The 72,089-nt window shown below is 45.7% G+C and overlaps 1 protein-coding gene across 1 annotated transcript; it reads left to right on the forward strand.

Moving 5' to 3' along the window:
* Nucleotides 1-11,860: 11,860 nt before the first annotated feature.
* LOC311186042 (cell adhesion molecule CEACAM21-like) lies at nucleotides 11,861-29,058 on the forward strand (the record flags this gene model as incomplete). The annotated part of the gene is made up of 6 exons (XM_084256929.1): nucleotides 11,861-11,924; nucleotides 12,622-12,765; nucleotides 16,840-17,088; nucleotides 25,667-25,756; nucleotides 26,573-26,932; nucleotides 28,781-29,058. The coding sequence occupies 6 exons, from the start codon at nucleotides 11,861-11,863 to the stop codon at nucleotides 29,056-29,058; spliced, it is 1,185 nt and encodes a 394-aa protein (XP_084113055.1).
* Between the last annotated feature and the right edge of the window lie 43,031 nt (nucleotides 29,059-72,089).

Consider the following 72,089-nt stretch of genomic DNA (forward strand, 5'->3'; position numbering starts at 1 on the left):
CACCTTTCCTAAATGGGTTGTGAATAAATAGAGCTCACTGCATCTCTAGTATAAAAAGTTTATGTTTCAAAATTTGTCAACATGAGATACACCTGACAGTAATGACAGACTCAGGCTCAGGAAACTTTTGTAGGTAACAAGAGAGACAACAGGCCTCAAGTAGAGAAGATGGTGCTGGTCCCTTGTCACCACTTCTTCAAGATTTAATACTTAATGCAGTTTTCACCCTCCCAGCAAGCAGAGTTTAATTTTTTTTTGCATAGAAGAACTGGGGTGTAGGCCAGAGGTGTGGAGGGTGAAGGGATTCACATGAGACAGAGTGGGGAGCAGAACAGGCAGATCTACTGAAACACACTGCTGAGGAGTACAGTAGGTGACACAGGAGAGGTCTGCTGACCATGTGGGTTAGCTCAGTCACCAGGGATCAAACTCAGTTCTTAGGAGGTGAGAGCCCTCAGAATTAACCCCTAGGCTACCAGGAAGGCACCGCAGCAAAGGATTTTAATTCCTCTGTCTGCAAACCCTCGATCAGGTAAACCAGCCTGGTAACACCCTGAAAAGCACATTTACGATGGCACATGGTTAATACATAGAATGGGGTCAGAATATCTAGGTGATCTTTCTGCTGTAGTTTTGTTAGACTCTCAAATAATTTACATAATTTATACTTTAGATTTCGCTAGTTAAATCAAATATGAAAATTCCATGAATATCTATAAAGTAGGTGAAAGGAAATTGGCTAATAGCAGACATGTCTTGGGCCCTTGACAACTGCCTCTGTGTCAGGCACACATATATCTAGACTAAGGAGCTGCATTCATGCCTTCCCAGCCCTGAGAGTCTCGTGAAAGGTAGTCACAGATGCTGATGTTACTGTGAATTAAGGCAGTTAAAAATTAAGAAATTCCAATGGTCTCACTCATAACAGGAATCTAGAAAACTTAAATAAGGGACCAGGAAAAAGAATAACTATAAGAAAGAAAATATCAAAATCAACAAACAACTATGAACCAGAGACACTCTATGGGGGTTGGGGGGCGGGGAAAGGAGGGCTTGGGGTCAAAATAAGGGGGCTGCAATTGTATGGGGAATATAAAAATAAAATTAAAAAAAATTAAGAAATTCCATTAATAAATATAATTAAACTACTAAAAATAGTAAAGAAGTCAACACTCTGTATAAAAAAAGTTAAAAATAGTACTGGATGAAAAATATTATGTGTTCTTAAGTAGGGTTTTTGTTAGAAAGATATTTTACTTTGTATAATTGAGGAGGTAGAAAAATTGAGATTCAAACGGTGTTGAAGAAAATCTTAGTGTCAAATCCCTGCATGCACAGGTTATTATGTATATGATATGTAAAACAGAAACTCTTCAGGGTTTATGTATGTTCAACAGCATGGAAAGAATCCTGAAATAGGAAGAACTTCATTTATATTTCAGTGAATACATAGTTAATGCTAATGATGTACATTTTAACAATTTTTGAACCCTAAATTATGCTGCTATAATATTATTACTCTAATTCCAATTCCTGCATTAAACATCATTATCACAGAAATAGTCTACACTCCTGGTCAAACTGCATTGCAAATAAATTTCATCAGTCTTTGCTTACGGTCCTTAACAATTTTAGGTATTTAACAGAATTTGAAAATACTTGACAATGGAGTTTTATCATAAACTGAACTAAGGAAGTAGTTCCAGAACTCATGGAAAAATGGATCTCAAGAAATGAGAACAGATATCAAGAATTCACTACAAGACACTAGATGGACTAATTATGATACTAAATTTTTTATGAATTTCTTTTGAAATGTTGGTTGTTTAATGTTTATTTTTAACCAGATTTAAGCCCAGCTTGCTAAAGCTACCCTTGATACCAGCAGTTTCATAACTCTGTGTGTGTGTGTGTATGCGTGCATGCGCGCGTGCGCACGCATAGATTAGAGCTCACAGCTGTGGAGGGCAGGCACCTCAGCAGTTCTAGTCTCCATGCAGACTGAAGAGAGGCAAAAGTGAACAAGGGGGGCAGGATGAGGTGAAGAGAGAGGGAGGGTCCTGGAGACCCCACCCATGAACTACAGGACCCTCAAAATCCCTTGCCCCGGAGGAGGCTCAGCACAGAGGAGGAAGCACCTCAGCGTTGAAACTCAGGAACAGCCGTGCCTGTGAGCCTTTCTGGAGCCACAGCTCTTCTCTCACAGGGACCACAGAGCAGGCGGCAGACACCATGGAGGCTCCCTCAGCCCATGGACACAGAGGGCGAGTGCCTTGGCAGGGGCTCCTGCTGGCAGGTGAGAGGGACAAGTACCCAAGGCGGGTGGGGGATGGACACACAGACACTAGCTGGACAGGTTGTCCCCTGGGAGGAAAAAGGACAGGAGCACAGGAATCCTTGAGCTGGGACAGAGGACTAATATTTAGTCTGACTAGAGGGAATATGAGTTAGGATCATGACCAGGGGCTCAGCTACATGATGTGTGGAGGGGAGAGGGAGAAAATCTAGAACAGGGCACAAAGTCCATGATACTCATCACTGAGTCTGAAGTCAGCAACAATTTATTCAGGACCACACTCCAGAAAAGAAGTACCAGGGCAATAAACACTGGCTACGCTCACCAGCCTCAAAACTCAATAGCTAATTACCAGACAAGGAGGGGCCCTGGTGACACCACTGGGGAGACAACAAGTCAGATAAGTCCCTGCACTCAAAGCAATAACATTCTTGGGGGAGAAAGACAGGCAACCAAGATCTAGAATGTGCTGTCAGGTGCTGACAAGTGTCCTGAAGGACACAGAGCAGGGAAAGGTCACACAGTGAGGACTGAGCGTCTTCAGGGCAAGGGGTCAGGGATGCATCTCCCATGGATGCCCTGAGGGTGAGCAGGGGCCTGAGGGCAGGGAAGAGGTGAGCCTGGCAATAACTGGGTCCAAGAATTTAATAGAGCAACAAATAGTTGGGACACAATGAAAAACACTGTTCATCATGCTGATCATTAAAATACAGCACACACACACACACACACACACACCCACCTAAGAAGATAAATTCGAGCCTTTCTATGCTAATATGTCAGTACAAATACTGACTAATTTCTCTCTCTCCCTCCTAGTCTCACTCTGCATCTTCTGGGTTCCACCCACCAATGGCGGATTCAGGTTGAAACTGAGAAACAACGAAGGTGTCATCACTCCTTATGCGATTTACAAGCTTAAGCTTAAAAGCATTCCGACGGATGTGCACCGCTTCATCTGGTCCAAAGGTGACAACAGAAAAGCAAATAATATAATTGCAACACACATAGAAAAGTCAGGAAAAACCATCCCTGGATTAGCATACAAACCGCGCTACATAACAAAACCAAAGGGAGTTCTGAAGATCAAGAACCTCACCAGGGAAGACGCAGGATTATATACGGTGAAGCTCATAAGCCTAAACTATGTAAAGTTTACTGAATCTACACATCTCTTCATTCTGGGTGAGTGGTCCCTCCTGCCCTCGGGGTGCGGGTGGTGAATCTAGTGCACACACAGGGATGGGCAGGCCTGGACCTGCCTCCATCCCCCCCTGCTTATGTCCCGCATGGGGCTTCTGCATTTAGTGCAGGGCACACAAAGGGAATGAAATGGAGAAATCAGACTCCTCTCCTGGGATCCAGACCCTGCAGACTCTCCATGCAGAGGAAAAGACACATCCAGGGAAGTCACTCAGCATAGGGGGATCAGGGTCAGGGTGACTTCTAGGCCCCGCCCCATGGCCATGAACTTAGAAAGACCCTGAGGGTCAGTCAAGGACTGAATGAGGGATCCCTGGGACCCCCACAGAAAATCTCCACTCCTAAAATCCTTGAACAACCCCTGTCCCAGGAACCCAGACCCAGTTCCCGGGGAGCCTGTGCCCCCTGTGGTGTTGGCCTCCTAGGCAAGTGATGGCAGGACCAAGTCACCAGTCAGGGCTCAGTCACAAAGGCCACAGGGGAACAGGCCAGAGCCTGGGCTTTGTATGATACTCAGTACAGAGACATGACAACATCTGAGGCCATTAACCCACAGCCAAGGGGGCTGTGGAGTTACAAGAGGATGTTCAGTGTCCCCAGGCAGGGACAAGAGGAAAAGCTGACCCTGGCAGGTGCTTGTCCACCAGGGACCACCTGGGAGCCTCTGAAGGAGGCAAGTGATGACAGATGCCATTCACTGGACAGTCCTGTGTACAAACTTAATCAGTTATCAATGATTTAGGTTAAGTCACACACAGCAGGAGGGTCTGAGATGATTAACACTCACCTAGTTATTGAGGGTCATGAGTTCCAGGAGATAGAGAGACCCTTCACTCCTGACTCCCTTCCTACAAGTGTTTGAAGCTCCATTCTCCCCAGTGCCCCCAAGACCTCCCAAGGGTGGGATTACACACCCCTGTCCTCTCTGTCTGTACCTCATGCTTGCTGCACCTCTGAGGACACCTTTGTGTGGGTGATCTAGATGCTGACCTCTTCCAGCCACTGTTCTTTCCCTCAATGGTAGGACTTGATCCAATCTAGCCGTGATTCCAAAGACAGCAGACTAGAAGCAAGCCCATCACAGGTGGGGTCTCCTCCCCATTCCTGACTGTCCACAGAGCCAGCCGGTGACAGGGACTCCGCCCTACATGTATGACACAACATTTCTCGCTTACGGAGCAGAGATGCATCTCTATCTCTTGACACTTTGTCCTTTTAACAGAAGCACCTGTCTCTCTACCCAGGGAGTCACTGGTTTGAAACCACTTTTGCTCTTCTTTTGATTTAAAGCAAACATGGTTTGAATGTGGATTTCACTAAGGAAATCGATTGTTATTAGAGACATATTTTTAAACTAAGCACTCTTTGATCTTGGCTTATTTTAACTACTTCCACATATTCCTCTCAATTACTTACTCCCTGAGGCCACACTTTCAGCAAGTTCCTGCCCTCGCTGTCCACAAGTCCTCCTCTGTATCTCCGCTCTGGTGAGGATTCAGGAGGGACTGGCAGGGGCCTCAACTGCCCACAGCAGTGGGAACTGAGACAATGAAAAGCCCAAGGACAGAGAACAGGAGGCAGCTCACAAGCCAGCCAAGGTCTGCCTGTTCCTCACTCTTTTCAGTCCCTTCCTGGGACTCTGACCACCACTGAACACTTGGGCACAATTGCCAGCTCATGACCCTGCAGCCTCATTTCCAAACTGACCTTCAGGAAGCTCCTGGTCTCCCTGAGAGTAACTTCTGCCCAAACCCCAGCTCAAGCCAGGCCTTTAGTCACATTCCACATCCTGGATTCTCCTCCTCTCCTTATTTCTCTGGTTTTCATGGTGGGCCTGGTGTCCAGCATGGAGTGTGGGGATGGCGGTTTTTGCAGCTCTAGAAAGTCCCAAATCTGGGAGGGGAATTGAAGCTGGAAAAGGAGAAAGGACCCTGAAGGCACTTCTGTGTGTTCTGGGTATTAGTCCTTATCAGTTAAATTATTTACAAATCATCACACCCGATCTGGGAAATGCCTGCTCTATCATTTCTTTTTGTGAATCTTACATGTAGAAAATTGATCTACGCTGCCTTACTTTACTCATTTCTTTGCATGTGATATCCGGGTTCCCAACACCAATTTAAGGAGAGATTGTTCCCTGGCAGTGGTTATGGCCCCTTGTGAGAAACATTTGACCAGATACTCCTGGATCCATCTGGGTCTCTGCTGGTTTGGTCTGTGTCTCTTGTCAGGGCACATGGTGCTGACTGGTGCTCTCTATCCTAGATTTTCAGCCAAAAGTTCTGCCACTTTGCTGTTATATAAGATCATTTGGGGCTACTTGGTGTCCCTTGAGATTGCATTAGGGTATCTCTAATTCTGCAAAGTAGGTCATTGAGTGTTGGTAAGGATTGTATTGAAACTGAACTCTACTGAAGTTCTCAACATTTTCAGCTTTCAAATTCATGAAATTTGAAATGGGTTGCTTTTCATCTTTTGTCTGTCAAACTCTCAGCAACATTTTGTACATTCTAATACACACAGATTCCCATCCTTGACTCAGTACACTCATAATTGTACTATGCCTGCCGGTGTTATGATAAAAGTAACTGTAGTCTCAGGTTTTTTTGGATAGCCATTACTGAGAATTAGAGGTGCTTCTATGTATGGATTTATTTTCCTGCAACCTGTTAAACTGAGAAGTTTTAAATTTATTGGTGGAAAATCTAACATATTCTACACACAAAATCATGCCACCAGAAACAAAGAACATTCTAGGTCCTCTTTTCTTTGGCCTGGGTTTTCCTTCTCCTACTTTCATTCTGTTTCTTGTACTTTAGGAAGAAACTGGCCACAACCTCCTGGCCTATGAGTCTCCTCCTTTTATTGCTGATATTAAAGGGAAAGCTCTGGCTCTTTCTCCATTGAGTGTGACATTTCTTGTAGGCTTTTCTAAATTAGTCACCTGTACACTAATTTATAATCTTTTTATTCAAACTCTCACTATAGTTAAGAGACTTTTCTTGCCTGATAACATTTAATCCACTGAATGAGAAAATAAACCCCTCTTTAAAATGGGCACTCATTCAAATAGATCCTCTTTATGTACTGAGATGATGAGGACTGTGCTGGGGCATCTGTTTGCTTGTCTAATCATTTCACATAAGCTACACGCCATCCTAACTGTGACACTGTCCTTTGTGCAATGAGAACAAGACAGTGTTGACACTGTCCTCTCAATGGCATCTACATGAGGGAGGGATGCCTGGCATTAGTCCCATGAAGCTCTAGAACAAGATCACGTGACCATCCATAGACGATTAATTGCCCCTGAGAGGGTGGTGGACATGTGAGGAGAGCAGCCTCTGCTGATACTAACAAGAGATCTGGCGACCTGATAGGTTGCTGGCCCCTAATTTGGGGAGTGTGGGTGGCACCTTCTGCTCTAATCACCAACGTCACTCCACCTGCTGCACAGGTCACTGTCACCATGTGGAGACAGACAGACGCATGTGACCTGTGGGTGATGAGCTCTCAGGAAGGAGCCCCTCTCAGTTTTCCACCTGCTCTGTTTCTCCACAGAACCATTGACAGCCGCCTCTGTCGAGGATCACATATCCAGAGTCCAAGAAAATATCAGTGTGGACATAATATGTCTGACAGGTGAACGAGGTTACAGCATCCATTGGGTGTACAATGGCCTCAATCTGGAGCCCAAAAGCAATATGACACTGTCCAAGGACCGCGCTGTACTCAGCATGACGCTCACCAAGAGGGAGGATGCTGGGAATTACCAGTGCCAGTACAAGAAGGGGTCGGTGTCTGGAACAAGTACTACCCTCAAACTTGAAGTGGTCTAGAGTGACCCTTCTTCCCCATATCATTCATTAAATTCTAAATCAAAATTTTCTGACCTGAAAAGCTGTTTCCTAAGCTGTTGTAAACACTCAATATTGGGGAAGGAAAGTCCTAGAAGACTCGTGTTGAGCCAATAAAGCACAAACATGAAAACTGACCTTGTCGTTGTGCAGTGACTGTCACAGTCCAGCAGAGGGGCCTATTCTGGTCTCAGTTATGAAATCTCCGTAGGGGAGGGAACACCAGGTCCCTCAAAGCACAGGCCCAGGTCATGTGACAGTGGTGGGGGCACATGAGAAGCTGTCAGCATCACAGCTCTATCCCTTCTCCAGGGACATGGAGGTATCTGGACACTGATGAGGACCCCAGGAATAGATAACCCCCCATGTGCATGAAAACATAAAGATATGCCATGCTGTCTGTGATGCTCCTGCTCAAGAAGGACAGAAGGAAGGAGGGTTTAGAGAATCCATGTTTCAGGATAAAACCCGGGGACAAGGTGCACACATGTGGGAAAGGAGAGGTTCTAGGTAAGTTCCAGCCACATCTCCAGAGACCAGCCCTCCTCACACACCTGCATGGCATCTGCTAAAGGCCACATTATAATCAGGGATATGAGCCTTCTGCAGGGTAGGGGCCTCCTGCACTGCTCCCCACATAGCAATGTACACGCAGGACCAGATGTCCCTCCACGTGGGAATCACCATCACCCCAGAACATGTACTCAGTCCTAGTGCTCACAGGGCTGCAGTCTGAATCTCCTGGGATAGCCTCACCTTCCACGGATGGATCAGCACATGGAGCTGTCTGGGCTGGGATGTGAATCAAAGATGAAATGAGAGAAGCACAACTATGAGTTTATGAGCCTCGCATGGAAATGGAGGTCATGGAGTAGCCACAGTGAAATGGCCACTCTAGGGATCAAAGAAGAGGAGAGTCACAGGGCCTTTAGCTTCTGCTGTTTCTCAGGTGCCTTTAGCTCAAAATAATCCTCCTGAGATTCCAACTGAGGGCAGGACACACACACCCCCTCAGGGGGTCTCCATGGTCAAGGAAGTACCAGGCAGGTATCAGGAGCAGACAAGGAGAGGGAAAGATCTGGAAGATGGCCCCAGGGCAGGCAGGTCAGAGTGGCTGTGGGGATGCAGGGGCCTGGGGCAGGGCAGGTGGGGACACTGTGGTGTGTCCAGGGGCCTCTGCAAATAGACACTGTGGTGGGGGGACTCCTCTGTCATAGGGACTCCCATTCAGGTTTCAAGTGTCCACTAGATTATTGTTAAATTGAACGTCTTATATACATCCCATATTAGCCCCTGGTCTGTTTCTATTAAACAAATATTTTCTCCCAAGCACTAGGAAGACTTTTGAATTTATGAATGCTTTCTGTTAAAATCTTTCAATTTAGGGTTATCTTAAATGCTCACTCTTCCTTCTGTTTTCCCCTGCTCCAGAGCCCAGTCTACAAAGGCACGTTCATCACTGATGCCATGACACACGTCCCCATCTTTCTGATGTGTGTTTTATTGTGGAAGGTCTTAGATCTACAGCCTTATTCCATTTTGAATTTGATTGCAGCTTGAGTGGAGCACGATCCACCTTCATTCTTTCCCTGTGGCCTCCAGGTTCCCCGCACCATTGTCAAAGGACTCTAGGCCCTCCTATTAAGCTCATGGCTCCTTCATTAGAAATTGTTGGAAAATATACAATAAACTCTGGCTGTGGATTAATTTCTATTCATCCAAAAATGATTGTCCATAATTATTGTTGTTTTGTACTATATATAGTCAGGGAGCACGGTGTCTCATCAATCACAATCTTCAGGACTTTCACAACAAGTGTTGTCATGCACTGAGGATGCCCATTCATGGAGTGTCAGTAATAAGCCAGGAGCAATACACACTCTACCACATGAGCACTTATGTTGTGTCTCTGTTCAACCCTTAAGTGACTTTAAATGTTCTTCATTCATAAGTAGAGTAAATGAGTCCTTTTCCTCTTTGAATTAGAAATCAAAGTTACAACACATAATTATCATAATAATTATCATATTAAACACTAGACTATCAGACTTATTCATCACATAACTGACCCTCTGGTCACCTCCAATCTGCTCTGAAGTGAACTTTGCTTTCCCAGTTACTTGATTTCTCTCTATTTCCTCAACCATGCACATTTTGTGGTATTTGCCTTAGTTGTTCTAACATATTTCCCTTAGCATAACTCCCTCTGGTCCATATCAGTGCCCCAAATGCAACATGCTTTGTAAATCTTGTGAACATTCATGGCCAACTGGGCAGGTGGATGCAGGCCGTATGGCCCATCATCAGGAGTATTTTTCTCCCTTTATTCTTTGACTCTTTGTAGGATTTGTTCTGGATCTTCAAAGGATAAAATTTGCATCCCCTAGTGAAACACTTTTGGTCCTTGGAATTGCTGATACTGATGTGAAGCATTCCTGCTTGACCTGACAAATCTTGAAAATTACTTCTAAAGGATTTTCAAAAATAACTGAACGGCAAGATGAAAAGGGACATACTGTTCCTGATAAAACTCTGGTTTTATTCCCTAATATATGTCCCCAGGGGGAAAAGAAATACTTTCCATTTTAGAAAACTCTGTAATGCATGTAGAGGACAGGAGCAGCCCTTTATATCTCCTACATCTCAAATATTCTCTCATTTCAACCATCTGACTTTGAAATGCCAGTCTCTGGAAGATATTCTTAGGAGAAAGGAAAAATGCAGAAACATTCTATAGTTTTCCTCTGAGCAGCTGCTGTGGGATAGTGGCCAGAAGGGTAGCCTTTCTCCTGGTGACCTAGACACAGTCTCGTGACAGGTCTGGGGCCTTGTGGGGTTGCCTGTCACAGGACCCGGGTGCTCTTAGGTGACCCCTGAGATCTTGCACTTCCCCAGCCCCTTGTCTATAAACTAATGAGAAGCACAGATCTCAGGGCACACAGGTCTGCTCACATGTGGATTCCCTGAGCACGTCACGCATGTTGGGTACTGCCAACACTGAGGACTGTCTTTGCATTTTAGAATCAATAATAATTAATTCCTAATTCTTCAGTGCTTCAGATGTTTGCCTATATTAACTCCAGCTTTTTGCAGTTAAGAAAACTGGGGTAATACTTGACAAATGAAAGCATATAAATTTGTTGAAATGGGCATGTGTTTGCATTATCAGGGCTGGCTATATACAGACCAGACACATCACCTTTATACATGGGCTGTGAATAAATAGAGCTCACATTATCTCTTGTATAAACCATTTATCTCTCGTTTCAAAATCTATCAACATGAAATACACCTGACAGTAATGACAGACCCAGGCTCAGGAAGCTTATGTGGGTAACAAGAGACACAACAGTCCCCAAGAGGACAGGATGGTGTTGAATCCTTGTCACCACGCAGTCTTACTGTGATTTAAGGTTATTAAAAATTAAGAATTTCCATTAATAAATGTAATGAAAACTACTAAAAATAGTTAACAAATTTACCACTCTGTTTAAGAAAAAATAAAAATATTTCTGGATAAAAATACTATGTATTCTTGGGTAGGGGTTTTGTTAAAAAGAGATACTTCGCTTTGTATAATTGAAGAGGTTGAAAAATTGTGATTCAAATGGTGTCCAAGATCATCTTAATGTTGAATCCCTCATATGTTATTATGTATACAATATGTAAAACAGAAATTCTTTAGGGTTTATGTATGTTCAACAACATGAAAATAGAAAGACCTTCTTCATTTATATTTCAGGGAATACATAGTTAATGCCAATGATGTACATTTTAACACTCTACAATCCTAAATTTCACTGCAGTAATACTATTACTCTAATTCTAATTCCTGTATTAAGCATTATTATCACAGAAACACTCCCGGTCAAATTGTATTGCAAATAAATTTCATCAGTCCTTCACATATGGTACCTAACAATTTTGGGCACTTAACAGAATTTGACAAATACTTGACAATAGAGTTTTATCATGAACTGAACTGAAGAAGTAGTTCCAGAACTCATGGAAAAATGGATCTCAAGAAATGAGAACAGATATCAAGAATTCACTACCAGACACTGGACTAATTATGATTTTAAATTTTTGATGAATTTCATTTGAAATATTGCTGGTTGTTTAATGTTTACTTTTAACCAGATTTAAGTCAAGCTTGCTAAAGCTACCCTTGATACCAGCAGTTTCATAACAGTGGGGGGGGTGTATGCATGTATGCAGGTCAGGACTCACAGCATGGGGGCAGGCACCTCAGCAGTTCTAGCTCCATGCAGACCGAAGTGGGGCAAAAGTGAACAAGGGAGGCAGGATGAGGGGAGGGCAGAGGGAGGGCCCAGGGCAGAGACACCACCCCTGGACAATAGGACCCTCAAAATTCCTTGCCCCGGAGGAGGCTCGGCACAGAGGAAGCACCTCAGCACTGACACCCAGGAGCAGCCGTGCCCGTGAGCCTTTCTGGAGCCCAGGCTCTTCTCTCACTGGGAACACAGAGGAGGTGGCCGACACCATGGAGGCTCTCTCAGCCCAGGGACACAGCCGGCGAGTCCCCTGGCAGGGGCTCCTGCTGGCAGGTGAGAGGGACAAGTACCCAAGGTGGGTGGGGGATGGACACATAGACACTAGTTGGACACGCTAGTGTCCTCTGGGAGGAAAAAGGACAGAAGCACAGTAGTCCTTTAGCAGGACAGAGGACTAACATTCAGTCTGACTGGAAGGGATACATCTCAAAGTCTGAAGTCAACAATTTATTCAGGACCACACTCCAGAAAAGAAGTACCAGGGCAATAAGCACTGGCTACGCTCACCAGCCTCACAACTTGATAGCTAATTACCAGACAAGAAGGGGCGCTGGGAAACCACTGAGGAGACAAGTCCCTGCACTCAGGGCAATCACATTCTTGGAGAGAAAGACAGGCAACCAAGATCTAGAATGTGCTGTCAGGTGATAACAAGTGTCCTGAAGGGCACAGAGCAGGGAAAAGTCACACAGTGGGCACAGAGACTCTTCAGAGCAGGGGGTCTGAGAGGCATCTCTCAAGTACTCCTTGGGGGTGGGCAGGCTTTGAGGGCAGGGAGGGGGTGAGCCTGGCAATAACTCAGTCAAAGCATTTTAAAGAGCAACAATAGTTTGAACACACTGAAAAACACTGTTCATCATGTTAATCATTAAAATACAGAACACACACACCCCCCCCCACATCTGAGAATTTCGATATGAGCCTTTCTATCCCAATATATCAGTGACTGAATTCTCTCTCTCCCTTCTAGTCTCACTTTTCATCTTCTGGGTCCTGCCAACCAATGGTGGATTCACGTTGGAATTAAAGAAGCAAAAAGGTGCCATCATTCCTTATGCGATTTACCAATTTAAAAACATTCCCAAGGATGTGCACCACTTCATCTGGTTCACAGGTGATAGAAAAGTGGATAATATAATTGCAATACACGTAGAAAATCCAGGAGTAACCATCTATGGTCCAGCATACAAACTGCGCTATATAATAAACCCGAAGGGAGTTCTGAAGATCAGGAAGCCCACCAGGAAAGACACAGGATTATACATTGTGAAGAGCATAAGCTTAAACAGGGCAAAGGTTATTCAATCTGCACATCTCTTCGTCCTAGGTGAGTGGTCCCTCCTGTCCTCAGGGTGCGGGTGGTGACTCTACGGCACACACAGGGACGGACAGGCCAGGATCTGCCTCCATGCACCTCCGCTTATGTCCCGAATGGGGTTTCAGCATTTAGTGCAGGACACCCAAAGGCAGATGAACTGGACATCAGACTCCTCTCCTAGGGTCCAGGCCCTATAGACTCTCCATGCAGAGGGAAGGACACATCCAGGGGAGTCACTCAGCAGAGGGGGATCAGGGTCAGGGTGACTTTTAGGCTCCTCCCCATGGCCCTGACTGTAGAAAGACCCTGAGGATTCAGTCAGGGCCTGCATGAGGGACACCTGGAATTCCCACAGAAAACCTCCACTCATATCAATCCTTGCCCAACCCCCATCCCAGGAACCCAGACCCAGGGACCGGGGAGCCTGTGTCCCTGTGGCGTTGGCCTCTTGGGCAAGTGATGGCAGGACCAAGTCATGAGCCATGGTCATCCCCAAAGGCAACAGGGGAAGAGGACAGAGCCTGGACTTTGTCTGACACTCAGTGTGGAGACAGGACAACATCTGAGGCCATTAGTAACCAGTCAGGAGGGTTGTGGGAAAAGAGGTCGTTCAGTTGCCAGGCAGGGACAGAGGGAAAAGCTGACCCTGACAGGTGCTTGTCTACCAGGGACCACCTGGGAACCTCTGAAGGAGACAAGTGATGACAGACGCCATTCACTGGACAATCCTGTGTATAAACTTAATCAGTTATCAATGATTTAAATTAATTCACACACAGCAGGAAAGACTAAGATAATTAACACTTACCTAATTACTGAGGGTCATGAGTTCCAGGAGATAGAGACACTGAGTCAGAGTCACAGAGACCACAAGGTCAGAGTCACCCCAAGATCATCTGCAGTCACTGACCTGCCTCCTTCACCCTAGGGCTTCTCTGGGCTCCCTGACACCAGCCATTGTTCAGAGTCATTGTCCTGAGGGCATCCAGCTTCCAGATCTGAGTCAGGTCTGGGGGTTCAGAAGAAACAGAACATCACCCATGTTGACTCTGGAATAAATGTACTGCAGCAACAATCAGAGTCAGTGCTGGGGATGCCCAGGCCTCCATCTCAGTGACCCAGTGACCCCTCCCTGTAACGGATTTAAATCACTCATAGGTGTCCTGATGTGTAGGGGTCACTCCCACTGAAAAATAAAACAAATGAAATTTCTTCTCAATCCCCACATTCCACCTGCAAATAGCCAGGCCCACAGGGAACAAAGCTCAGATGCTCTTATCCACAGGAGAGAGGACAGAGTGGAGAGTGAAGAATGAGGGATTCTCATCCCCTCAGAGACAGACCCTGCATGCAGAGTCCAGAGAGGCTCTAGCAACCGTATTCTGCCTCCCCAGGGCTGGGACCATGTCCATCCTCTGACCTCCTGTCACACAGCACCTTGGGAGACCTTGTCCTGGTAACTGCAGGGTTTCTGGGCAGTGGGAGTGTCAGGCTGTCCTGGCCCTGCTCTGGGGCTGCCCCATAGCTCTGGGCTTTGCGAGTTTGGGGTCACTTGTAACCTGCTCGCTCAACACCAGGGACCTCTCTTCTCTCTCTGCTCTTCCCTTTCCCGCCCTTCATCTCTCCTCCCTCAGGCAGCGCTGCCTCTGCTCTGCACAGCTTCCTGTCATAGTCTTCAGACACTCCCCTCACACTGGGGCCAGGTATAAACTGTTGGGCCAAAGGCAGGCACCAGCACCCGTGGAGCAGAGCCCTGTCTCTCTCCATCACAGACCACGTGGTTTCAACGGAACATCCTTTGCTCTCTTGCTCTCCTCTGACACATCTTCCCTTTGTGAGGCCAACACAGACACAGGGTCACAGGGCGGTGAGCAGACCCTAGATCTACTCTCTACATGACTTTCCCAGGAGTGAGGACCAAGGATGGGTCTGCAGGCCCCAAACCTCATTGCATCCCCACCCGCTTCACTCCTGACTCCTTCCTGCCAGGGCTTGAAGCTCCATTCTCCCCAGTGGCCCGGAAACCTCCCCAGGGCGGGGTTGCTTTCCCCCACCCATCCTCTCTGCCTGCCTTTATCTCTCGCTGGCTGCATCTTGTGAGGACACCTTCCTGTGGGTGCTCTAGACGCTGACCTCCCCCAGCCACTGTCCTTTCCCTCAAACACTGCCCACTGGCAGGACTTGATCAAATCTAGCCGTGATTCCAAAGACAACAGATGAGAAGAAAGCCCGTCACAGGCCAGGTGGGGTCTCCTCCCCATTCCTGACTGTCGTCCACAGAGCCAGTGACACGGACTCCACCCTAAATGTACTGACACAACAGATTAGAGCCATTTCTCGCTTATGGAGCAGAGATGAGTCTCTATCCCTCTGATCCTTTTTCCTTTTAACAGAAGCACCTGTCTCTCTACCCAGGGAGTCACTGGTTTAAAACTGCTTTTGCACTTCTTTGATTTGAAGCAATCATGGTTGGAATATGATCTTACTAAGGACTTAGATGGTTAGAGACATATTTTTACATAAAGCACTCTTTGATCTTGGCTTATTTTAACTACTTCCACATACTCCTCTTAATTTCTTATTCCCTGAGGCCACACTTTCAGCAAGTTCCTGTCCTCACTGTCCACAAGTCCTCCTCTGTATCTCTGCTCTGGTGAGGATTCAGGAGAGACCGGCAGGGGCCTCAGCTGCCCTCAGCAGTGGGAGCTGAGACAATGAAGCCAAAGACAGAGAACAGGAGGCAGCTCACAAGCCAGCCAGGGCCTGACTGTCCCTCACTCTTTCCAGACCCTTCCTGGGACTCTGACCACCACTGAACACTTGGGCACAACTGCCAGCTCATGACCTTGCAGCCTCATTTCCAAACTGACTTTCTGGAAGCTCCTGGTCTCCCTGAGAGTAACTTCTGCCCAAACCCCAGCTCAAGTCAGGCCTTCAGTCACATTCCATATCCTGGATTCTCCTCCTCACCTTATTTCTCTGGTTTTCATGGTGGGCCTGGTGTCCAGCATGGAGTGTGGAGAGGGGGTTCTTGCATCTCTAGAAATTCCCAAATATAGGAGGAAAATTACAGCTAGAAAAGGAGAAAGGGCCTTGAAAGTGTGGCACTTCTATCACATGAATTGCAGGACGTCTCTCTATATTCTGGGTATTAGTCACTTATCAGTTAAATGATTCACAAATCATGACACCCATTCTGGGAAATGCCTGGTCTATCACTACTTTTCATGAATCTTACATGTAGAAAATTGATCTATGCTGACTTATTTTACTTCATATCTTTGCATGTGATATCCAGGTTACCAACACCAAGTTAAGGTGTTTATGGCATCTTGTGAGAACATTTGACCAGATACTCCCAGTCCATCAGGGTCTCTGTTCTAGTCCATTGGTCTGTGTGTATTGTTGGTGCACGTGGAGCTGACTGGGCACTCTGTGTACCTTTTCAATTAGGGGACAATGTTGTACCATCCTCTCCATGGAGTCTATATGGGGGTGGGAGGAGTGCCTGTTGCATTAGTCCCATGTAGCTCTAGGACAAGGTCATGTGAACATCCATGGACCATTAATTGCCCCTGAGAGGGTGTTGGACATGTGAGGAGAGCAGCCTGTACTGATACTAACAAGAGATCTGGGGGACTTGCTGGGTTTCCAAATTTCCCCACTAATTTGGGAAGCACGGCAGGTATGGGGTATGTGTGGTACCTTCTGCTCTAGTTACCAGCAAGGTCACTCCACCTGCTGCAGAGGTCACTGTCACCATGTGGAAACAGACAGACGCATGTGACCTGTGAGTGCTGAGCCCTAAAGAAGGAGGGAGACCCCAGACCAGGTCCCTCTCAGTTTGTCACTTGCTCTGTTTCTCCACAGAACCATTGATAGGTGCCTCTGCTGAGGATCGCATATCCAGAGTCCGAGAAGACACCAGTGTGGACATAATATGTCTGACAGGTGAACAAGGTTACAGCATCCAGTGGGTGTACAATGGCCTCAAACTGGAGTCCCAAAACAATACGACACTGTCCATGGACCGTGCTGTACTCAGCATGACGCTCACCAAGAGGAAGGATGCTGGGAATTACCAGTGCTGGTACGAGAAGGGGTCGGTGTCTGGAACAAGTACTACCCTCAAACTTGAAGTGGTTGTAGAGTGACCCCTCTTCCTTCAAATCATTCATTAAATTCTAAATCAAAATTTTCTGACCTGAAAATCAGTTTCCTGAGCACCTGGGTAAACTCAATTATGAGGATGATAAGTCCTCAAGATTTATACTGATTCAATAAATTACAAAAAGGCAAAAGCTATTGTGGTAGTGAGTGAATGTCACAGCTCAGCAGAGGCACCTCCTCTGGTCTCAGTTGTACCATCTCCACAGGGGAGGGGACACCCTGTCCCTCAGAGGACAGGCCTAGGTCATGGGACAATGGTGGGGACACATGAGAAGCTGTCAGCATCACAGCTCTATCCCTCCTCCAGGGGATGTGGGAGTGTCTGGACCCTAAGTGGACCCTGGGAATAGATTGTACTCCATGTGCATGAAAACATGATAGACATGCACTTTACAAAATGCTGTCTGTCTGCTGATGCTCCTGCTCAGATAGGGGAGAAGGAAGGTTTGGAGAATCCAGGTTTCAGGATGAAACCCAGGAACAAGTTGCACCCCCAGAGGGAAAGAAGAGGCTCTAGGTAAGGTCCAGCCCTCCTCACACACCTGCATGGCATCTGCCAAAGACCACATTATAATCAGGGACATGAGTCTTCTGCAGGGTGGGACCTCCTGGGCTGTTCCCCATCATAGCAATGTACACACAGGACCAGATGTCCCTCCATGTGGGACTCACCATCCCCCAGAACATGCACTTGGTCCTAATGCTCACGGGGCTGCAGTCTGAATCTCCCGGGACAGCCTCACCTTCCATGGCTGGACCAGCACCTGAGGCTTCTCCTTCCTGTACCAGCAACCCTCATGGTGATGCTGCATGAACTGTCTTCACCTTCTTGACACAAGGACTCCTGGGTTCTCCGAAATCACTGAGAGTGTCCTACAGTTGAAGATGGGGTCATTGGTTTAATTCCTATGCTTAATTTTTCCAAGAACATGGACATATCTCTAAAATATTCCTGTTCAGACCTATTGATCTGTGTACCCCTAAACCCCAGTGTTATGTATTTAGTGGTTGGAAGGCATTATGGGTGAGAAATAAGGCATAAATGACAAATATGGGAACTATTCACTCACGTGTGGAATACAGAGACACATAGCAAAAAAACAGACATACCAAAGCGACAGACAAAGCCAAACCAAACCCAAAAAATTACATAAATTTGTAGAATTCAGGCAATCATCGGATGGGAGCAGACGTTGGAGGGGCTCAGTTGACTGTGGTGGAGGATTGTGACATCTTGGTTCTGGGTATGTGGGGGTAACATACGTCTGAAGAGGGTAAGTCTGAATTTCTGAATCATATACATGCTGTCCACCAATACAATGTCAATAAAAATAATAGAGATATACCTCATTTTCCTAATCCAGTCATCTGTTTTTGGGCAATTGGGTTGTTTCCTTATTAACTATTGTAAATAGTACTGCAATAAACATAATTCAAAACACATTTTTTAATTAATGTATTTGTGTCCTTTGGGTAGATCCCTAGGAATGGAATTGATGAGTCCTATGGAAGCTCCATTTTGAGCATTTGAAGAACCTCCACACAGCTTTTCATAGTGGTTGGACCAGTGTGCACTCCCACCAGCAGTGTAGGAGAGTTCCATTTTGTCCACATCCTTGCCAACATTTGTTGTTTCCAGTTTTTTTAATACGTGCCATTCTCACTGGTGTAAGAGGGATCAAAACAGGGGAGGGAAGTGCACAAAGGATACGATGACGGTGCTCAGGTGGTTTGGTGATGGGAATTTTATGAGGACTACAGCTGAGAAGAGAAAGCATACATAATACAAAAAGGAAGAATGATGTAAAATATATACATAGATAAATAAATAGAAGAAAAACAATATAGGTCTATCCCATGAGTTAATGAGTGAAGCACAAAAAGTTAGCAGCAGCAGTCCTTCTCCATGTGTCCTTCCTTTAAAATAAATATTGGAAAATGACTGGAAAGGAAGAAAACTCTTTTCATTTCCCATCGTAGCTTGGGGCTGGGGCCAGAAGCAAACATGAAATGAAGAGAAGCACAGCTGTGAATTTATGTCAAAGGAGCCTCTTGTGAAAATGGAGATCATGAAGTAGCCACAGTGAAATGGTCACTCTATGGAGAACAGGGAGAGCAAGTGTCAGAATGTCACTAAATCACCTGGGAAACTAGAGCTGGTAAATTTTTTTCACAAGGCTTCCATCCTTTTTCCTTATTCCACTTCCGGGCCTGGATGGTGATGACTATTTTCTTCTGGTCCTGGGGAAGTGTCACAGAGGAATTCAACTCCTGGATTTACGATCAAAGAAGAGGAGAGTCAGCTTCTGCTGTTTCTCAGGTGCTTTTCGCTCAAAATAACCCTCTGGCTGATGTGGCTTATTAGGATGGCAGGTTCTGCCACCTTTCACCACATTCAATTTCTTCACCTGAGATTCCACCTGAGAGCAGGACATACACACACACACACATCCTCAGGGTCTCTAGGGTCAGGGCAGTGCTAGGCAGGCACCAGAGCAGAGCTAGAAGAGGGAAGGATCCGGGAGGTAGCCCCAGAGCAGGCAGCTCAGAGTGACTGTGGGGATGCAGGGGCCTGGGGCAGGGCAGGTGGGGACACTGTGGTGTGTCCAGGGGCCTCTGCAAATAGACACTGTGGTGGGGGGACTCCTCTGTCACAGTGGCTCCCGTTCAGGTTTCAAGTATCCACTAGATTATTGTTAAATTGAATGTCTTATTTACATCCCATATTTATTAGTCCCTAGCCTGTTTTTTTTTAATTTTATTTTTATATTCCCCCATACAATTGCAAACACCCCATTCTGACCCCAATCCTTCCCCTCCCGCCCCCCACCCCCCAAAAAATGTCTCTGGTTCATAGTTTTTTGTTGATTTTGATTTTCACTTTCTTATATTCATTTTCCTGGTCCCTTATTTAAGTTTTCTAGATTCCTGCTATGAGTGAGACCATCCGGTATTTTTCTTTTTCTTTTTGGCTTATTTCGCTGAGCATGATCCCTTCCAGCGCCATCCATGTTGCTGCAAATTGCATGTGTTTATCTTTTTTGAATGCTGAGTAATATTCCATGGTGTATATGTACCACATCTTCTTGATCCAGTCATCTATTTTTGGGCATTTGGGTTGTTTCCAAAGCTTAGCTATTGTAAACAGTGCTGCTATAAACATAGTGGTGCAGGTGCTCTTTGGAATTGATGTTTCTGTGTCCTTTGGGTAAATACCTAGGAGTGGAATTGCTGGATCATATGGAAGCTCTATGTTTAGTAGGTCCAGAAATCTCCACACAGCTCTCCATAGTGGTTGGACCAGTTTGCACTCCCACCAACAGTGCAGAAGAGTTCCTTTTTCTCCACACCCTCGCCAACATTTGTTGTTGCTAGTTTTTTTAATATGTGCCATTCTCACTGGTGTGAGATGGTATCTCATGGTAGTTTTGATTTGCATTTCCCTGATGACAAGTGATGTTGAACATTTTTTCATATGCCTGTTGGCCATTTGCATTTCCTCTTCAGAGAAGTTTCTTTTTAGCTCTTCTGCCCATTTTTTGACTGGATTATTTTCTTTGTTGTTGCTGAGTCTCATCAGCTCTTTGCAGATTTTTGTGATCAGACCTTTATCATTAGTGTTGGGTGCAAAAATGTTCTCCCAGTTGGTGGGGTTTCTCTTTGTTTTTGTTATTGTCTCTTTTGCTGTGCAGAAGCTCTTTAATTTGATGTAGTCCCAGCTGTTGATCTTTGTCTTCACTATCACTGCTTTGGGTGATGTGTCTGTAAAGATGTCTTTGATGTGCAAATCCCGTAGTGTTTCGCCTATATTTCCTTCTATGTATTTTATGGTTTCAGGTCTTATGTCTAGTTCTTTAATCCATTTTGAGTTGATTTTTGTGTATGGTGTGAGGTAGTGGTCAAGCTTCATTCTTTTGCATGTAGCGACCCAGTTTTCCCAGCACCATTTATTGAACAAACTTTCTTTGCTCCAATGCATAGTCTTTGCTCCTTTGTCAAAGATTAGTTGACCATAAATCTGTGGGTTTATTTCTGGATTTTCTATTCGATTCCATTGGTCTGTATATCTGTTCTTGTTCCAATACCATGCAGTTTTGATGATTATGGCTTTGTAGTATAGTTTGAAGTCTGGGAGTGTGATGCCTCCATTTCCTTCTTTTTTTTTCAGTAGAGCTTTGGCTATTCGGGGTTTTTGGTGATTCCATATGAATTTCACCAATAATTGTTCTATTTCTTTGAAGAATGCCATTGAGATTTTGATTGGAATAGCATTGAATCTGTATATTGCTTTTGGTAGGATGGCCATTTTAATAATGTTTATTCTTCCAATCCATGAGCAGGGGATGTCTTTCCATTTCTTTGTGTCTTCTTCTATTTCTTTTAACAGTGTTTTATAGTTTTCTTTGTATAGGTCCTTTACCTCTTTTGTTAGATTTATTCCCAAATATTTGATTTTTTTTGTTTTGATAATAAAAGGGGTGGTTTTTTTGATTTCTTCTTCTTCAGATTTATTGTTTGTGTATAGGAAGGCTACTGACTTTTGCGTGTTGATTTTGTATCCTGCCACTTTACTGAATTGATTGATGAGTTGAATTAGTTTTTCTGTGGAGATTTTGGGGTTCTCTATGTATATTATCATATCATCTGCAAATAGTGATAGTTTGACTTCTTCTTTTCCTATTTGGATTCCTTGGATGTCTTTCTCTTGTCTTATTGCTCTCCTAGCCTGTTTTTATTAAGCAATTATTTTCTCCCAAGCACTAGAAGGACTTTCGAATCTATGAATGCTTTCTGTTAAAATCTTTCAATTTAGGGTTATCTTAAATGCTCACTCCTCCTTCTGTTTCTCCTGCTCCAGAGCCCAGTCTACAAAGGCATGTTCATCACTGATGCCATGACACACGTCCCTATCTTTCTTATGTGTGTTTCTTAATCCATCATAATCCACATGCAGCCTTAATCCATTTTGAATTTGATTTCAGCTTGAGTGCAGCATGATCCACCTCCATTCTTTCCTTGTGGCCTCCCCAGGTTCCCCACACCATTGTCAAATGACTCTAGGCCCTCTGACTAAGCTCATGGCTCCTTCATTATAAATAAATTGTTGGTAGATATGCAATAAACTCTGGAGTGGATAAAGTTCCATGAAACCCTGTGTCTATTCATCCAAACAATGATTTTCTGTAATTACTGTTGGTTTATACTATATATATTGTCAGAGAACATGGTGACTCATCAGTCAAAATTTCAGGACATTCACAAACAAGTGCTGTCCATGCACTGAGGATGCCATTCCTGGGGTGTCAGCAATAAGCCAGGAGCAATGCACACTCTACCACATGACCACTTTCGTTCTGTCTCTTGTTCAACCCCTATGTGATTTTAAAATATTCTCCATTCAAAGTAGACTAAATGAGGGTCCTTTTCCTTTTTGAATAAGAAATCAAAGTTACAACACATATTTATCATAATAAATGCTCTAGACTTATTCATCACATAATGAAAGTTTAGGCTTTTACCAACCCCTTCGTTCTTACAGCTCTTCCCACATGATGCAGAGGTCAAGGCCCAATGACAATATGACTTCATAAATTGATTCAAAACATACATACATCTGAGGTGCGCAGCAATACACTGAGAGCTATGTGGACATATCCCCATCACCAGCAAAAGACTCACTTCCATCCACCACCCAACGAGGAACACCGTTACCCTTCTCACCGCCCCTGGCAGACTTCTGACCCTCTGGTCACCTCCTATCTGCTCTGAGGTAAACTTCATTTTCCCAGCTATTTGATTTCTATTTCCTCAACCATGCGCATTTTGTGATATTTGCCTTGTTTGTTCTGACGTATTTCCCTTAGCATAACTCCCTCTGGTCCATATCACCACCCCAAATGCAACATTCTTTGTAAATCTTGTGATTTACACCCATGACTAACTGGGCAGGTGGATGCAGGCTGTATGGCCCCCCTCAGGGGTATTTGCTCCCATTATTCTTTGACTCTTTGTAGGACCTGTTCTTGATTTTCAAAGGAGAAAATATGCATCCCCTAATAAAACACCCCTGGTCCTTGGAATTGCTGATACTAATGTGAAGCGTTCCTGCTCAACCTGGCAAAACTTGACAACTATATCAAAGGATTTTCAAAAATAACTGGATGGCAAGATAAAAAGGGACATTCTGTTCCTGACAAAATTCTGGTTTTCTCCCCTAATCTATGTTCCCAGGGGGAAAAGAAATAGTTTTCATTTTTTTAAATTCTGTAATGCAAGTAGAGGACAGGAACATTCCTTTATAGCTCCTACATCTCAAATATTCTCTCATTTCGACCATCCGACTTTGAAATGCCAGTCTCTGCCGACTTTTTTGAAATGCCAGTCTCTGGGAGACGTTCTTAGGAGAAAGGAAAAATATCAAAACATTCTTTAGTTTCCCTCATGAGCAGCTGCTATGGGATAGTGGCCAGGTGGGTGGCCCTTCTCCCTGGTGACCTGGACACAGTCCCATCTTGGGGCACAAATGCTCCCGAGGGGCTCTCCCTTGCTTGCCCAGGACAGGTCTGGGGTCTCGTGGGTTGCCTGTCACAGGATCCGGGCGCTCCTAGTGACCCCTGAGGTCTCACACTTCTCCGCCCCTTGTCTATAACAATGAGAAGCACAGATCTCAGGGCACACAAGTCTGCTCACATCTGGACTCCCTGAGCACATCATGTACATCCACGCCATGTTCACCCACAGGGGCTGCTGCCAACACTGAGGATTGTCTTTGCATGCTATCACTTAATAATATTAATTCCTAAAATTTCAGTGCTTCAGACGTTTGCCTGTTTTAACTCCAGCTTTTTGCAGTTAAGAAAATGGGATAGGGCCCTCCCTGGTGGCACAGGGGATTGGTACGCAATCTATGAAGCTATCTGCAGCCACTGCAGCACAAGTTCGATCCCCGGCCAGGGAGCTACCCACATGGTGCAGAGGACCTCTCCTGACTCACCTGCTGCTCCCCTCAGCAGTGTATTTCAGTCAATCCGCCTGTGCAGTTCCCCACGCTGTCTCTGGTGAATCCTTTTATCCCCCACAACTCTGGCTTGTACCCCAGTGCTTAAATGTATAAATAAATCTAATAAAAATAAATAAATAACCTTTAAAAAAAGAAAATGGGATAATACTTGACAATACTTGTAATTAGGTTGAAATGGGCATGTGTTTACATAATCAGGGCTGGCTATATATAGACCAGACATGTCACCTTTTCTATATGGGTTGTGAATTAAGTTCACGTTATCTCTTGTGTATAAACCATTTATCTCTAGTTTCAAAATTTGTCAACATGAAATACACCTGACAGTAATGACAGACTCAGGCTCAGGAAGCTTTTGTGGGTAACAAGAGGCAAAACAGGCCCCAAGAGGACAGGATGGTGTTGAATCCTTGTCACCACGCAGTCTTACTGTGATTTAAGGTTATTAAAAATTAAGAATGTCCATTAATAAATGTAATGAAAACTACTAAAAATAGTAAACAATTCAACTGTCTGTACAAGAAAAATTAAAAATATTTCTGGATTAAAAAAATACTATGTATTCTTGGGTAGGGGTTTTGTTAAAAAGAGAAAGATAGTTCACTTTCTGTAATTGAAGAGGTTGAAAAACTGTGATTCAAATGGTGTTCAAGATCATCTTAATGTTGAATCCCTCGTATGTTATTATGTATACGATATGTGAAACAGAAACTCTTGAGGGCTCATGTGTTCAACTAAGGAAATAGGAAGACCTTCATTTATATTTCAATGAACACATAGTTAATGCTTTTGCTGTAAATTTTAAGACTTTAGAATCCTAAATTTCACTGCTATAATATCATTACTCCAATTCTAATTCCTATATTAAATATTATTATCACAGAACTAGCCTAAACTCCTGGTCAAATCGTATTGCAAATAAATTTCATCGGTCCTTCACCTACAGTCTTAATAATTTGGGGCATTTAACAGAATTCGACAAATGGAGTTTTATCATAAACTGAACTAAAGACGTAGTTCCAGAACTCATGGGAAAACGGATCTCAAGAAATGAGAACAGATATCAAGAATTTACCACCAGATACTGAATGGACTAATTATGATACTAATTTTTTTATGAATTTCTTTTGAAATATTGCTGGTTATTTAATGTTTACTTTTAACCAGGTTTAAGTCAAGCTTGCTAAAGCTACCCTTGATACCAGCAGTTTCATAAGTGTGTGAGAGTGTGTGTGTGTGTGTGTGTGTGTGTGTGTGTCAGGGCTCACAGCATGGAGGGTGGGCACCTCAGCAGTTCTAGTCTCCATGCAGACTTAAGTGGAGCAAAAGTGAACAAGGGAGGCACGATGAGGGCAGGGCAGAGGGAGTGTCCTGAGCAGAGGCCCCACCCCTGGACTACAGGATCCTCAAAAGGCCTGTGCCCAAGTGGAGAAAGCACCACAGCGCTGACACTCAGGAGCAGCCGTGCCCGTGAGCCTTTCTGGAACCACATCTCTTCTCTCACAGGGACCACAGAGCAGGTGGCAGACGCCATGGAGGCCTCCTCAGCCCATGGACACAGACGGCAAGTCCCCTGGCAGGGGCTCCTGCTGGCAGGTGAGAGGGACAAGCACCCAAGGTGGGTGGGAGATGAACACATGGACTCTAGCTGGCCAGGCCGTCCCCTGGGAGGAAAGAGGACAGGAGCACAAGAGATCTTGAGCAGGGACAGAAGAGTAACATTTAGTCTGACTGGAGGGGATATGAGTTAGGATCATGACCAGGGGCTCAGCTACATGATGTGTGGAGGGGAGAGGCAGAAAGTCTAGAATAAGGCACAAGGTCCATGTGATTCGCCACTGAGGGAACATGTCAAAATCTGAAATCAACAATTGATTCAGGAACACACTCCAGAAAAGAAGTACCAGGGAACGAAATTCTGGCTACTCAACAGCCTCAGAACTTGATAGCTAATTACCAGACAAGAAAGGGTCCTGGGGGTTCCACTGGGGGAACAACAGGTCCAACAAATCCCTTCACTTGGAGCAATCACATTCTGGGGAAAGAAGACAGGAAACCAAGATCTAGAATGTGCTGTCAGGTGCTGACAAGTGTCCTGAAGGGAACAGAGCAAGGAAAGGTCACACAGTGAAGACAGAGGGTTTTCAGAGCAGGGGGTCAGGGAAGCAGCTACCAAGGATGCCCTGAGGGTGAACAGGAGTCTGAAGGCAGAGAAGGGGTGAACCTAGCAATAACTGGGTCAAAGTATTTAATAGAGTAACAAATAGTTGGGACACCCCAAAAAACACTGTTCGTTATGTTAATCATTAAAATAAAGGACACACACACACACCCCACATCTGAGAATTTCAGTGTGAACCTTTCTATTCCAATATATCAGTGCAAATACTGATTTCTCTCTCTCCCTTCTAGTCTCACTCTGCATCTTCTGGGTCCCGCCCACCAATGGCGAGTTCACGTTGGAATTGAAGAAGAACAATGATGTCATCACTCCTTATGCAACTTACAAGCTTAAAAGCATTCCCAAGGATGTGCAGCGCTTCATCTGGTTCAAAGGCAACAATAAAAATGTGAATAATACAATTGCAACACACGTAGAAAAGTCTGGACAAACCCTCCCTGGGCCAGCATACAAACTGCGCTATACAACATTCCCGAAGGGAGTTCTGAAGATCAAGAACCTCACCATCGCAGACACAGGATTATACACCGTGGAGTCCATAAGTGTAAATTATGAAAAGGTTACTGTATCCACCTATCTCTTCGTCCTAGGTGAGTGGTCCTTCCCTGCCCTCGGGGTGCGGGTGGTAAATCTACTGCACACACAGGGATGGGAAGGCCTGGACCTGCCTCCATCACCCCCTGCTTATGTCCAATGGACTTTGAGCATTTAGTGCAGGACACACAAGGAGACAAACTAGAGAAATCAGACTCCTCTCCTGGGATCCAGACCCTGCAGACTCTCCATACGAGGGAAGGACACATCCAGGGAAGTCACTCAGCAGAGAGGGATCAGGGTCAGGGTGGCGCCTTGGGGCCCTCCTCATGAACATGATCCTAAAAGACCCTGAGGATTCAATGAGGGCCAGAAAGGGGGGAATGGGGTTCTTATAGCTCTAGAAAGTCCCTGGTATAGAAGGGAATTCACAGCTGGGAAAGAACAGATTGTTCCCGACAGTGGTTACGGCCCTTTGTTCCAATCATTTGACCAGACACTCCCGGATCCATCAGGGTCTCGGTTCTGGTCCATTGGTCTGTGTGTCTTGTCAGTGCACATAGTGCTGACTGGTGCTCTCTGTTGGAGGGTTTTGATCAGAAAGTTCTGATGAGATCATTTCGGGCTACTTGGTGTCCCTTGAGATAGCATTAGAGTATCTCTAATTCTGCAAAATAGGTCACTGAGCATTGGTAAGGACTGTATTGAAGCTGAACTCTACTGAAGTTCTCAACTTAACACGTTCAGCTTTTCATCTTTTACCTGTCGAACTCTTAGCAACATTTTGTACATTCTAATGCACACAGATTCCCATCCTTGACTCAGAACACTCGTTATTAAACCATGCCTGTTGGTGCTATGATAAAATTGTATTCTCAGTTTTTGCGTGGATAACCCATTGCCATTATCAAGAATTAGAGGTGCTTCTATGTATGGATTTATTTTCCTGCAATCTGTTGCACAAGAAGTTTTCAATTTATTGGTGGAAAATCTAACATATTCTACACAACAAACTCATGCCACCAGGAACAAAGAACATTCTAAGTACTCTTTCCTTTGGCCTGGGTTCTCTTTCTCCTACTTTCATTCTGTTTCTTGTACTTTAGGAAGGAGCTGTCCACAACCTCCTGGTCTATGAGCCACCTCCTCTTATCACTGATATTAAAGGAAAAGCTCTGGTCTTTCTCCTTGAGTGTGATGTTTCTTGTAGACTATTCTTCTGAGCATTTTATCATCTTATTGTAGTTTCCTCCTATTCCCTTTTATTCAAACTCTCACTATAGCTTACGGGCATTTCTTGCCTGATAACATTTAATCCACTGAATAAGAAAATAAACTCCTCTTTAAAATGGGCACTCTTTCAAATTGACACTCTTTATGTACTTAGGTCATGAGGACTGTGCTGGGGCATCTATTTGCCTGTGCAATCATTTCACATAAGCAACATGCCGTCCTAACTGACACTGTCCTTTGCTCAACAAGGACAAAGACCATGTTGGCACCGTCCTCTCCAAGGCGTCTACATGGTGGGGGAGAGGGGGAAGGAGTGCCTGTTGCATTAGTCCTGTGAAGCTCTAGGACAAGGTCATGTGAACATCCACGGACCATTAATTGTCCCTGAGAGGGTGGTGGACATGTGAGGAGAGCAGTCTCCACTGATACTAACAAGAGATCTGAAGACCTGATAGGTTTCTGTCCACTAATTTGGGGAACATGGCAGGTGTGAGGTGTGTGTGGTACCTTCTGCTCTAGTCACAACCAGGTCACTCCACCTGCTGCACAGGTCACTGTCACCATGTGGAAACAGACAGATGCATGTGACCTGTGAGTGCTGAGCCCTAAGGAAGGAAAGCAGCCCCATGCCAGGTCCCTCTCAGTTTGTCACCTACTCTGTTTCTCCACAGAACCATTGACAGCCGCCTCTTTCAAGGAGTACACATCCAAAGTCAAAGAAAATACCAGTGTGGACGTAATATGTCTGACAGACGAACGAGGTTACAGCATCCAGTGGGTGTACAATGGCCTCAAACTGGAGACCAAAAACAATATGGCGCTGTCCAAGGATGGTGCCGTACTCAGCATGATGCTCACCAAGAGGGAGGATGCTGGGAATTACCAGTGCCGGTACGAGAAGGGGTCGGTGTCTGGAACAAGTACTACTCTCAAACTTGAAGTGGTCTAGAGTGACCCTTCTTCCCCATATCATTCACTAAATTCTAAATCAAAATTTTCTGACCTGAAAAGCTGATTTCTGAGCTGTTGTGAACACTCAATGATGAGATGGAAAGTCCTAGAAAATTTGTATTGATTCAATAAAGCACAAACATGCAAACTGACACTGTCCTTGTGCTGTGAATGTCATGACCCAGCAGAGGGCGCCTCCTCTGGTCTCAGTTGTGCCATCCTCAAGGGAAGGGGACACCCTGCCCTTCAGAGGACAGGCCCAGGTCATGTGACAGTGGTGCGGGCACATGAGAAGGTGTCAGCATCAAGCTCCATCCCTCCTCCAGTTGCGGGTGTCTGGACACTGATGAGGACCCCAGGAATAGATAACCCACCATGTGCATGAAAAAATGACAGACATACACTTTACAAAATGCTGCCTGCTGATGCTCCTGCTCAGATAGGGGAGAAGGAGGGTTTGGAGAATCTAGGTTTCAGGATGAAACCCAGGAACAAGGTGCACCCCCGGAGGGAAGGAAGAGGTTCTAGGTAAATTCCAGCCACATCTCACAGACCAGCCCTCCTCACATACCTGCATGGCATCTGCAAAAAGCCACATTATAATCAGGGACATGAGTTTTCTGCAGGGTGGGACCTCCTGGGTTGTTCCCCGCCATAGCAAGGTACACGCAGGACCAGATGTCCCTCCATGTGGGACTCACCATCCCCCAGAACTTGCACTTGGTCCTAATGCTCACAGGGCTGCAGTCTAAATCTCCTGGTTCAGCCTCACCTTTCATGGCTGGACCAGCAATTAAGGCTTCTCCTTCCTGTGCCAGCAACCCCTCATGCTGATGCTGCACGAACTGTCTTCACCTTCTTGACACAAGGACTCCTGGGCTCTCCGAAATCACTGAGTGTCCTATGGTTAAAGATGGGGACATTGGCTTAATTCCTGTGCATAATGTTTCCAGGAACCTGGACACATTTCTAAAATATTCCTGTTCCGACCTATTAATCTGTGTACCCCTGAACCCCAGTGTTATGTATTTAGTGGTTGGAAGGCATTATGGGTGAAAAATAAGGCATAAGAGGAATGACAAATATGGAACTATTCACTCACGTGTGGAATACAGAGACACACAGCAAACAAAACAAAGACATACCAAAGCAACAGACAAAGCCAAACCAAACCCAAAAAATTACAGAAATTTGTAGAATTCAGGCAATCATCGGATGGGAGCAGATGGTGGAGGGGCCCAGTGGACTGTGATGAGGATTGTGGCACCTTGGTGCTGGGTGTGTGGTGGTAACATACATCTGAAGAGGGTGAGTCTGGATATCTGAATCATACACTTGCTGTCCACCAATAAGCACCAACAAGGGCCTCCCATGACACAGCAGGTTGAGCGCAGCACTGTGAAGCTGTCCGCAGCCTCTGCAGTGCAGGTTCGATCCCAGCCGGACAGCGAGATTCCCACATGGTGCAGCAGACCTCTCCTGTCGCGCCCGCTGCTCCCCTCAGCAGTGTATTTCATCAGTCTGCCTGTTCTGCTCTCCGCTCTGTCTCTGGCGAATCTTCTCACCCTCCCACGCCTCTGGCCTGTTCCCCAGGTCTTGTATAAAAATAAATAAATCTTTAAAAAAAATTGTAAAACCCAGGCCTCCCCGGTGGTGCAGCGGTTGAGCGCTGGGTTGCAAAGCTGCCCACAGCCTCTGCGGCGCCGGTTCGATCCCCGGCTGCTCCCTGGCCATCGGAGGAGGGTCCCACATGGCACGCAGACCTCTCCTGCCGCCCGCTGCTCCCCTCAGCAGTGTACTTCGGTCCTTCTGCCTGCTCTGCTCCCTGCTCTGGCTCTAGTGAATTCTCTCACCCTTCCGCGCTTCTGACTGTACCCAGTGCTTGTATAAATAAATAAATAAATCTTTTTTAAAAAATTGTAAAACCCATGTAATGAAATAGGAACCTCCGTGAATTACAAGTGGAAGTCCATCTCCAAATGTTCTTAATCTACATTAAATACTAGAAAATGTAAAGAAATTTCTTTGCACTCCCCATCATAGCTCTGGGTTGTGGTCCAAAGCAAAGATGAAATGAAAGAAGCACACCTGGGAGTTTATGTCAAAGGAGCCTCACATGGAAATGGAGGTCACAGAGTAGCCACAGAGAAATGGTCACTCTAGGGAGAACAAAGAGAGCAAGTGTTAGAATGTCACTAGATCACCCAGGACGCTGCAGCAGGAGAGTCTTCACCAGGCCTGCACACCTGCTCCTCCTGCCCCCTCCGGGCCTAGATGACAAGGACATTCCTTGTCTTCTGGTCCTGGGGAACAGAGTCACAGGGGAACTCAAGCTCCTGGATTTAGGATCAAAGAGGAGAGTCACGGGGTCTTCAGCTTCTGCTGTTTCTCAGGTGCCTTTAGCTCAAAATATCCTCCTGCTGACGTGACTATTAGGATGGTAGGTTCTGACATCTTTCACCACATTCGAATTTCTCACCTGAGATTTCATCTGAGGCCAGGGGACAGACACATACACACAAACACACACACATGCACAAGCACACACACACGCATGCCCTCAGGGAGTCTTCAGGGTCAGGGCAGGACCAGGCAAGTGCCAGAAGCAGAGCAAGGAAAGAAATGATCTGGGAGGTGGCCCTGGGCAGGTAGCTCAGAGCAGCTGTGAGGCCACCGTGGGCTGGGGCTGGGCAGGTGGGGACACTCTGGTGTGTCCAGGGGCCTCTGCATGGCCTGAGGGACTCCTCTGTCACAGCTGCTCTGTCACACAGACACACGGATTCGAGTGTCTGCTTTATTATTGTTAAATTGAATGTGTTATTTCTATCTCTTATATGTTGACCCTGGTCTGTTTTTTTATAAGCAAATATTTTCTCCCATGCACTACAAAGTCTTTTGAATCTATGAATGTTTTGTTAAAATCTTTGAATCTATGGGGACTACACCTGAGGGGGTGGGAGGAAGCAAATATTCTTTAAAAATGAACAATGATGTAAAAAAATTTAAAAAATTATTATAAAAAAATAAAATATTTGAATCTGGGATCATCTTAAATGTTTACTGCTCTAGTCAGGGAGCATGGTACCTCATCTATCAAACTCAACAGGACCTTTCCAAACAAATGTTGTCATGTACTATCACAACAATCATAATTTATATATTATACCCTCCAGACCTATTCATGATAGAACTGAAAATTTACAGTGTTTTTACCAACCACATCAGTGTTCTTCCCACATATCTGCTAAGAGGTCAATACCCAATGACACTATGACATAATTAACCAATTCATAACATCAAATACGTGTCAGGGGCACAGTAATGTACTGGGGAGCTTGTGGACAAATCCCCATCACCAGCAAAAGTCTAACTTCCATAGAAGTCCACCACCCATAGAGACCCCTTTACTCTTTTTACCCACCCCCTCCAGCCTCTGCCCCTCTGGCAACATCCAATCTGCTTTGAGATGAACTTTGTTTTCCTTGTTCATCTGATTTCTCTCTATCTACCTCAACAATGGGAATTTGTGGTATTTGCCTTATTCATTCTGACACATTTCACTTATCATAATGCCCTCTGGCCCACCCTGGTGTCCCATTTGGCAAAATTCTTTGTGAATCTTGTTGACAGAGTCATGACAATATGGACAGTTGGAGTCAGGCTCTATACCCCCTGCCCTGAGGTATTATTTGCCTTTGTTGTTTAAACTATTTGTAGGACTATTTCTTTTTCTGGGTGAGAAAATATCTTCCCTCCTCTTTGTGAAACCCTCTTGGGTCCTTGGAATTGCTGATACAGCCATAAAATGCTCTATCCATCCATGGAAAACCTGGCAATTATATTTAACAGATTTTTGAATAATACCTGGATGGTCCAAAACCTGTGAAATTGAAAATAGACATTTTCAGATCCTAATAAAATTTCTTTTCTGTCTTCTCTCCTCTTTCTCCCAGAGAAATGAAATATGTTCCATTTAAAAAATATGTAATTTATCTAGATGACATGACAGCCCTCTATTTACTCCTACATCTCAAGTATTTTATCATCTCACCATCTCTCCCAGAAAAGTCAGTTTCCAGGTGCTGTTGTTAGGAGAAATGAAGGTGACAAACCTTAGTTTTGCTCACAAGCAGCTGCTGTGGGATAGTGGCCAGGTAAGCGACCCCTCCCCCTGGTGACCTGGACACAGGCCCCGTGTTGGGGCACAAATGCTCCTGGAGGGCTCTCTCTTGCTTGCCCAGGACAGGTTTGGGGCCTCGTTGGGTTGCCTGTCACAGGACCCGGGTGCTCTTGTGACCCCTGAGATCTTGCACTTCCCTGGCCCCTTGTCTATAAACTAACGAGAAGCACAGATAGGGCGCACAGGTCTGCTCACGTGTGGACTCCTTGAGCACGTCACGCACATCCACACCATGTTCACCCCTGTGGGATGCTGCCAACACTGAAGAGTGCCTTTGTATTTTACACTCAATAATAATTAATTGTTAGTGCTTCAGATGTTTGCCAAAATTAACCCAGCTTTTTTTGCAATCAGCATAATTTGGGTAATACTTGACAAATAAAAGCATGTAATTTTGTTGGACTGACTGAAATAGGCACGTCTTCCACATTAGCAGGTTTGGTGATACACAGACATGTCACTTTTCTAAATGAGTTGTGAATAAATAGAGCTCACATTATCTCTAGTATAATACATTTATCTACATTTCAAAATTTGTCAATATGAAATACACCTGACAGTAATGACACCACTTTCACCGCCCCCCCTCCCCAAGGAAGTCTAGACTAGCAGCCTGCAGAGTATCAGTAAGGTAAACCAGCCTGAAATCCCCTTGAAAAGCACATTTAGGGCCTCCCCGGTGGCGCAGCGGTTGAGGGCTGGGTTGTGAAGCTTCCCGCAGCCTGTGCGGCGCCGGTTCAATCCCCAGCTGCTCCCCGGCCACGGGAGGAGGGTCCCGCGTGGCACGTAGACCTCCTCTGCCGCCCGCAGCTCCCCTCAGCAGTGTGCTTCGGTCCTTCTCCCTGCTCTGCTCCCTGCTCTGGCTCTGGTGAATTCTCTCACCCTCCCGCGCTTCTGACTGTACCCAGTGCTTGTATAAATAAATAAATAAATCTTTTAAAAAAAAAAAAAGAAAGAAAGAAAGAAAGAAAAGCACATTTACTCAGGCAAATGGCTTAATATATAGACTGGGGACAGAATATCTAGGTGAGCTTTTTAGTATTAGTTTTGTTTGGCTTGAAATATTTTTGGCAACTTGTAACATTAGAATTTTGATCATAAAATCAAATAATGGAAATTCACTGAATATCTATAACTTCTGCACATAAACTAAGGAAGCATTAGGGGCCTCCCTGGTGGCACAGTGCTGTGAAGCTATCCACAGCCTCTGCAGCACAGGTTCTATTCCCAGCCAGCCAGGGAGATTCCCACATGGCACAGCAGACCTCTCCTGTCTCGCCTGCTGCTCCCCTCAGCAGTGCCTTCAGTCCATCTGTCTGTTCTGCTCCCTGCTCTGTCTGGTGAATTCTCTCACCCACCCACACCTCTGGCCTGTACCCCCATGCTTGTATAAATAAATAAATCTTTTTTTAAAAAAATACACCATTAAAATTTCAAAAAAAAAAAAAAAACCAAGGAAGCATTAAATACTCATCATGGATTAGTTACTTTTGGCTCCTAAACAGAGAAATGAAAGGAAATTGGCTAATAGTAGACATATCTTGAGCCTCTTAACATCTGCCCTCTGTGTCAAGCACACACATCTAGACTGAGGAGCTGCATTCATACCTTCCCAGCCCCGAGAGTCTCATTTAAGATAGTCACAGAGGCTGATCTCAGTCCTTACTATAAATGAAGGCTTTGAGAATTAAGGATTTCTATGGCACATATATCTTTGAAAAATAGCAAAGAATTCAATCCACCAGCCAAGAAAAGTAGAGAATATCATTGAATAAAAAAATACGTGTTCTTGAGTAGTGTTTTTGTTAAAATGAGAAAGATACTTACTTTGTGTAACTGAAGAGGATGCAATGAAATTGTGATTTGAATGGGTTTCAGAATAATCTTAATGTGTGAATCCCTGTGTATGTTTCTATATGTGTGATATGTAAAACCAAAATTCTTTAGGTTTTATGCTGAACAGCACAGAACAAATTACGAAATTAGAAGTGACACTAGACAGTCTACATTTATATCTAGGTGAATATACAATTAATGCTAATGCTAAACATTACATGAAACTTTAAAACCCTAAAATATACTGCTGTAATCTATAACTTGTAATTTCAGTTCTTATATTAAACATTATTATTACAGAAAAGCCTAAACTCATGGTCAAAATTGTATTGAAAATAAATTTAATCAATCCTTCTACTATGCTCATGACCAACTTTTGACATTTAACAAACTTAATCTGACAAATACTTCACAATGGAGTCTTATCATAAAATGAATTGAAGAAGTAATTCCAGGATTCATAGAAAACAGATCTCAAGGAATGAGAAAGATATCAAGGATTCACTACCAGACACTGAATGGACTACGATACTAAAACTTTTATGAATTTCAATGAAAATATTGTTGGTTGTTTAATGTTTACCTTTATTCACATTTAAGTCAAGCTTGATAAGGCTTCCCAGGACCTCCAGCAATTTGATGAGAGGGAGAGAGAGAGAGAGAGAGAGAGAGAGAGAGAGAGAGAGAGAGAGAGAAAGAGAGAGAGAGAGAGAGAGAAAGTGTGTGTGTGCGTGTGTATGCACGCGCATGCACAGGTCAGAGATCACAGCTCTGGAGGGCAGGTATGTCAGCAATTCTAGTCTCCAACAGACTTCAGAGGAGAAAAAGCAAACAAGGGAGGCAGGTGAGGGAGTGTCCTTGGCAGAGACCCCACCCCTGGACTCCATGACCCTCAAAATCTCTTACCCAGGAGGAGGCCCAGCCCAGAAGAGGAAGCACCTCAGCGCTGACACTCAGGAGAAGCTGTGCTTGGGAGACACTCTTTGTCTCAGAGGGAGCACAGAGGAGGCAGCAGACCCCATGGACATGCCCCCAGCCCATGGACACAGAGGTGGAGTCCCCTGGCAGGGGCTCCTGCTGGCAGGTGAGAGGGAGAAGCACTGGAGGTGGGTGGGAGATGGCCAAAGAGAAACAAGCTGGGATAGGCTGTCTCCTGGGAGGGAAGACAGGGGTCCTCTGAGCAGGGACAGATGGCTTTCTTTCCATCTCAAGGGAAGGGACATGGGAAAAGACAGGACCCAGGGGCTCAGCAACATGATCTGAGGTGTTAAGGGTGAGAAATCCAGAATCTGGCACATGATCCATGTTATTCGTCACTAAGGAAATACTTCAAAACTAATTTACATTAGGTCTACACTCAAGAAAAGTAGTACCAGGGCCCTAAACAGTCTACTCTCAATACCCTCAGAACTTGAGAGTTAACTGGCAGAATGAAGAGGCCCCAGGGACACTCATTCATTCATCCACAGGGACTGGCAGCCTGTACCACCCCTGGGGGGACAACAAGATCATACAAGTCCTTGCCTTCAGGGATCTCACTTTCTTGGGGAGGAGACAGCCCACAAAAATGTAGAATGTGGGCCTCCCCGGTGGCGCAGCGGTTGAGCGCTGGGTTGCAAAGCTGCCCGCGGCCTCTGCGGCGCCGGTTTGATCCCCGGCTGCTCCCCGGCCACCTGAGGAGGGTCCCGCATGGTGCGCAGACCTCTCCTGCCGCCCGCTGCTCCCCTCAGCAGTGTACTTCGGTCCTTCTGCCTGCTCTGCTCCCCGCTCTGGCTCTCGTGAATTCTCTCACCCTCCCGCGCTTCTGACTGTACCCAGTGCTTGTATAAATAAAATAAATAAATAAATAAATAAATAAATAAATAAATAAATAAATAAATCTTTAAAAAAAAAATGTAGAATGTGCTGTCAGGTGCTGACAGTTGTCATGAGGATACAGAGCAGGGAAAGATCACACAGTGAGGGCAGAGGGTCTGCATGGCAGGGGGTCAGGGAGGCATATCCCAAGGATGCCCCAGGGTGACAGGGGTCTGAAGGCAGGGTGCTATGAGCCTGGCACACAACTGGGTAAAAGAATTTACAAGAGAGCAATAAATGATGGGACATACTGAAAAAAGTGTTCATGCTGCTGACCATTAACATATAGAACACACACAGAGAATACATCTGAGGGTTAAAGAACTTGCCTTTCAATCCCAACATACAGATGCAAATATTGACTAATTTCTCTCACTTCCCTCCTAGTTTCACTCTGCATCTTCTGGGTCCCACCCACACATGGCGGGTTAGTCGTTGAATCCAGGCACAAGGAATTTTTCAAAACACCTTCTGTGACACTCCAGATTGACCAGCCTCCAAGCCACGTTGACCGCTATGTCTGGTTCAAAGGTGACCCCATGAATGCGAATAACCAAATCGCATCATATATAGCAAAAACAGGAAAAATGATGCCAGGTCCTGCATACAAAGGGCAAAAGATCTTACACCCAGGGGCTACGCTGAAGATCCGGAACGTCACCGCGGAAGACACAGGATATTACACGGTGGAAACCATAAAGACAAATAATGAAAAGGTTAAAGTATCTACACATCTCTTCGTCCTAGGTAAGTGGTCCCTCCCTGTCCTCAGGGTGCAGGTGGTGAATTTACTGCACACACAGGGATGGGCAGGCCTGGACCTGCCTCCATCCCCCTCTGCTTGTGTCTGTGACGGGATTTCAGCATTTGGTGCAGGGCACATACAAAGAGACAAACTGGAGAAATCAGACTCCTCTCCTGGGGTCCAGCCCCTGCAGACTCTCCATGCAAAGGGAAGGACACATCCAGGGAAGTCAATCAGCAGAAGGGGATCACAGATTGGGTGGCCCCCTGGACGACTCCACAAGGCTATAACCTTAGAAAGACTCTGAAGAGCTGGGATGAGGGAAACCTGGGATTCTCATGGAGAAGCTCACCCCTATCAAGCCTGACCCAATTGCTGCCCTAGGAACCCAGACCCAGGGACCAGGGAGCCTGCACCCCTGTGGTGTTGGCCTCCTGGGCAGGGCTGATGGCAGCACTGACTCACCAACCAGGGCTCAGCCCCAAAGGCCACAGGGGAACAGGCCAGAGCCTGGGCTTTGTCTCACAGTGTGGAGACAAGACAACATCAGAGGCCATTTGCCACCAGCCAAGGGGGTTGTGGAGTTATAAGAGGACATTCAGTGTACCCAGGCAGAGACAGGGGGAAAACTGACCCTGGCAGGTGCTCGTCCACCAGGGACCACCTGGAAGCCTCTGAAGGAGACAAGTGATGACAGATGCCATTCACTGGACAGTTGCCCTGTACAAGCTCTAGTCATTCACAGACAGCAGGAGCCTATAATATTTATTATTCACTGAATTGAAACTCACTAAGGTCCAGGAGGGACACACCGAGTCAGAGTTACTGAGATCACAATCCCCCATCAAAGTCACCCCAAGATCATCTATAGTCACTGCCCTGCCCCCTTCACCTTGGGCTTATCTAGGCTCCCTGACGCCAGCTATTTATTGTTCAAGATCCATTGTCCTAAGGGAATCCAGCTCCCAGGGCAGAGTCTGGCATAGGGGTAGAGAGGATAGAACTTCATCCATGTTGACTCTGGAGTAAATACCCTGCAGCAACTATCAGAGTCAGTGCAGGGGATGCCCAGGCTTCCCTCTCTGGTTGCCCATACACACCTCCCTGCACTGGACTTTAAATCACTAACACTGTCCTGATGTGTGAGGGTCATTCCACTGGGAAACAAAGGAAATGAATAAAGGATGAAATAAAGGAAGGGAAGGAAAGGAAAGGAAAGGAAAGGAAAGGAAAGGAATTCTCAATCCCCACACTCCATCTGCAAAAAGCCAGGCCCACAGGGAACAAATCTCAGATGCTCTTATCTATAGGAGAGAGGACGGAGTGGAGAGTGAAGAATGAGAGATTCTCATTCCCTCAGAGACGGGCCCTGCATGCAGAGTCCTGAGAGGCTCTGGCCACTCTGTTCTGCCTCCCCAGGACTGGGACCATGTCCATCCTCTGACCTCCTTCCCCACAGCGCCCTGGGAACCCATGTCCTGGTGACTGCAGGGCTGCTGGGAAGTGGGGGTGTCAGGCTGCTCTGGCCCTGCTCTGGGGCTTTGGGCTATCCCTCCCCCTTCACTCCTGACTCCTTCCTGTCAGGGCTTGAAGCTCCATTCTCTCCAGTGGCCCCAAGACCTCCCCAGGGTGGGGTCCTCCCCAGTCCTCTCTGCTGGCCTGTGTCTCACGCTGGCTGCACCTCATGAGGACACCTTCATGTGGGTGCTCTAGATACTGACCTCCCTCAGCCACTGTCCTTTCCCTCAAACATTGCCCAATGGCAGGACTTGATCAAATCTAGCTGTGATTCCAAAGACAACAGGCTAGAAGCAAGCCCATCACAGGCCATGGGGTCTCCTCCCCATTCCTGACTGTCCACAGAGCCAGTGACAGGGACTCCGCCCTAAATGAACTGACACAACAGATTAGAGCCATTTCTCTCTTGTGGAGCAGAGATGTGTCTCTATCCTTTGATTCTTTGTCCTTTTAACAGAAGCCTTCAGTCACATTCCACATCCTGGGTTCTCCTCCTCACCTTGTTCCTCTGGTTTTCATGGTGAGCCTGGGGTCCAGCATGGAGTGTGGGGAGGGGTTTCTTTCAGCTCTAGTAAACCCCAAATATGGGAGAGAAATTACAGCTGGAAAAGGAGAAAGGACCTTGAAAGTCCAGCGCTTCTTTCATGTGAATTTCAGGACATCTCTCTACGTTGTGGGTATTAGTCCCTTATTAATTCTATGATTTACATCCAATCCTTGATATTCCTATTAACTCTCTTCTTTTTGTGATTCTTACACATAGAAAACTGATCAATGATGACCTATTTACTTCATTTATTTGCATGTGATATCCAGGTTCCCAACACCAATAAGGAGAGATTGATCCCTGAGAGTGGTTATGGCCCTTTGTTCAAACAATTTGACTAGACTCTCCTGGGTCTATGCTGACTGGTGCACTTCATCATAGGATTTCAATAACATCATCTAAGTTCTGCAGTGTTATATTGTAAAACCACTGTTAGCTCTTTGGAGTGTATTGAGATAGCTTTAGGACGTCTAATTCTGCATAGCAGGTCAATGAGTTTTGGTAAGGATTGTATTGAATCTGTGGAACTGTACTGACGTTCTCGTTTTAACATAATCAGCCACTGAATCCTTGAGCAATCCCTCAAGTCTACAGAGGAGGGTGGCACCTGTTGCATTAGTCCCATGAAGCTCTAGGACAAGGTCACGTGAATATCCACGGACCATCACTGTCATCGCCCCTAAGAGGGTGGTGGACATGTGAGGAAAGCAGCCTGTACTGATACTAACAAGAGATCCAGGAACCTGCTAGGTTGCTGTCCACTAATTTGAGGAGCATGGCGGGTGTGGAGTGTGTGTGGTGCCTTCTGCTCTAGTCTGATGACAAGGTCACTCCACCTGCTGCACAAGTCACTGTCACCATGTGGAGACAGACAGATGCATTGTGAACTGTGAGTGCTGAGTCATGAGGAGGGAGGGTGGCCCCAGGCCAGGTCCCCTCTCAGTTTGTCACCTGCTCTATTTCTCCACAGAACCATTAAAAATTAATTATGCCCATGAAAGCAAATCCACAGTCCACGAAAATGAGGATGTGGGCATCCTGTGTCTGAAACCCGAACCTGATTACAGAGTCTTCTGGATTTACAACGGCCGCAAACTGCCACGCAGAAACAACAGTATGTTGTCCAACGACCGCGCCATGCTCAGCATAGACCTCATCAAGAAGGAGGATGCTGGGCAATACCAGTGCAAGTACCTGCAAATCTCAAATGCTAGAGAAAGTGAACCCCTGAGACTTGAAGTGGTCTAGAGGTACACTTCTTCCCTTATATCAGTCGTTAAATTCTAAATCAAAATGTTGTTGCCTGAAAAGCTGTTTCCTGACCTATTGGGAAAACACAGTGATGGGGATGGAAAGCCCTAGAAGACTTGTATTGAGTCAATAAAGCACAAACATGCAATTGAAACTCCTTGTGCAGTGAATGTCACAGCTCAGCAGAGGGCGCCTTCTCTGGTCACAGTTGTGCCATCCCACAGGGGAGGGGACACCCTATCCCTCAGAGGACAGGCCCAGGTCATGTGACAAAAATGGTGGGGGCACATGAGAAGCTGTCAGCATCACAGCTCTATCCCTCCTCCAGGAATGTGGGGGATATCTGGACACTATTGAGGACCCCGGGAATAGATTATCCCCTGTGTGCATGAAAACATGACAGACATGCACTTCACAAAGTGCTGTCTGCTGGCACTTCTGCTCAGATAGGGGAGGAGGAGAGTTTGGAGAATCCAGGTTTCAGGCTGAAACCCTGGGGCAACCCAGAGGAAGGGAGAGGCTCTAGGTAAGTTCCAGCCATATCTCACAGACCAGCCCTCCTCACACACCTGCATGGCATCTGCTAAAGGCCACATTATAATCAGGAGTTGAGTCTTCTGCAGGGTGGGACCTCCTGGGCTGTTTCCCACCATAGCAATGGACATGCAGGACCACATGTCCCTCCATGTGGGAATCACCATCCCCCAGAACACTGCATCAGTCCTAATCTCAGGGGGCTACAGTCTGAATCTCCTGGGACATCCTCACTTCCATGGAGGAGTACCTGCAACTTTTCCTTCCTGGGCCAGAGAGCCCCCTCGTGCTGACTTTAGGGAACTGTCTTTACAATCTTGATCCAAGGTTTTCAGGACATAAATAAAATTAACATACATAAGTCATATAATGAAAGAATAAAATCTGTGAATTATAAATAAAAGTCCATCTCCTTGTGTCATTTAAAATAAGTATTAGAAAATGACTGGAATGGAAGATTTTCTTTGCACTTACCATCACAGGTCAGGGCTGGGGTCCAAAGCAAAGATGAAATGAGAGAAGCACAGCTGTGAGTTATGTCAAAGGAACCTCTTGTGAAAATGGAGGTCACAGAGTAGCCACAGTGAAATAGTCACTCTAGGGAGAACAAGGAGAGCAAGTGTTAGAATATCACCAGATCACCCAGGAAGCTGCAGCAGGTGAAAGCTCCTTATTCCATTTCCAGGCCTGGATGACGAGGACATTCTTTGTCTTCTGGTCCGGAGGCAGTGTCACAGGGGAATCAAGTCCCTACTTTTAGGATCAAAGAAGAGGAGAGTCACAAGGTCTTCAGTTTCTGCTGTTTTTCAGGCACCTTTAGCTCAAAATTTCCTCCTGCTGCCGTGACTTATTAGGATGGCAGGTTCTGCGACTTTTCCTGAAACTTTTAGTCTTTAACCACCCTGTCCCCATCTTAGGGTTCTTCCCACATGTCTGCTAAGAAGTCAATACCCAATGACATTATGACTTAATAAATTGATTCATAACATCATATACATGTCAGGTGCAAAGTAATACCCTTGAGAGCTTGCAGACAAAGCGCCATCACCAGTAAAAGTCTAACTTCCATCCACCATCCATAGGGGCCCCTTTACTCTTTTCACCGCCCCCTTCAGCCTCCTGCACTCTGGGCCCCACCATCTTGCTCTGAGGTGAACTTCATTTCTTTGTTGCTGGTTTTCTGGTTTTTTTTTTCTTTCTCTACATTAATTATGTAGTGGAAATTTTGTGGTCTTTACCCTGTTCTTTTTGAAGTCTATCACTTAGCATAACTCACTCTTGTCCACCCTGTTGTCCCAAATGACCACATTCTTTCTAAGTCTCGTTGGCTGGGTCATGACCAACTGGACCTGCCAGGCTCTATGTCTGTACTCAGGTGTATTCTGTCTTTATTCTCTGACTATTTGTAAGACTTGCTTTGGATCTTGAGAAAGATAATCTTTTGATTCCTTTTTGTGAAACCCTGTTAGTCCTTGGAATTGCTCATATGACCGGAAAGTGTTACTTTCCATTCTTGCAAAATGACAAAAATATTTAAAGGTTTTTGAATAAAAACATTCATTTGAAAGGAAACTGCACTGCTATGTTCATCACATTATTTTAATAGCTACGATATAAAAACAATCTAAATGCCCCAAAACAGATGACTCGATCAAGAAGATGTGGTATATATACATAGTGGAATACTATTCAGCAATCAAAAAGATAATCTCATGCCATTTGCAGCAACTTGGATGGAGCTGGAAGGGATTATGCTCAGTGAAATAAGACAGAAAGAAAAAGGAAAAATATCGGATGGTTTCACTTACAGGGGGAATTAAGGGAAACCAAACAAAAGGTCATAAAAATAAAAAGACAAAACTAGCAGGCAAACTATAGATCCCAGACATACAGCAGGGGGCAGGCGAGAAGGGTCAAAAAAGAGGAGGTAAGAGCACAAGGGACTATGGCGATGGTTCACGTGTGATGTGGTGGTGGGAGATTTATGGTGGTTACACCTGAGGGGTGAAATCAGATATTGTACAAAAATGAATAATGATGTAAGAAAAATAAAAATAAATAAAGAATTTTTGAATAATAACTGGATGGTCCAACCTGTACAAATTCAAAAGGGACATAAGGTCCTGAAAACATCACTTTTATGTCTTTGTCTCCTAAGTTATTTCCCCAGGGGGAAAAAATACTTTCCATTTTGAAAAATCTGTAATGCATCTAGAGGACACAGACAGCCTTTTATATCTCCTACATCTCAATATTCTCTCCTCTCAACCATCTGGCTTTGAAATGCCAGTCTCCGGGAGATGTTCTTCGGAGAAAGGAAAAGTGCAGAAACATTCTTTAGTTTTCCTCATGAGCAGCTGCTGTGGGATAGTGGCCAGGTAAGCGACCCCTCCCCCTGGTGACCCAGACACAGGCCCCATTTTGGGACACAAATGCACCTGAGGGGCTCTCTCTTGCTTGCCCAGGACAGGTCTGAGGCCTCGTGGGGTTACCTGTCACAGGACCTGGGTGCTCTTAGGTGACCCCTGAGATCTTGCACTTCCCTGGCCCCTTGTCTATAAACTAACGAGAAGCACAGATAGGGCGCACAGGTCTGCTCACGTGTGGACTCCTTGAGCACGTCACGCACATCCACACCATGTTCACCCCTGTGGGATGCTGCCAACACTGAAGAGTGCCTTTGTATTTTACACTCAATAATAATTAATTGTTAGTGCTTCAGATGTTTGCCAAAATTAACCCAGCTTTTTTTGCAATCAGCATAATTTGGGTAATACTTGACAAATAAAAGCATGTAATTTTGTTGGACTGACTGAAATAGGCACGTCTTCCACATTAGCAGGTTTGGTGATACACAGACATGTCACTTTTCTAAATGAGTTGTGAATAAATAGAGCTCACATTATCTCTAGTATAATACATTTATCTACATTTCAAAATTTGTCAATATGAAATACACCTGACAGTAATGACACCACTTTCACCGCCCCCCCTCCCCAAGGAAGTCTAGACTAGCAGCCTGCAGAGTATCAGTAAGGTAAACCAGCCTGAAATCCCCTTGAAAAGCACATTTAGGGCCTCCCCGGTGGCGCAGCGGTTGAGGGCTGGGTTGTGAAGCTTCCCGCAGCCTGTGCGGCGCCGGTTCAATCCCCAGCTGCTCCCCGGCCACGGGAGGAGGGTCCCGCGTGGCACGTAGACCTCCTCTGCCGCCCGCAGCTCCCCTCAGCAGTGTGCTTCGGTCCTTCTCCCTGCTCTGCTCCCTGCTCTGGCTCTGGTGAATTCTCTCACCCTCCCGCGCTTCTGACTGTACCCAGTGCTTGTATAAATAAATAAATAAATCTTTTAAAAAAAAAAAAAGAAAGAAAGAAAGAAAGAAAAGCACATTTACTCAGGCAAATGGCTTAATATATAGACTGGGGACAGAATATCTAGGTGAGCTTTTTAGTATTAGTTTTGTTTGGCTTGAAATATTTTTGGCAACTTGTAACATTAGAATTTTGATCATAAAATCAAATAATGGAAATTCACTGAATATCTATAACTTCTGCACATAAACTAAGGAAGCATTAGGGGCCTCCCTGGTGGCACAGTGCTGTGAAGCTATCCACAGCCTCTGCAGCACAGGTTCTATTCCCAGCCAGCCAGGGAGATTCCCACATGGCACAGCAGACCTCTCCTGTCTCGCCTGCTGCTCCCCTCAGCAGTGCCTTCAGTCCATCTGTCTGTTCTGCTCCCTGCTCTGTCTGGTGAATTCTCTCACCCACCCACACCTCTGGCCTGTACCCCCATGCTTGTATAAATAAATAAATCTTTTTTTAAAAAAATACACCATTAAAATTTCAAAAAAAAAAAAAAAACCAAGGAAGCATTAAATACTCATCATGGATTAGTTACTTTTGGCTCCTAAACAGAGAAATGAAAGGAAATTGGCTAATAGTAGACATATCTTGAGCCTCTTAACATCTGCCCTCTGTGTCAAGCACACACATCTAGACTGAGGAGCTGCATTCATACCTTCCCAGCCCCGAGAGTCTCATTTAAGATAGTCACAGAGGCTGATCTCAGTCCTTACTATAAATGAAGGCTTTGAGAATTAAGGATTTCTATGGCACATATATCTTTGAAAAATAGCAAAGAATTCAATCCACCAGCCAAGAAAAGTAGAGAATATCATTGAATAAAAAAATACGTGTTCTTGAGTAGTGTTTTTGTTAAAATGAGAAAGATACTTACTTTGTGTAACTGAAGAGGATGCAATGAAATTGTGATTTGAATGGGTTTCAGAATAATCTTAATGTGTGAATCCCTGTGTATGTTTCTATATGTGTGATATGTAAAACCAAAATTCTTTAGGTTTTATGCTGAACAGCACAGAACAAATTACGAAATTAGAAGTGACACTAGACAGTCTACATTTATATCTAGGTGAATATACAATTAATGCTAATGCTAAACATTACATGAAACTTTAAAACCCTAAAATATACTGCTGTAATCTATAACTTGTAATTTCAGTTCTTATATTAAACATTATTATTACAGAAAAGCCTAAACTCATGGTCAAAATTGTATTGAAAATAAATTTAATCAATCCTTCTACTATGCTCATGACCAACTTTTGACATTTAACAAACTTAATCTGACAAATACTTCACAATGGAGTCTTATCATAAAATGAATTGAAGAAGTAATTCCAGGATTCATAGAAAACAGATCTCAAGGAATGAGAAAGATATCAAGGATTCACTACCAGACACTGAATGGACTACGATACTAAAACTTTTATGAATTTCAATGAAAATATTGTTGGTTGTTTAATGTTTACCTTTATTCACATTTAAGTCAAGCTTGATAAGGCTTCCCAGGACCTCCAGCAATTTGATGAGAGGAGAGAGAGAGAGAGAGAGAGAGAGAGAGAGAGAGAGAGAGAAAGAGAGAGAGAGAGAGAGAGAAAGTGTGTGTGTGCGTGTGTATGCGCGCGCATGCACAGGTCAGAGATCACAGCTCTGGAGGGCAGGTATGTCAGCAATTCTAGTCTCCAACAGACTTCAGAGGAGAAAAAGCAAACAAGGGAGGCAGGTGAGGGAGTGTCCTTGGCAGAGACCCCACCCCTGGACTCCATGACCCTCAAAATCTCTTACCCAGGAGGAGGCCCAGCCCAGAAGAGGAAGCACCTCAGCGCTGACACTCAGGAGAAGCTGTGCTTGGGAGACACTCTTTGTCTCAGAGGGAGCACAGAGGAGGCAGCAGACCCCATGGACATGCCCCCAGCCCATGGACACAGAGGTGGAGTCCCCTGGCAGGGGCTCCTGCTGGCAGGTGAGAGGGAGAAGCACTGGAGGTGGGTGGGAGATGGCCAAAGAGAAACAAGCTGGGATAGGCTGTCTCCTGGGAGGGAAGACAGGGGTCCTCTGAGCAGGGACAGATGGCTTTCTTTCCATCTCAAGGGAAGGGACATGGGAAAAGACAGGACCCAGGGGCTCAGCAACATGATCTGAGGTGTTAAGGGTGAGAAATCCAGAATCTGGCACATGATCCATGTTATTCGTCACTAAGGAAATACTTCAAAACTAATTTACATTAGGTCTACACTCAAGAAAAGTAGTACCAGGGCCCTAAACAGTCTACTCTCAATACCCTCAGAACTTGAGAGTTAACTGGCAGAATGAAGAGGCCCCAGGGACACTCATTCATTCATCCACAGGGACTGGCAGCCTGTACCACCCCTGGGGGGACAACAAGATCATACAAGTCCTTGCCTTCAGGGATCTCACTTTCTTGGGGAGGAGACAGCCCACAAAAATGTAGAATGTGGGCCTCCCCGGTGGCGCAGCGGTTGAGCGCTGGGTTGCAAAGCTGCCCGCGGCCTCTGCGGCGCCGGTTTGATCCCCGGCTGCTCCCCGGCCACCTGAGGAGGGTCCCGCATGGTGCGCAGACCTCTCCTGCCGCCCGCTGCTCCCCTCAGCAGTGTACTTCGGTCCTTCTGCCTGCTCTGCTCCCCGCTCTGGCTCTCGTGAATTCTCTCACCCTCCCGCGCTTCTGACTGTACCCAGTGCTTGTATAAATAAAATAAATAAATAAATAAATAAATAAATAAATAAATAAATAAATAAATAAATCTTTAAAAAAAAAATGTAGAATGTGCTGTCAGGTGCTGACAGTTGTCATGAGGATACAGAGCAGGGAAAGATCACACAGTGAGGGCAGAGGGTCTGCATGGCAGGGGGTCAGGGAGGCATATCCCAAGGATGCCCCAGGGTGACAGGGGTCTGAAGGCAGGGTGCTATGAGCCTGGCACACAACTGGGTAAAAGAATTTACAAGAGAGCAATAAATGATGGGACATACTGAAAAAAGTGTTCATGCTGCTGACCATTAACATATAGAACACACACAGAGAATACATCTGAGGGTTAAAGAACTTGCCTTTCAATCCCAACATACAGATGCAAATATTGACTAATTTCTCTCACTTCCCTCCTAGTTTCACTCTGCATCTTCTGGGTCCCACCCACACATGGCGGGTTAGTCGTTGAATCCAGGCACAAGGAATTTTTCAAAACACCTTCTGTGACACTCCAGATTGACCAGCCTCCAAGCCACGTTGACCGCTATGTCTGGTTCAAAGGTGACCCCATGAATGCGAATAACCAAATCGCATCATATATAGCAAAAACAGGAAAAATGATGCCAGGTCCTGCATACAAAGGGCAAAAGATCTTACACCCAGGGGCTACGCTGAAGATCCGGAACGTCACCGCGGAAGACACAGGATATTACACGGTGGAAACCATAAAGACAAATAATGAAAAGGTTAAAGTATCTACACATCTCTTCGTCCTAGGTAAGTGGTCCCTCCCTGTCCTCAGGGTGCAGGTGGTGAATTTACTGCACACACAGGGATGGGCAGGCCTGGACCTGCCTCCATCCCCCTCTGCTTGTGTCTGTGACGGGATTTCAGCATTTGGTGCAGGGCACATACAAAGAGACAAACTGGAGAAATCAGACTCCTCTCCTGGGGTCCAGCCCCTGCAGACTCTCCATGCAAAGGGAAGGACACATCCAGGGAAGTCAATCAGCAGAAGGGGATCACAGATTGGGTGGCCCCCTGGACGACTCCACAAGGCTATAACCTTAGAAAGACTCTGAAGAGCTGGGATGAGGGAAACCTGGGATTCTCATGGAGAAGCTCACCCCTATCAAGCCTGACCCAATTGCTGCCCTAGGAACCCAGACCCAGGGACCAGGGAGCCTGCACCCCTGTGGTGTTGGCCTCCTGGGCAGGGCTGATGGCAGCACTGACTCACCAACCAGGGCTCAGCCCCAAAGGCCACAGGGGAACAGGCCAGAGCCTGGGCTTTGTCTCACAGTGTGGAGACAAGACAACATCAGAGGCCATTTGCCACCAGCCAAGGGGGTTGTGGAGTTATAAGAGGACATTCAGTGTACCCAGGCAGAGACAGGGGGAAAACTGACCCTGGCAGGTGCTCGTCCACCAGGGACCACCTGGAAGCCTCTGAAGGAGACAAGTGATGACAGATGCCATTCACTGGACAGTTGCCCTGTACAAGCTCTAGTCATTCACAGACAGCAGGAGCCTATAATATTTATTATTCACTGAATTGAAACTCACTAAGGTCCAGGAGGGACACACCGAGTCAGAGTTACTGAGATCACAATCCCCCATCAAAGTCACCCCAAGATCATCTATAGTCACTGCCCTGCCCCCTTCACCTTGGGCTTATCTAGGCTCCCTGACGCCAGCTATTTATTGTTCAAGATCCATTGTCCTAAGGGAATCCAGCTCCCAGGGCAGAGTCTGGCATAGGGGTAGAGAGGATAGAACTTCATCCATGTTGACTCTGGAGTAAATACCCTGCAGCAACTATCAGAGTCAGTGCAGGGGATGCCCAGGCTTCCCTCTCTGGTTGCCCATACACACCTCCCTGCACTGGACTTTAAATCACTAACACTGTCCTGATGTGTGAGGGTCATTCCACTGGGAAACAAAGGAAATGAATAAAGGATGAAATAAAGGAAGAAGGAAGGAAAGGAAAGGAAAGGAAAGGAAAGGAAAGGAATTCTCAATCCCCACACTCCATCTGCAAAAAGCCAGGCCCACAGGGAACAAATCTCAGATGCTCTTATCTATAGGAGAGAGGACGGAGTGGAGAGTGAAGAATGAGAGATTCTCATTCCCTCAGAGACGGGCCCTGCATGCAGAGTCCTGAGAGGCTCTGGCCACTCTGTTCTGCCTCCCCAGGACTGGGACCATGTCCATCCTCTGACCTCCTTCCCCACAGCGCCCTGGGAACCCATGTCCTGGTGACTGCAGGGCTGCTGGGAAGTGGGGGTGTCAGGCTGCTCTGGCCCTGCTCTGGGGCTTTGGGCTATCCCTCCCCCTTCACTCCTGACTCCTTCCTGTCAGGGCTTGAAGCTCCATTCTCTCCAGTGGCCCCAAGACCTCCCCAGGGTGGGGTCCTCCCCAGTCCTCTCTGCTGGCCTGTGTCTCACGCTGGCTGCACCTCATGAGGACACCTTCATGTGGGTGCTCTAGATACTGACCTCCCTCAGCCACTGTCCTTTCCCTCAAACATTGCCCAATGGCAGGACTTGATCAAATCTAGCTGTGATTCCAAAGACAACAGGCTAGAAGCAAGCCCATCACAGGCCATGGGGTCTCCTCCCCATTCCTGACTGTCCACAGAGCCAGTGACAGGGACTCCGCCCTAAATGAACTGACACAACAGATTAGAGCCATTTCTCTCTTGTGGAGCAGAGATGTGTCTCTATCCTTTGATTCTTTGTCCTTTTAACAGAAGCCTTCAGTCACATTCCACATCCTGGGTTCTCCTCCTCACCTTGTTCCTCTGGTTTTCATGGTGAGCCTGGGGTCCAGCATGGAGTGTGGGGAGGGGTTTCTTTCAGCTCTAGTAAACCCCAAATATGGGAGAGAAATTACAGCTGGAAAAGGAGAAAGGACCTTGAAAGTCCAGCGCTTCTTTCATGTGAATTTCAGGACATCTCTCTACGTTGTGGGTATTAGTCCCTTATTAATTCTATGATTTACATCCAATCCTTGATATTCCTATTAACTCTCTTCTTTTTGTGATTCTTACACATAGAAAACTGATCAATGATGACCTATTTACTTCATTTATTTGCATGTGATATCCAGGTTCCCAACACCAATAAGGAGAGATTGATCCCTGAGAGTGGTTATGGCCCTTTGTTCAAACAATTTGACTAGACTCTCCTGGGTCTATGCTGACTGGTGCACTTCATCATAGGATTTCAATAACATCATCTAAGTTCTGCAGTGTTATATTGTAAAACCACTGTTAGCTCTTTGGAGTGTATTGAGATAGCTTTAGGACGTCTAATTCTGCATAGCAGGTCAATGAGTTTTGGTAAGGATTGTATTGAATCTGTGGAACTGTACTGACGTTCTCGTTTTAACATAATCAGCCACTGAATCCTTGAGCAATCCCTCAAGTCTACAGAGGAGGGTGGCACCTGTTGCATTAGTCCCATGAAGCTCTAGGACAAGGTCACGTGAATATCCACGGACCATCACTGTCATCGCCCCTAAGAGGGTGGTGGACATGTGAGGAAAGCAGCCTGTACTGATACTAACAAGAGATCCAGGAACCTGCTAGGTTGCTGTCCACTAATTTGAGGAGCATGGCGGGTGTGGAGTGTGTGTGGTGCCTTCTGCTCTAGTCTGATGACAAGGTCACTCCACCTGCTGCACAAGTCACTGTCACCATGTGGAGACAGACAGATGCATTGTGAACTGTGAGTGCTGAGTCATGAGGAGGGAGGGTGGCCCCAGGCCAGGTCCCCTCTCAGTTTGTCACCTGCTCTATTTCTCCACAGAACCATTAAAAATTAATTATGCCCATGAAAGCAAATCCACAGTCCACGAAAATGAGGATGTGGGCATCCTGTGTCTGAAACCCGAACCTGATTACAGAGTCTTCTGGATTTACAACGGCCGCAAACTGCCACGCAGAAACAACAGTATGTTGTCCAACGACCGCGCCATGCTCAGCATAGACCTCATCAAGAAGGAGGATGCTGGGCAATACCAGTGCAAGTACCTGCAAATCTCAAATGCTAGAGAAAGTGAACCCCTGAGACTTGAAGTGGTCTAGAGGTACACTTCTTCCCTTATATCAGTCGTTAAATTCTAAATCAAAATGTTGTTGCCTGAAAAGCTGTTTCCTGACCTATTGGGAAAACACAGTGATGGGGATGGAAAGCCCTAGAAGACTTGTATTGAGTCAATAAAGCACAAACATGCAATTGAAACTCCTTGTGCAGTGAATGTCACAGCTCAGCAGAGGGCGCCTTCTCTGGTCACAGTTGTGCCATCCCACAGGGGAGGGGACACCCTATCCCTCAGAGGACAGGCCCAGGTCATGTGACAAAAATGGTGGGGGCACATGAGAAGCTGTCAGCATCACAGCTCTATCCCTCCTCCAGGAATGTGGGGGATATCTGGACACTATTGAGGACCCCGGGAATAGATTATCCCCTGTGTGCATGAAAACATGACAGACATGCACTTCACAAAGTGCTGTCTGCTGGCACTTCTGCTCAGATAGGGGAGGAGGAGAGTTTGGAGAATCCAGGTTTCAGGCTGAAACCCTGGGGCAACCCAGAGGAAGGGAGAGGCTCTAGGTAAGTTCCAGCCATATCTCACAGACCAGCCCTCCTCACACACCTGCATGGCATCTGCTAAAGGCCACATTATAATCAGGAGTTGAGTCTTCTGCAGGGTGGGACCTCCTGGGCTGTTTCCCACCATAGCAATGGACATGCAGGACCACATGTCCCTCCATGTGGGAATCACCATCCCCCAGAACACTGCATCAGTCCTAATCTCAGGGGGCTACAGTCTGAATCTCCTGGGACATCCTCACTTCCATGGAGGAGTACCTGCAACTTTTCCTTCCTGGGCCAGAGAGCCCCCTCGTGCTGACTTTAGGGAACTGTCTTTACAATCTTGATCCAAGGTTTTCAGGACATAAATAAAATTAACATACATAAGTCATATAATGAAAGAATAAAATCTGTGAATTATAAATAAAAGTCCATCTCCTTGTGTCATTTAAAATAAGTATTAGAAAATGACTGGAATGGAAGATTTTCTTTGCACTTACCATCACAGGTCAGGGCTGGGGTCCAAAGCAAAGATGAAATGAGAGAAGCACAGCTGTGAGTTATGTCAAAGGAACCTCTTGTGAAAATGGAGGTCACAGAGTAGCCACAGTGAAATAGTCACTCTAGGGAGAACAAGGAGAGCAAGTGTTAGAATATCACCAGATCACCCAGGAAGCTGCAGCAGGTGAAAGCTCCTTATTCCATTTCCAGGCCTGGATGACGAGGACATTCTTTGTCTTCTGGTCCGGAGGCAGTGTCACAGGGGAATCAAGTCCCTACTTTTAGGATCAAAGAAGAGGAGAGTCACAAGGTCTTCAGTTTCTGCTGTTTTTCAGGCACCTTTAGCTCAAAATTTCCTCCTGCTGCCGTGACTTATTAGGATGGCAGGTTCTGCGACTTTTCCTGAAACTTTTAGTCTTTAACCACCCTGTCCCCATCTTAGGGTTCTTCCCACATGTCTGCTAAGAAGTCAATACCCAATGACATTATGACTTAATAAATTGATTCATAACATCATATACATGTCAGGTGCAAAGTAATACCCTTGAGAGCTTGCAGACAAAGCGCCATCACCAGTAAAAGTCTAACTTCCATCCACCATCCATAGGGGCCCCTTTACTCTTTTCACCGCCCCCTTCAGCCTCCTGCACTCTGGGCCCCACCATCTTGCTCTGAGGTGAACTTCATTTCTTTGTTGCTGGTTTTCTGGTTTTTTTTTTCTTTCTCTACATTAATTATGTAGTGGAAATTTTGTGGTCTTTACCCTGTTCTTTTTGAAGTCTATCACTTAGCATAACTCACTCTTGTCCACCCTGTTGTCCCAAATGACCACATTCTTTCTAAGTCTCGTTGGCTGGGTCATGACCAACTGGACCTGCCAGGCTCTATGTCTGTACTCAGGTGTATTCTGTCTTTATTCTCTGACTATTTGTAAGACTTGCTTTGGATCTTGAGAAAGATAATCTTTTGATTCCTTTTTGTGAAACCCTGTTAGTCCTTGGAATTGCTCATATGACCGGAAAGTGTTACTTTCCATTCTTGCAAAATGACAAAAATATTTAAAGGTTTTTGAATAAAAACATTCATTTGAAAGGAAACTGCACTGCTATGTTCATCACATTATTTTAATAGCTACGATATAAAAACAATCTAAATGCCCCAAAACAGATGACTCGATCAAGAAGATGTGGTATATATACATAGTGGAATACTATTCAGCAATCAAAAAGATAATCTCATGCCATTTGCAGCAACTTGGATGGAGCTGGAAGGGATTATGCTCAGTGAAATAAGACAGAAAGAAAAAGGAAAAATATCGGATGGTTTCACTTACAGGGGGAATTAAGGGAAACCAAACAAAAGGTCATAAAAATAAAAAGACAAAACTAGCAGGCAAACTATAGATCCCAGACATACAGCAGGGGGCAGGCGAGAAGGGTCAAAAAAGAGGAGGTAAGAGCACAAGGGACTATGGCGATGGTTCACGTGTGATGTGGTGGTGGGAGATTTATGGTGGTTACACCTGAGGGGTGAAATCAGATATTGTACAAAAATGAATAATGATGTAAGAAAAATAAAAATAAATAAAGAATTTTTGAATAATAACTGGATGGTCCAACCTGTACAAATTCAAAAGGGACATAAGGTCCTGAAAACATCACTTTTATGTCTTTGTCTCCTAAGTTATTTCCCCAGGGGGAAAAAATACTTTCCATTTTGAAAAATCTGTAATGCATCTAGAGGACACAGACAGCCTTTTATATCTCCTACATCTCAATATTCTCTCCTCTCAACCATCTGGCTTTGAAATGCCAGTCTCCGGGAGATGTTCTTCGGAGAAAGGAAAAGTGCAGAAACATTCTTTAGTTTTCCTCATGAGCAGCTGCTGTGGGATAGTGGCCAGGTAAGCGACCCCTCCCCCTGGTGACCCAGACACAGGCCCCATTTTGGGACACAAATGCACCTGAGGGGCTCTCTCTTGCTTGCCCAGGACAGGTCTGAGGCCTCGTGGGGTTACCTGTCACAGGACCTGGGTGCTCTTAGGTGACCCCTGAGATCTTGCACTTCCCTGGCCCCTTGTCTATAAACTAACGAGAAGCATAGATCTCAGGGCGCACAGGTCTGCTCATGTGTGGACTCCCTGAGCATGTCACATATGCCCATGCCATGTTCACCACTGTGGGGTGCCAGCAACACTGAGGGCTTTTCATTTTATCACTTAATAATATTAATTTCTAAACCTTCAGTGCTTCAGATGTTCACCAAAATTAACCCAGTTGGTTTTTTGTTTGTTTGTTTGTTTGTTTGGGTTTTTTTTTTGCAGTCAGCATAATCTGGGAAATATTTGACAAATTAAAGCATGTAATTTTGTTGGACTGACTGAAATAGGCACGTCTTCCACATTACCAGGTTTGGTGATACACAGACATGTCACCTTTTCTAAATGAGTTGTGAATAAATAGAGCTCACGTTATCTCAAGTATAAAACATTTATCTCGCGTTTCAAAATTTGTCAACATGAGATACACCTAACAGTAATGAGACTCAGGCTCAGGAAGCTTTGGTGGGTAACAAGAGAGACAACAGGCACCAAGTGGAGAGGATGGTGCTGACCCTTTGTCACTCCCAGACTTAACACTTAATGCAGTTTTTACCCTCCCAGCAACAGAATAGTAGCTCCTCCTTCTACAGATTCTCAGTCAGGTGAACCAGCCTGGTAACCCCTTGAAAAGCACATTTATTACTGCAAATGGTAAATATACAGAATGGGGTCAGAGTGCCTGGATGAGCTTTCTGACAGTAGTTTTGTTAGACCCTCAAATATTTTGGATAGCTTGCAACATTAGAGTTCTGATCACTAAATCAAATAATTGTAATTCATTAGATATCTATAACTTATGCCAATAATAAAAAACTAAAGAAGCATTCTCAATTACCTGTTAATTACTTATTAATTACTTACTAATATTTGTAATAACTGTAATAATTGATAATAACTTGGTGATTGCTTATTATTTATTAATTATTAATTGCAGAGAAATGAAAGAAAATTAGCTAATAACAGATATGTCTTGGGCCCTTGACCACTGCCCTCTATGTCAGCCACACACACGCCTAGACTGAGAAGCTGCATTCATACCTTCCCAGCCCTGGGAGTCTCATGTAAGTCACAGATCCTGATCTTAGAATTAAGAATTTCCATTAATATCTGTACTTAAATCTACTAAAAATAGTAAAGAATTCAACTTAGTGACCGAAAAATTATTCCTGGATAAAGAATAAGAAACTATAATAAGAAACTATTCCTGGATAAAGAAATTTACCTGTTCTTGAGTAGTAGTATTTTAATGAAAAATTAGTTTACTTTGTAAATCTGAACAAGCAGAATAAAAATTGTGATTCGAATAGTTTTAAAGTAACATGTGTGAATTCCTGTGCAGACTGTACATATAATACATAAAATAGAATCTCTTTAGACTTTATGTATAGTGAACAACATGTATAGAATTAGAAGAGATGCAACTTTCTTTACTTATATTTAGGTGGATACATAATCAATGCTAATGCTGTACATGACATGACACTTTAGAAGCATAAACTACACTGCTATAATACTATAACTTGTAATTAAAATCTTATGTTAAGTTAGTGTCACAGTGTCACAAAAATAGCCTAAACCCAAGATCAAAGTTGTACTCACAATAAATTACATCACCTTTCAACTATGGTCATTAACAATTTTTGGTGTTTAACAAAAATAATTTGACAAATAACACAAAAATGTCTCGTTAAAAATTTAAGACTTCTACAACTCATAGAAAAATGGATTCTAGTAAATGAGAACCAAGAATTCACTACAAAACACTTAATGACCTAATTATGATAAGTAAAATTTTTTTAAAGATTTATTTATTTATTTATACAAGCACTGGGTACAGTCAGAAGTGCAGGAGGGTGAGAGAATTCACCAGAGCCAGAGTGGAAAGCAGAGCAGGCAGACTGACGAAGTACACTGCTGAGGGGAGCAGCGGGCGGCAGGAGAGGTCTGCATGCCATGTGGGACCCTCACCCGGCAGCTGGGGATCGAACCGGTGCTACAGAGGCCACAGGCAGCCTCGCAACCCAGTGCTCAACCGCTACATCACTGGAGAGGCCCAAAATTTTTATGAATTTATTTGAAATATAGTTGGTTGCTTAATGTTTACCTTTATCCAGACTTCAATCAAGCTTTTAAAGTTGTCAAGACTTCTGGCAATTTCATAACTGTGTGTGTGTGTGTGTGTGTGTGTGTGTGTGTCACAGCTGTGGAGGGCAGGCATCTCAGCACTTCTATTTTCCATGCAGACTAAAGTGGAGCAAAAGAGAACAAGGGAGGCAGGATGAGGGCAGGGCAGAGGGAGGGTCCTGGGCAGAGACACCACCCCTAGACTACAAGATCCTCAAAAGCCCTGTGCCCAGGAGGAGGCTCAGCACAAAGGAGGAAGCACCTCAGCGCTGACACTCAGGAGCAGCCGTGCCCGTGAGCCTTTTTGGAGCCCCAGCTCTTCTCTCACAGGGAGCTCAGAGCAGGCAGCAGACGCCATGGAGGCCCCCTCATCCCATGGACACAGAAGGCAAGTCCCCTGGCAGGGGCTCCTGCTGGCAGGTGAGAGGGACAATACCTGGAGGTGGGTGGGGGATGGACAGACACTAGCTGGACAGGTTGTCCCCTGGGAGAAAGAAGGACAGGAGTACAGGAGTCCTTGAGCAAGAACAGAGGACTAATAGTCTGACTGGAGGAGATATGAGATAGGATGACAGCCCAGGGTTCAGCTATATGATGTGTGGAGGGGAGAGGGAGAAAATCCAGAATAGGGCACAAGGTCCATGTGATTCATCACTGAGGAAACACTTCAAAGTCTGAAGTCAGCAACAATTTGTTCAAGAGTAAACTCCAGAAAAGAAGTACCAGGGAACTAAACACTGGCTATACCCAACACACTCACAACTTGATAGTTAATTGACAGAATGAAGAGGCCCCAGGGACATTGGTTCATTCACCCACAGGGATCTGCAGCCTGACCCACCACAGACGGGATGAGATTAGAGAATTTCCTCCCCACATGGAGCTCATGTTCCTGGAGAGGAAGACAGTAAACAAAGATCTAGAATGTGCTGTCAGGTGTTGACAAGTGTCCTGAAGGGCACAGAGCAGGGAAAGGTCACATACGACAGAGGGTCTCAGGGCAGGGGGTCAGGGAGGCATCTCCCAAGGATGCCCTGAGGGTGACAGGAGTCTGAGGGCAGGGAGGGGGTGAGCCTGGCACACAATTGGCTAAAATAATTTGAAACACAGCAACAAATACATTCAGAGAGTCTGAAAAATGGTGTTCATAGAGCTGACCTTTAAAAATTAGGACATCAGCCTCCCTGGTGGCACAAGGGAGCACTGAAATCTCAGCACTATGAAGCTATTGGCAGGCACTGCAGCATGAGTTTGATCCCAGCCAGGGAGCTGACCTACATGGTGCAGCAGACCTCTCCTGTCTCGCCCGCTGCTCCCCTCAGCAGTGTATTTCAGTAGATCCACCTGTTCTGCTCCCCTACTCTGTCTCTGATGAATCCTCTTACCCCCCAAACCTCTGGCAGTTCTTGCATGCATAAATAAATATTTAAAAAATAAAAATTAGGACACAGACACACACGAATCAAAAGGTGGATATAAGAATGTACCTTTGGATATCACCGTATAGGTGCAAATACTGACCAATTTCTCTCATTTCCCTCCTAGCCTCACTCTGCATCTCCTGGGTCCCACTCACCATTGGAAGTTTTGTTTTTGAATCCAGGACACCTCATTGTATCACATATCCTTTTATAATGCTCCAGCTTGACCAAATATCAAATCCGGTTTTCCGCTATATCTGGTACAAAGGTGACAACAGAAATCCCCAGAATCAAATTGCATCATATGAAGTAAGGAAAGGAAAAATGATCCCAGGGCCTGCATACACTGGTCGAGAGAAATTATACCCAATTCCCACAATGAAGATCGAGAACATCACCAGGGAAGACACAGGATATTATATCATGGAGGCCAAACAGACTAATAGCAAAACAATTATTGCATCTGTACATCTCTTAATTGTAGGTGAGTGGTCCCTCCCTGCCCTCAGGGTGCGGGTGGTGAATCTACGGCACACACAGGGATGGACAGGCCTGGACCTGCCTCCAGCCCCCTCTGCTTATGTCCCGCATGGGCTTGGAGCACACAAACCAGGACACCTAAGACAGACCAATTTCAAAAAATCAGATTCCTTTCCTGGAATCCTGATCCTATAGATGTTCACTGCAGACAGAAGGACACATGTACCAAAGTTCAGATGCTCTTATCCACAGGAGAGAGGATGGAGCAAAGAGTGAGGAATGAGGGATTCTCTTCCCCTCAGAGACAGACCCTGGTAGAGATTTCTGAGAAGCTCTGGCTACCGTGTCCCACCTCCCCAGGGCTGGGACCATGACCATCCTCCGATCTCCTGCCACTGTAGATTATAATGCACACAGTTATGCATCCTGGATCAAGTATACTTATAACTGCATTATAACTTTTGGTGTTATAATAAAAGTAATTGTATTCTCAATTGCTTCTTGCATAGCTCACATCATTGTATAGAATTAGAACTGCTTTGCTCTTTTGATTTAGTTTCCTGCAATCTTGAGGAATTAAGAAGTTTTTATTTGGAATATCTAAGATATTCTACACATAAACTTATGCCACTAGGAAAAAAGAACATTCTAGGCTTTCCTTTCCATTGTCCTGGGTTCTCTTTCTCCTACTTTCATTCTATATTTTGTACTTTAGGGAGCAACTGGCCACAACTTCCTCTGCTATGTGAAGATAAGTGTTAAAGCAGCCTCTTCCTCTATGCTGATATTAAACTGAAAGCTTTGGCTCTTTCTCCATTGATTGTGACATTTCCTGTAAGCTTTTCTTCTAAGTGTTTTATTATTTGGAGTAGGTTCATTCTATTTCTTTCATGCCAGTCTCGTAATTCAAACTATAATCAAACTCTGATCTATTTCTTTCATGATAATATTTAATCTGCAGACCTGGAAATTAAACCTGCCTCCAAAATGAGCATCTTTCAGGGGCCTCCCTAGTGGTGCAGTGGTTGAGCGCTGGGTTGCGAAGCTGCCCGCAGCCTCTGCAGCGCCAGTTCAATCCCCGGCTGCTCCCCGGCCACCTGAGGGGGGTCCCACATGGCACGCAGACCTCTCCTGCTGCCCGCTGCTCCCCTCAGCAGTGTACTTCGGTCCTTCTGCCTGCTCTGCTCCCCGCTCTGGCTCTGGTGAATTCTCTCACCCTCCCGCGCTTCTGACTGTACCCAGTGCTTGTATAAATTAAAATAAATAAATAAAGCACAAATGTTTAAAAAAAAAAAAACAAACAAAATGAGCATCTTTCAAATGATCCCCCTCCAGTACTAAGGGCTCAAGGCCTGTGCTGGGGCATCTAACCTGTCCGCAGAATCATTGAACAAAAGCTACACGCCTTTCTGTCATGACATATCCTTTGCACAATGAGGACAGTAGGCAGTGTTGACACCATCCTCTCCCTTAAGTCTAAAAATGGGGTGGGGGTAGAACTTGTTGTTATTAGTCCTGTGAAGCTCTAGGACAAGGTCATGTGACCACCATGGGCGATTAATTGCCTCTGAGCAGTAATGGGATATGTGAGGAAAGCAGCCTGCGCTGATATTAACAAGAGATCTGGGGACCTGCTAGGATTCTGTTCACTGATTTGGGGAGAGCACAGCAGGTGTGGATTGTGTGTGGCGCCTTCTGCTCTGGTCACCAACAATGTCACCTGATCTGCTGTTCAGGTCACTGTCACCATGTGAAGACAGACAGACTTGTGACCTGTGAGTGCTGAGACCTGAGGAAGGAGGGAGACCCCCATGCCAGATCTCCACTCAGTTTGTCACCCGCCCTGTTTCTCCACAGGCCCATTGCTACACAACTCCCTACGGCAAATCATATCCATAGTTCAAAAAAATGATAATGTGAGCATTTTCTGTCTCACACCTGAACTGGGTTACAAAAACTACTGGCTTATGGATGGCCGTCAAGTAAAGGAGAAAAACAATTTGAAGTTCTCCTCAATGAATTACATGCTAAACATAAGACACATCAAGAAGGAGGATGCTGGGAAATACCAGTGCAGATTCATGAAGATGAAAAGACGAAGAGCAAGTGAACCCGTTAGAATTGATGTGGTTTAGAGGGAGACTTCTTCCAGTATGTCATTCACTAAATACTAAGGAAATTTTTCTGATATGAAATCAGCTCCCTGAGTGGCTGTGTAAACTCAATGAAGGGGTGGAATGTCCTTTAAGATTTATATTGATTCAATAAATTACAAATAGGCAAATGATGTTGTCGTTGTGCAGTGAATGTCACGACCCAGCAGAGGGCACTTCCTCTGGTCTCAGTTGGGCCATCTCCACAGGGGAGGGGACACCCTGTCCCTCAGAGGACAGGCACAGGTCATGTGACAGTGGTGGGGGTACATGTCACCATCACAGCTCTAGCCCTCCTCCAGGGATGTGAGAGTGTCTGGTCCCTAAGTGGACCCTGGGGATAGTCACTGTGTGCCTGAAAACACAACAGACATGCACTTTACAAAATGCTGTCTGATGATGCTCCTGCTCAGATGGGGGAGGAGGAGGAGTTGGAGAATCCAAGTTTCAGAATGAAACTCTTGGACAAGGTTCAATTCTGAGGGAAGGCGAGGCTCTAGGTAAGGTCCAGTCACATCAACAGAGACCAGCCCTCCTCACACACCTGCATGGTGTGTGACCAGCCCTCCTCACACATCTGCTAAAGACTACATTATAATCAGGGACTTGAGTCTTCTGCAGGGTGGGACCTCCTGGGCTGTTCCCCGCCATAGGAATGTACACGCAGGACCAGATGTCCCTCCACATGGGAATCACCACCCCCCAGAAGACTGCATCAGTCCTAGTGCTCACAGGACTGCACTGAATCTACTGGGACATCCTCACCTTACGTGGCTGGCCCAGCACCTGCAGCTTCTCCTTCCTGCGCCAGCAACACCCTTGTCCTGAAGCCCCATGGAATTTCTCTACCGTCCAAGACACAAGGATTCTGGGATACTCAGAAATCTCTGAGAGTGTCCTAGGTGTTAAACATGAGGGGGCTGGTTTCATTCTTATCCCTAGTGCTCCCAAGAAACAGGGCACCCCGCTGAAATATTCCTGTGCATGCCTTTTGACCTGTAACCCTGAATCTCAACTCAGAAAAAGATTCCCCTACACCCTTGCTGACTTAGAGGACAGGTAGATAAATGTGGGCACAGAGGGACAACTTCAGGGGTTCCCTCATAAAATACAACAGCCAGAGCCGATGGGGAACAATCTAACTAAAGCCCCCATGTTCTCTATCTTGTGAGTCACTCTCGGCATCATGTGAGGTCACCCTCTCCCCTGCATCCCCAAGGGCCCTACCTGAGCCCTTACCTCTGGATGCCCCAACTTTTTGTGCCACTTGCTTACAAGTCTTCATGGCCATGTTATTCCCTTGAGGTATGTAATTGAATTTACTTTTTTCCCTCTAATCTAGCTAAAGTTATTTGCCAAGTTTACTAACCTGAGAAAATGCTGGGGGGTGTGAACAGAAGCTCTGTGTAGAGCCAGGGGGGTCCTGCAGAGACCTGGGCTGAGGGAGGGAAGCCCCCCTGCACCAGATTTCAGGCCCACGGCTCTGATCTCCCTGAGGAAAAGGGAAGTCCTGATTCCTTGTATTTTCTGGGGTCAACTTGGAGGAGCCCTCAGGTGTGTGACATGGGTGGGTTTCCTGACTGGACCAGAGAAAAGGGGGAACCTGGACACCCTGTTCCTGTGACAGATCTGGAAATAATCAGGACACATGCTGGGCTCCTATGGAGCCCCCACACTGACCAGACCTCTGCTCTGCAGCCCATCAGCCCTGAGTGTCTTCAGGGGAGCCTAAGATGATGGGGGCAGGGAGGGCACAGGCTGTCCTTATAGAGGGTGAACCATGCAGTAAAGGACAAATGCCAGGATGTGACTCTAAGGGGGGAAGTGCTGGGAGAGTGAAGGCGGCGGGAGGGGGGGTCTTTCTTGTGTCCATGAACAGTGTGGGGGATTATGTGATGAAATAAGGCAGGAGGAGGAGGCCAAATATGGGATATTTCCTATGTGGAAATGGGACATCATGTCAGCCCAAAACTAATTGTGAAATCTGTAGAATTGAGGCAACCAGAGGTTGGGCAGCAGAAGGTAGAGGGGCCAAGTGGACTGTGGTAGGATTGTGGGTGCCTTGGTACCAGTGTCTGGTATAACATACATCTGAAGAGGGTGAGTCTGCTGTTCTGAATCATACATATGCTCTCCACCAATACAACCTCAGTAAAATAATAAATCTATAAGCCATGGAATTAAAGAGTGAAGCACAAAGAGTCAGCAGTGGCAGTCCTTCCCCACGTGTCCTTCATTTAAAATAAACATTGGAAAATGACTGGAAAGACAGATAATTCTCTCCACTTCCCATTATATCTCTGGCCTGGGGTCCAAAGCAAAGATGAAATGACAGAAGCACAGGACAAATGCTAGGATGTGACTTCAAGGGAGGAAGTGCTGGGAGAGTGGGGGGGGGTCCTTCCTGTGTTCCACGAACAGTGACTGTGGGGATTATGTGATGAAATAAGGCAAGAGGAGGAGGCCAAATATGGAATATTTCATAGGTGGAAACGGGACATCATGTCAGCCCAAAACTAATTGTGAAATCTGTAGAATTGAACTGTGAGTTATGTCAAAGGAGCCTCACGTGGAAATGGGAGGTCACGGAGTAGCCACAGTGACATGGTCACTCAAGGGAGAACAAGGAGAGCAAGTGCCAGAATGTCACTAAATCACCCAGGAAGCCACAGCAGGTGAAGTTTTTCACAAAGCTTCCATCCTTTCTCCTTATTCCACTTCCGGACCTGGATGGTGATGACTGTGCTTTTCTTCTGGTCCCAGGTGAGTGTCACAGGGGATCCTCAAGATCCTGCTTTTAGGAGCAAAGAAGAGGAGAGTCACAGGGTCTTCAGCTTCTGCTGTTTCTCGGGTGCCTTTAGCTCAAAATAATCCTCCTGCTGACATGACTATTAGGATGGCAGGGTCTTACATCTTTCAACACATTCAAATTCCTCACCTGACATTCCACCTGAGTGCAGGACACACACACACACATGCCCTCAGGGGATCTCCAGGGTCAGGGCAGCACCAGGCAGGCGCCAGAAGCAGAGCAAGGAGAGGGAAGGATGCAGGAGATGGCCCCAGGGCAGGCGGCTCAGAGCAGCTGTGGGGCTGCATGGGGGCTGGGGCAGGGCAGGTGGGGACACTAGTGTGTCCAGGGGCCTCTGCATAGTGTGTGAACTGTCACAGTTCATGTTTCATGTGTCTACATGATTTTTGTTAAATTGAATATGTTATTTATATTTCTTAGATGCTAACCTCTGGTTTGTGTGTTTGTACATATATTTTTTTGCCTTGTACTAGTATGTCATATGAACCTACCTGTATTTTTTTTTTCTGTAAAAAACAATGAACTCAGTGTTACAGGAATGTCTACTCCTTCATCTATTCCCCCAGCTCCAGAATCCAATCTACAAAGGCATGTTCATCACGACGCTATGACACAGTCACCATCTTTCTTCTGCGTGTTTTATTGTGGAAGGTCTTAGATCTATAGCCTTAATCCATTTTGGTTTTGATTTCAGCTTGATGAGAGCATGATCCACCTTCATTCTTTTACTGTGGCCTCCAGTCCCTTTGTCAAAGGGACTCCAGGTCCTCAGATTAAGCTCATGACTCCTTTATTATAAATAAATGTTATGTAAATATGCAATAAACTCTGGCTGGGGATCATGTCCCATGGATCCCTGCGTCAATTCATCCAAATAATGTTTTTCCGTAATTACTATTGTTGTATACTATATATAAAGTCAGGGAACATGGTGCCTCATCAATCACAATCTACAAGACCTTCACAAACAAGTGTTGTCATGCACTGAGGATGCCCATTCATGGAGTGTCAGGAATGAGCCAGGAGCAACACACACTCTGCCACGTGACCACTTTTGTTGCGTCTCCTGTTCCATTTTATGTGATCTGAAATGCTCCCCGCTCAGAAGCAGAGGAAATGAGGGCCCTTTTCCTCTTTGAATAAGAAATCAAAGTTATAACACACTTTCATCACAGTATACATTAGACGGTCCAGACTTATTCTTCACATAACTGAAATTTTAGTCTTTTAACAACCCCTCCTCATCTTCCCACATATCTGATAAGTTACTTTAGGAGTTATTGAATCATTTCATAATATCTTATATGTGTCAGGTGCAGTGTAATACACTGGAGAGCTCAGTGGACAAATGCCCATCACAGTCAAAATCTAACTTCCATCCACCACCCATAGGGACCCTTTACCCTTCTCGCCCACCACCTCCAGCCTCCTGCCACTCTGGTCACCTCCAATCTATTCTGAGGTGAACTTTGTTTTCCTTGTTCATTTCATAGCTCTTCCTGTTACCATGGCTATTTTAAAGAAATTGCCGTTTCATCTTGACGTCTTTCCCTTAGCATAACTCTGTCTGAGCCACCCTGGTGTCCCAACTGGGAACATTCTTTTTAAGTCTTGGTGGCTGTGATCAACAACTAGGCAGGTGGAGGCAGGCTCTATGGCCCGCCCTCAGAGGTAATTTTGGCTTTATTCTTTTGACTCTGTCGAACATGTTCTGATTTCCAAGTGAGATGATCTCCTGCCTCTTGTTTGTGAAACCCTCATGCTCCTTGGAATTCTGATACTGACCTAAATGTTCCTGTTCTCCTGGCAAAACTTGAGAATTATATTTAAAGGATTTTTTAATAATAGCTGGATGTTCCAACCTGTCAAAACTGAAAAGGGACATTCGGGTTCTGATAAAAACCACTTTTCTGTCTCCTCCCTTAGCTATGTCCCCAAAGGAAATGGAATATTTAACTTTATAAAAAAAAAATTGTGATGCATCCAGGGTCAGGGACATTCCTTTATCATCTCCTTTATCTCAAATATTCTCTCATCTCGTCATTTCTCTTTGAAATGCTAGTTTCAGGGAGATGTTCTTAGGAAAAGCAGTGGAATCTTACTCTTCTATGTGCAGTTTCTCAGTCAGGTGAACCAGTCTGGTAACCCATTGAAAAGCACATTTACTGCAGCAAACAGTTAATATATAGAATGCAGTCAGAGTATGTAAGTGAGCTTTCTACTGCACTTTTAGTAGACTCTCAAATATTTTAGGTAAATTGCAAATTAGAGTTTTTATAGTTACATAAAATAATGGAAATTCAGTGAATATCTCTAATTTAGGCAAATAATCTAAACTAAGGAAGCATTAAATACTCATCATGGATTAGTTACTTTTGGCTCCTAATTACAGAGAAATGAAAGGAAATTGGCTAATAGCAGACATATCTTGAGCCTCTTGACACATACACGTCTAGACTGAGGAGCTGCATTCATACCTTCCCAGCCCTGAAAGTCTCGTATAAGATAGTCACAGTACTGATTTCAGTCCTTACCATACATGAAGCCTTCGAGAATTAAGAATTTCCACTCGCACATAACTAAAACTACGAAAAACAGCACAGAATTCAAACACTGGCCAAGAAAAACAGAGAAATGTCCTGGATAAATATATTTCATGTTATTGAGTAGTGTTTTTGCTAAAATGAGAAAGGTATTTTACCTCGTGTAACTGAACAGGCTGAAATTAAATTGTGATTTGAATGGTTTTTCAAAATAATCTTAATGTCGGGCCTCCCAGGTGGCACAGCGGTTGAGAGCTGGGTTGCGAAGCTGCCCGCAGCTTCTGCAGCGCCGGTTCAATCCCCGGCTGCTCCCCGGCCACTGGAGGAGGGTCCCACATGGCGCACAGACCTCTCCTGCAGCCCGCTGCTCCCCTCAGCAGTGTACTGCGTTCCTTCTGCCTGCTCTGCTCCCCGCTCTGGCTCTGGTGAATTCTCTCACCCTCCCGTGCTTCTGACTGTACCCAGTGCTTGTATAAATAAATAAATAAAATCTTAAAAAAAAAAAGGGGAACTTAAAAAAAAATAAATTCCTTCAGCTCTTCAACTATGTTCATTAACAACTATTGGCATTAAACAGACATAATTAGAAAAAATTCACAATACAGGAGGTTTCTCCTTAGAAAATGAAAAAAGTCATTCCCGAACTCATGATAAAATGGATTTCAGGAAATGAGCACATTAAAAATTCAATGCCAGACACTGGCAGACTAATTATGATAACTAAAATATTTATGAATTTCATTTAAAATATTGTTGGTTCTTTAATGTTTACTTTTATCCAGCTTTAAGTTAAGCAACTTAAAATTTCCTATTATGATAGCAATTTCATGAGAGAAAGAGAGAGAGAGAGAGAGAGTGTGTGTGTGTGTGTGTGTGTGTGTGTGTGCAGGTCAGGGCTCACAGCTGTGGAGGGCAGGCATTTCAGCATTTCTAGTCTCCATGCAGACTAAATTAGAACAAAAGTGAACAAGGGAGGCAGGATGAGGGCAGGGCCAAGGGAGTGTCCAGACCCCACCCCTAACAACATGACCCTCAAAAAAATCACTGTTCCAGGAGGAGGCTCAGCACAGAGGAGGAAGCATCTCAGCGCTGACACTCAGGAGCAGCTGTGCCCGTGAGCCTTTCTGGAGCCCCAGCTCTTCTCTCACAGGGACCACAGAGCAGGCAGCAGACGCCATGGAGGCTCCTTCAGCCCATGGATTCAGATGGCGAGTCCCCTGGCAGGGGTTCCTGCTGGCAGGTGAGAGGGACAACACCTGGAGGTGGGTGGGGGATGGACACACAGACACTAGCTGGACAGGCTGTCCCATGGAAGAAAGGAGGACAGGAGCACAGGAGTCCTTGAGCAGGGACAGAGGACTAACATTTAATCTGACTGGAGGAGATATGAGATAGGATGACAGCCCAGGGTTCAGCTACATGATGTGTGGAGGGGAGAGGGAGAAAATCCAGAATAGGGCAAGAGGTCCATGTGATTTATCACTGAGGAAACACTTCAAAGTCTGAAGTGAGCAACAATTTATTTCAGGAGCACACTCTAGAGCAGCAGTACCAGGGAACTAAAGATTGTCCTGACTCACACCCTCAGTACTTGGTAGTTAATTACCAGGATGAGCTGCCCAAGGACACTCACTTATTCATCCACATGGATCTGCAGCCTGACCCACCACTGGGAAACAACAAGATCAACAAGTCCCTGCCCTCATGGAGCTCAGTCCTATGGGAAGTAAGATCTAGAATGCGCTGTTAGGCGCTGGCAAGTATCCTAAAAGGCACAAAGCAGGGAAAGTTTCTAAGAAGACTGAGGGTTGCACAGCAAGGGGTCTGTGAGGCATCTATGTAGGTCACAAGAGTGTGAGCAGGGACCAGAGGGCAGGGATGGGGTGAGCATGGCACAAGACTGGGTCAAATAATTTGAAACACAGCATCAAATATATCCAGAGAGACAAAGGTCATATTCATGCTGCTGACCATTAACAAATAGGACACACAACGTACATACATACACACAACATATCTGAGGAAGTTAGAACGTGCCTTCAGATGTCAAACTACAAGTGTAAATATTGACTGATTTCTGTCATTTCCCTCCTAGTCTCACTCTGCACCATTGAGATACTACCCAACAATGGCGGATTAGTTTTGGAATCCCGGATGGCTCCTGATGTTAATTCTTACATATTTCTCAAGCTTGATCCAATACCAAGAACAGTTCACAGCTACACCTGGCTCAAAGGTGACAACAGGGATCCTAATAATCAAATTGCATCATACGTTGTAAGCACAGGAATAATGAGCCCAGGGCCTGCATACACTGGCCGAGAGAAATTATACCCAATTGCTGCACTAAAGGTCTGGAACATCTCCAGAGAAGATTCAGGATGTTACACCGTGGAGGCCTTAATGACTAACAACAAAAAGTATAAGGCATCTATATATTTGTTCATTCTAGGTAAGTGATCCCTCTCTGCCCTCGGGGTGCGGGTGGTAAATCTACTGCAAACACAGGGATGGACAGGCCTGGACCTGCCTCCTTTCCCCTTTGCTTATGTCCCATGGTGGGGTTTCTGCATTTAGTGCAAGACATGCCAGGGAGATGAACTGGAGAAATCAGACTCCTCTCCTGGGGCCCAGGCACTGCAGACTCTCCATGCAGGGGGAAGGAGACATCTAGGGGAGTGTCTACCCAAGGGAGATCAGGGTCAGGGTGGCACCCTGGACCCCTCCCCATGAACATGACCATAAAAGACCCAGAGGGTTCAATCAGGGCCACAATGGGGAGATACCTGGGACTCCCACAGAGAATCTCAGGCCCTATTAATCCCTGTCCAACCCCTGCCCCAGGAACCCAGACCCAGGGAATGGTGAGCCTGTGCCCCTGTGATGTTGGCCTCCTGAGCAAGGCTGATGGCAGCACCAAGTCACCAGCCAGGGTTCAGCTCCAATGGCCACAGGGGAACAGGGTAGAGCCTGGGATTTGTCTAACACTCAGTGTGGAGACAGGGACTACCTCAGGCTATTAGCCATCAGCCAAGGGGACTGTGGGAGTTATAAAAGGATGTACAGTGTCCCCAGGCAGGGACAGAGGGAAAAACTGGCCCTGGCAGGTGCTTGTCCATCAGGGATCATCACCTGGGAGCATCTGAAGGAGAAAACTAATGACAGACGCCACTTACTGGACAGTTGCCCTATATAAGCTTTAGTGACACAGGAGTCTAAGGATCACCATTTGCCCTGATTATTGAGGATCCCTAACTTCCAGGATATATAGGCACTGAGTCAGAGTCACAGAACGAGAACCCACCCCATCAGATTCACCCCAAGAAAATGAGCAGTCACTGCCCTGCCCCCTTCATCCTGGGGATTCTCTGGGCTCCCTAACACCAGCTTTTGTTCAGATCCATTGTCCTGAGGGCATCCAGCTCCCACGGCAGAGTCAAGTCTGGGGGTTGAGAGAAACAGAACATCATCCATGTGGACTCTGGAGTAAATGTCCTGTAGCAACAATGAGAGTCAGTGCTGGGGATGCCCAGGCCGCCCTCTCAATGGTCCATCCACAGCTCTGGACACGGGACTTGAAATCACTGGTAGATCCTGACATGTGGGTGTCACTCACTGGGAAATAGAGAAAATGAGTTGCCCTCTCAATCCCCACACTCCATCTGCAAACAGCCAGGTCCACATGGAACAAAGCTCAGATACTCTTATCTACAGGAGAGAGGACAGAGTGGAGAGTGAGGAATGAGGGATTCTCATCCCCTCAGAGACAGGACCTGCGCGCAGAGTCCTGAGAGGCTCTGGCAACTGTGTTCTGTCTCTCCAGGGCTGGCACTGTGTCCATCCTCTGACATCCTGCCCCCCAGCACCCTGGGAACCCATGTCCTGGTGACTGCAGAGCTGCTGGGCGGTGGGGGTGTCAGGCTGCTCTGGCCCTGCTCTGGGGCATTGGGCTTTGGGAGTTTGGGGTCACTTGTAACCTGCTCACTCAACACCAGGGACCTTTCTTCTCTCTCTGCTCTCACCTTTCCCTCCTTCATCTCCCCTCCCTTCAGGCAGCACCACCTCTGCTCTGCACAGCTTCCTGTCGTTGTCCTCAGACACTCCCCTCACGCTGTGACCAGGTTCAAACTGTTGGGTCAAAGGCAGGCACCAGCACCTGTGGAGCAGAGCAGAGCCCTGTTTTCTCACCATCACAGACACATCTTCCCTTTCTGAGGCCAACATGGGCACAGAGTCATGGGGGAGCATAGACCCCTTTATCTACTCTCTACATGACTCTCCCAGGAGTGAGGACCAAGGATGGGTCTGCAGGCAACAAACCCTACTGCATCCCCTTCCCCTTGCACTCCTGACTCCTTCCTGTCAGAGCTTGAAGCTCCACTCTCCCCAGTGGCCCCAAGACCACCCCTGGGTGGGGTTGCTTCCTCCCACCCATCCTGACTGCCCGTATCTCACGCTGGCTGCACCTCGTGAGGACACCTTCCTGTGGGTGCTCTAGATGCTGACCTCCCCCAGCCACCATCCTTTCCCTCAAACATTGCCCAAAGGCAGGACTTGATCAAATCTAGCCATGATTCCAAAGACAGCAGGATAGAAATAGACTGTCACGGGACCAGGTGGGTTCTCCTCCCCATTCCTGACTGTCCACAGAGGCACTGGCAGGGACTCCGCCCTAAAGGTACTGACACAACAGCATGTTCTAAACTGAAGCCATATATTTATTCTCTTATTAACAGAGTCAGCTCACACTCCCCCACACACACATTCTGTCTCATAAGAGGCCTCACATGTCTCTTTATACAGAGAATCACCGAAGCCAAAAACACCATTTTAATTCAAAGTGGTGATTTGCTTGGAATATGAATTTTGGATGATGGTCTTTAAATTTTGAATATTTTTAATACAGATATTTCCACAAAATCCACTCTTGGATAGTTGGTATATTTATAACAATTTTCAATATTCCATCACAATTACTTACTCCCCAAGGTCATATTTTCAGCAAGTTCCTGCCTCACTGTCCACAAGTCCTCCTCTGTATCTCTGCTCTGGTGAAGATTCAGGAGGGACCAGCAGGGGCCTCAGCTGCCCTCAGCAGTGGGAGCTGAGACAATGAAGCCCAAGGACAGAGAACAGGAGGCAGCTCCCAAACCAGCCAGGGCCTGCCTGTCCCTCACTCTTTCCAGACCCTTCCTGAGACTCTGACCCTAAAAATGAGCTCACTGTGTCCTATCAGTCACCACTGAACACTTGGGCACAACTGCCAGCTCATGACCCTGAAGCCTCATTTCTGAACTGAGCTAGAAGGTCCTGGTCTCCCTGAGAGTAACTTCTGCCTAAACCACAGCTCAAGCCAGGCCTTCAGTCACATCCCACATCCTGCACTGCACTTTTCACAATCATGAGCACTGTCATGGGGCATCTATATTGTGTACAGAAGCACATAACGAGAGTTACGTACCTTCTGTCATTATCTCCTGTTCAGTGAGGACGGGGGCAGTGTGGACACTCTCCTTTCTGGAGTCTATATGAGGTCACATCACATCCATAGTCCATTATTTGCCCCTGAGCAAGTGGTGGGACAAGTGAGAAGAGCAGCCTGTGCTGATACTAACAAGAGATCCGGGGACCTGCTAGGTTTCTGTCCACTAATTTGGGGAGAGCACAGCGGGTGTGGGGTGTGGATGGCACCTTCTGCACTAGTCACCAACCAGGTCACTCCACCTGCTGCACAAGTCACTGTCACCATGTGGAGACAG

The sequence above is a fragment of the Talpa europaea genome (assembly GCF_964194135.1).
Source record: "Talpa europaea genome assembly, chromosome: 16".
NCBI lineage: Eukaryota > Metazoa > Chordata > Mammalia > Eulipotyphla > Talpidae > Talpa > Talpa europaea.